Genomic DNA, 72,089 nt, shown 5'->3' on the forward strand with positions numbered 1-72,089 from the left:
AATGTTGTCAAACCCAATACTTTCAGTATCAACAGAATAATATTTATAGTGCAGTCTAGATAAAGAGGAAGGAGGCCTGAAATAAATAAGGCTGACCCCAATTATCTTTGAAAATCCAAGTATGGCAAAATATACACACATCATAAAAACATTCTTATCTTGTCACACAGAGGTAGAAGATTGTTCATTGCAACATGTGGTGCCAGTATTAGGGCTTCTAATGTCACACAGCAAATCAATTGCTAAATTAAAAAAAAAAAAGTCATTTCAGGTTTTTAAAAAAATGATAAGAATTCGCCATCTGCCATGTGCCACAGTTGACAGCCCCTTCCTTTTGCATAGCTAAGATCAACTTGACCTTAGCCAGTCAGCCTCTGTAGGGTATATGGGCATTGTTGAACATATTAGTAGAAAAGTATTAAGGCTTGGCAGAACTTTCTGTTCTTTGCCTTCTTTCTTTTGCTCTGATTAATACCTATCCTTTTTTATACTGTTTCTGTCTGTCTCATATTTCTTCTCTGTGGTAGATGCCTTTTAAAAGTAGCTTGATTCAGCTGTAGCTGACCTTTTATGGAGCAGTGCTGACTCACATCAAGTTTTTATAGGTCTGCTAGTTTCTGCACATATGCGGAGCAGGGGTCCTCTTTGACCTACAGGAGTTACAGAAAGGGAGATTTTTGGGGAGGAAGGTTTGGTGGGGGGGGTACTTTCTTTTGAAAGAGTAATGCTTTCTTAAAAAACAAAACAAACAAACAGAAAACATTTTATTTTTTAGGAGAAAGAAATGCTATGCAAACCTGAGAATAGTAAATAATTAAACAATTACAATGTTACAATGAGCATAAACATACTCATGTTTTGTCAAATATATTAAGACTGGTTGTAGCCCATACAGAAAAATATTTTTGTGAGAGAGACTGGAAAACTTTTGCAGTTGAGTGCCAAATCATCGTCATCAGTGGCAGCATCTGATTTGTCACATCCTCAGCATCAAACACAAACACACACACCATCTCCAATATCCTGCAGCTCTCTTTATTTTCCTGCTCTGTCTCCATCTTCCCTCTTCTCATTCCTCATTCCTTCTTTTATATTCTTTTCACCATCAGTTTCTTTCCTTCTTCCTTATTTTCTCAGTTCCCTATGGCACTGCATTCAATTTCTTAAACTTTTCTCTCACCTCCACCCCTCTGTGGTTCTATTTATTCCTCCATACATTTTTGCTTATGCTTCTCCTACCCCTGCCACCATGTTCATCCTTTTTTATCTTTTCCCTAGCCCTCATTCTCTTTACTGTAGTCACCCCTCGCACACACATTTTGTCCTACCACATGGCACAAATGCATATGGTCTTCAGATTAGATCATATCTAGCCTCTTTCCAAGGCCCCCCATTCATTTTGGAGCTCTTGACAACAGTGGGAATGACACGGCCTCTTTACTGATTGCACTTGCAGTGCTGCCCAGAGTACGTGTCATCAACTATGGTCCTGGGGCTAGAACGCATTTACTGGCCTGCCTCTTCCAAAGAGATTTTATTTTCTTTCCAACCTTTCATGAAATCAAGTGGACTAGTGCACAGCAGACAATCTATAGGCAAACCGGAAAATCACCATAAAGACATCAAATTTCCTCTGATCTGCAGTTCAGATACATTATATGTACAGTTAGGAAGTTGATACCATCTAAAAATTCCTGATCTGCAAAACATATATTTGGCAGTGAAACTGTTAAAGTATACACTGTACTTGCAGGGTCTTCAGATGCTGAGTTCACCCTGTACATGTTTGTTTATACATGAAAACAGAAGCTGTGTGCAACAGAGTTGGAAAAGTCACAATATGTGGATGCAAATAACCATACAGGCAGAAATACATATCCTATAGAGAAAGAGAACAAACAATGACAGGCAGCTTAAGCTCTTGCTACACTTACTCACAATATGTTTCTTTTCATGAGCTGGGGCATTCTGAGCAATACAAAGGAAATCACAAATAGCTTCAATAATGATTATACGCTCCAGATGAATGTTACAAATGTGTAACGCATGTATTGGTGGTATCTATTGCATTAATACTCTGATTCTCTTTCTATCTATATACATATATAACCCAATACCACTGTATTGTATGATATACCTTTCATCTTCATAGGTAATGGATGGCACATGTCCCACTAGCAGGAAAAAATGCTAAGCCATGAGTATGTTGTGCGTGCTTGTTCTTAATGTAAGATTTATGATTTATTGATGGCTTTTATTTGCCCCTGTTCAAAACAGAGACCACTGAACAGTGGACAGTATATAATACACACACCCCTTTTTCTTTGCTTTCATACATGAGAACTGATTGTACAAAGGGTCATGGTCCATCTTTAATTCATCCCTCTAACATGCTGATTGCACTACTTTCACTCAGAATTCTCCTATTTTGTATGTAGCCACTTTAACAAGTTTGTGTCTGCAGTTTTGAAACTTGCAGGGTTGGTATTATGCAAATGTTGTTAAGGGTTTTTTTTGTTTGGGTTGGATTTTTTTAGATTTTTTTCCTGTTGCAGTGAGGCAACATCTCCTCAGAACAAGTATAATAAACTGTGTACATTGGTGGATCTACAGGGATATACATGTGAGCACACCGAACTTGCAGTATTTATGTACACTGAGGTAAACAAGTTCTAACTGTTCCCTGTTCAGACTTCATCTCCTTTTTGGGTCTCCCTACTGCTTCTCTGATCATTAATTTTGCAAGATTTGTTTTTAAAATCTAAGCAATAATAGGTAATTTAATGGGGCATCATTTTGTGTTTACACATATATACTCTCTTCAGCTAATTAACTCGACCTGTCTAACCTCCATACAGATAACTGTGTTTGTTTTTAAAATCCATAAAAAAATATTGATAAGATAATACTTTTTTTTTTCCAGGTTGTGGCTGTCAGTTTTATTGTGCGCTTTTGGGAAGCAATAAATATGCCTTATAACGGCTGAACCAAAGACGGGTGATATATCCTCTGCTAGGTCTAAAGCAAATCACCACCCTTCAGACAAGTAATCCACTACCATTCGTCCAATTTAGTTTCTTCTAGTTGCTATATTCCTTCATTTATTTAGTGTCATTCCCCCTTTGCTGCTGCTGCTGTTGTTTTTTTTCCACCGCTTGAAACCATGTTGCGAAGGTCAGTAAGGCGCGGGGGAGGAGAGAGCCTCTCGAAAGGAAAACCGGTCAGTGCCTTCCGCACAGCGATATTCAAAGTTGGTAAGACATTAAAGACGTCGCTGTGAGCAGGGGTAGGGACGAGGGTGGCAATAATGAATGCTTAACTGCCTCTGAAAGAAGGCGCCTTCGCTTAGCCAGGAAGAGCCCCTTGTGTGGCAGCTGGCGCCGCTTGCACCGAGAGAGTTTGCAGCTCTCTCCGCCGCCTTTGGCTCCTCGCCTTGGCCCCGGGGCGGGCGGTCCGCGCAGCCGGGCGTCCCCGCGGAGCCGTGCGGAGCGGGAAGCGCCGACTCGCCGGCTGAGGAGCGGCGCGGAGCCGCCCGCTCTCTGCCGCGCAGCGAGGAGCCGCGGCTCCCGATAGACCGCGCCTGCAGGGATACCCCTGTGCCCTCCGGCCGGGACGAAATGGACAAGGAGCGGGCAGACCTCTCCCGCCCCGCAGCCTTCCTCAGCGACCGCGGGCCCCGACAGCACCGGCCCCCTACGCCCGCCTCGGCTGCTGCTCGTGCTGCTGTTATTGGTGTTGATGATGATGATGTTATTAATTATTTAGGTGCTTGAGTTTGGTTTGGTTTTTTTTTTCTTTCCAAAGCCACACTCCAGAACTGGGGGTCTGGGCTGTTTTCCTGGGACTTGAAGAAGCGACTATTGTTGTAGCAGCACTGAGCCGGGACGCTGCTTGAGGTTATTTTGGCGAGGCAAATTTCCAGTGGGAACGAGCATGTTTACGGGGAAGAGAGGACGGGGCTGTCCCCTACGCACGCTCCTGGCAAGACAGACTCGTGGGGGACAGAGTTTTCCCGCTACTCCGCATCCCCCCTCTCCCGACAGTTTGTCCCCCCGATGTGGGCCGGGCGCCCTTTGGGGCCGGCGCGGGGCCGGGCTTGGCTCGCTGCCTCCCCCCACGGCCCCCCACGGCCCGCCGGGGAGAACGAAAGGGCCCGATCACCCCGGCGGGACCCCCGCCAGAGCCGGGACTGAAAAGCGGGCCTTAAACTCCCTCGCTACCTAGAGATTTCTGTTCAAAATCGCCGCCGTATTTCCTGTCCTCGAACACTTCCTGACACGGGGAAGGTATTAAAGGGGAAAGTTTACAGCAATAAATATCCCCGATCCGCCTCGCTCTCCGTGTTCGGCGCGTCTGCCGCTGCTGAAGCCAGGCGGCACTTGGCTGAGGAGAAATTGGGCTGTTCCGGACCGCTCGGCCCGACCCGGGCTCTGCCATCTTCTTAACATCTTTTGAGGATTTTCCTCCCCCCAAAATCTTTGGGGGGTTATTTTCCCCCAACTGCCAAAGACCTTGCTCCCCTGCCTGTACTTCCCGTTACAGTGTGCCCATTTCTGACCGGACTAAAGCGGGGCCGGTGCCACTAGCCAATCCTGTGACAGAGTTAGTGCATTCGAAGAACGCTCTAGGAGGGAAAGGAGGGCATTTTTTAAGCGGTAACACGATTTAATAAGCCAAATTGTATTATTAAAGTCACGAAGGTTTCCTGGGCGCGCAGAAGCCCACTAACAGGTTTTCTTGTGTTTTGAGAGATTTAGTGCTGTTACGGTACACTTCTCCCTCACATGCAGTAGCTAAAACTTGAAGATTAAAAATCGCACACCTCTAGATGAGTCAAAGCCTACACCCCGGAGCAGCTAATACATTTCGTGATTGATTTCCCCGCTGCGTTGTTTCCAGTTTCAGCGTTGCGCGAAACCCCTTTCCCCTCTCGGCGCATTGCACGGGCTCAGCCCTGGTGTCCTCGCCGCATCCCGCAAGGCAGAGAGGGGAAATCTGAACCTCTGGGAGCCCAAACCCAGACTCTTCTTGCAAAGCATCTTTCTGGCCCAAAGCGCCTCAAGAAACGTTTTAAACTGGAGCTGACTGAAGGAGCCTTTCTGTGTGCCCGAGTGGTGAGGCTACGCTGAGCCACCGCGATGTAGCGGGACAAAAATAGCCCTCCCGAAGAATCAGTCTCTCAGTGTACGGGGACCTCGCTGACTCCCGAGGCCAGGTCCCAGGGTCTGAGTCCCGGGACGATGACCGCGACGGGTCCCAGCGGGGCGGTGTGGGGAGCCCCACGCTGCCCCGTTCGCACCCGGGACTCGGCCGCCGCAGCCCGCTACTGCCCCAGCCCTCGTCGGCAAGGGCATCTCACTCAGCCCCTAATGCTGCCTCCCTTCCGAAACCAGCACTACTTCTTTATTCATTTTCCAAAGCTGTTTTGTTTTTTTTTTTGTTTTTTGGGGTTTTTTTCCTCCTTTTTTTCCCCCCTGTGGAACCGTCCTAGTTTTCGCCACTAAACAAACTCAGGACCGAATTTATAGCTGTTCTTTATGGGACAGAAAGGGTTAATCGCCGCTGACGGTTTGGTGTTTGGTTTGGGTGGGGTTTTTTCCCTTCTCTCGAATGCCTATAATCTCATTTGAGCTCAACGTGGTGAAAGCTATTGATTACTGTGTAGAGCCACCGACTTTTAGCAGGCTCCCCCAGTCCCCTCCCCAAAAGTAAATAAATAAGAAAAGGAAAAAAAGCAAGGGAAAAAAATAAAATTAAGATATATTTTCGGAAGTGTCTCAAATACGTACAAATCCCGGTTTATGTCTTCCCATTCACGTGTATATTGATATCATAAAAGAGAAATCCTTCAGCAGGGTTTTTCTCTAAATACCTTATTCATTGAAACTGGCAGTTCCACTCATTATTCCACTCCCTTAAACCCGATTCTGATGCTGGCTAAATATAGAGCTTCGCCTTCCTGGGAACGCGAATCGAATACATCAGTAGCACAGGAGGGGGGGGAAAAAACCTTGATCAAAGCCCTCCTTTTCTTCCCAATCCTGGTTTGTTGGGGCGGAGACAGGTTTCTCGCTTATTGCAAATCATTTGCAAAGATCAAGCTTAAAATGCAATCACCTCTCCCAGAAATAGTAGCTAAAACCCCCCAAAGTTAGGGGGTGGCGGTTAATAGAATTAAAACCAGACTGAATTATTTTCAAAGGCGTAACGGTGGAAAATAAGATGCGTTATTTCAGAGCTGGGAGAGGGTGTATTTTAATCGGGACAAATTTTTAAAAGAAATACAAACATCCATGGACAAAAATGCATAGGACGGAGTACGGAAAAACACTTTCCCTGTTTCAGTCTCTCATAAAATCCGCGGATTTTTTTCTCAGTCATTGGGATGACTCTTTTTTTTTTTTTTAATTACCTAGGCTCGGATCTTTTGCCAGCTCGCAGCCCACGAGGTCATCCGGGGGAGCGGGGGGGAGGGGGTCTCGGCATGCCCAGTGCGGAGGGGGTGGGAGTGTGATATTTGCAGAGTACCAGGCGGAAAGGCACAAAAGGTCAGAAACGCGCCCACCGCGCGGGGCCGCGGCCAATCGCCCCTCGGCCAGCAGAGGTCGCCGCGCCGCCCGCGCGCAGCCTCCGCGCCCTGGCTCGGGGAGAGGTCTGCTGGGGAAGGGGCGACCGGACAGGGGACGGTCCCGCGCGGAGGGCTGCGCGCTTCCGATCCCCAGCCACGATGAGTGCCGCCTCTGCTCACGCCAAGCACAGCAACGCGCCTTCCGCGGGCGACGAGGCGCGCACCGCGATCCTGCGGAGGAGGCGGCCGTGCCGAACCGCGGGGTCTGCGGGGTGAGCGCCTGGCCGCTGCGGGCCGCGGGGGCACGGGAGGGGGGAGGCACGGCGGTGCACCCCTAGCCCGGGCGAGCGGCACAGGGGCGACATCGCAGTCCGAGTCGATTTAAGTGAAATTGCCCATTACTAAAGGTTTACCCCAAATACGTGCCAGGCTGTCCGAAGCTGCCAGCATCAGCAGTAATTCCTGATAATTGCTTTTTGGTTTACTCAGCTAAAACACAGGATTATAAAGTATATATAAACACAGTCTCATATATATATGCATATACATAAACACACCCACATATATGTTTATTGCCAGTTTCTTGGATGTAGAAGTGATCACCTAGTAGAGTTGCATTTCCCACTGTTTATTTAAACGTCGAATATGTAAAGTAACTGTGTGTGTGTTTACAACCATATCTTTACCTCCTGACAGTATCCTGAGATCATTTCAAGACAGCTTAGTTCTCTCTACAAGTGGCAACGTTGGGACCCACTTCTTGTTGGAAATAAAACTGGAGGGTGTGTTTGCTTCCTCAGCTTTGCAAAGGAAAACAACTTGCAAACTAAGTTAGGACTCCGAGGAGGTCTGTTGTTTAGTAGCTGTCTCATCAGCAAATGCAAGTTTCAGAACTTTTTATTGGCTGTTTTATTGCAACCAGATTTCCCCGCGGGAAGATATTCCGCGTGAATATGGCTTTGCTTCTCTTTCACTCAAACTCTAGTCTCGTCAGTTGCCTTTTTTAAAAAATAGGACTTTGAAAAAAAATATATTTTCCTGATGAGTAGTGATTGGAGGGCACTTATACACTACGTTGATGAGGGCGGTGTAACAGCCCATATGGAACAGAACACAAAAATGGGATTTAAACAAACTCAAAGGGGACGTTTAAGATGGGGGGGGGAATTCAGAAGGGGTTGGGGCGGACACGCTCGGGAGCGGGTACAGTTTCGCGCACAGACTAAAGGAAATTCACCGTGTAGCCTAAGCGGAGCCTGCCCTTTGAAAGGGGCAGGCTACGGGGCGCCGTGCGCCGATGCGCAGCTAGGGGAGCGGGCATCGCACCGCACCGCGCCCGGCCGCGGCTCTCAGGTCTGGGCTTCCCACATCGCCTCCGGGGACCAGCGCTGCAGAGCCGCGCAAACGGCGGAGTTCGCGTCTTCTTCTTCCTCTCTTTTTTTTTTTTTTTTTTTTTTAAATAAGAATTTTAAGGGATTCTCCACGGGGAAAGGCAGAAGTTCTTCACTTTTCTCCGCGAATCTCCATTCCCGGCAAACCTATGAAACCGTCTAAACACAGGATGCATTTCTATTTACAGATGGGAAAAAAAAAAAAAAGAAAGAAGGAAAGGAAAAGGATCTAAAAGGAATTGGAAAACATAAATAGAATGGAGGGAGTGTTGAGAGACAATTTAAGATAAATATTTATACCTTCTTCGATCCTGTGTTTAACAGAAATACATGAAGCATTTATCCACGATTTTAAGAGAGAAGGAGGCTGGAGGAAAAACATAAACAGTCCTATCGCGTGGCTGGGGCCTCCCTGCTCAGGGCAGCTTCACCTGGGCAAACCGGAGCAGTGGCTCCCGCCTAGGAAAGATAAACGCTCGGAAAGGAAATAGCTGAATTAACCCCCCACCCCCCCAAAAAATATGGAAATTGTAAATATGGCACGGCGAGCCCAAGTAGGCTGGGAAGGAAAATGAAAGGTGTGACGGGAGATAAGTGGCGGGGATGGAGGAGACAGACAAGAAAAAAGTATAAAGGGAAATACAGCTAAGGAGCGAGGAAAAGTTGCCTCCGAAAGCCCGAGCCGGAGCCGCCGCACTGCTTGACGCTGAAATATGATAATCAGAACAACTGCGCCGTGCTGCCCGCAGCCAATGGGCACCGCGCAGGCGTGACGTCCCCGCGCATGACGTCAGGCCAATGGCGAGCGGGCCGAGTTGGAGCAGAGAAGTTTGAGTAAGAGATAAGGGCGAGGCGAGTGCCCGAGCCGTCAGCACCTAGTCTGGCACTGCCGCGCTGTGCCGTGCCGTTCCCGCGCAGCCGGACCCCGCTGCGCACCCTCGCACCATTCTCTCTCCGCAGCCCTGACAGTATCTCCCACGCCGGTAGTGTTTTGGTTTGCCTTTTTTTTTTTTTTTTTAGTCTTTTTTTTTCTTTTGTTATTACTACTTCTACTTTTTTTTTAATTAGTGAAAGCTCTCAAAACTACTTTCGGGTCTTAAAACGAAACCGTACACCATTTCACTGTGGACATTACACTCTTACAGATATGGGAGACATGGGAGACCCATCAAAAAGTAAGGCGGAATTTTTACCGTTGTTGGAATAAATGTGCTGTCTATTGTAATCGTCTCAGGCAGGCGAACTGCTAAAGAGCTGAAATTCATTTGAATGGTAGAGAAGGTGCCTTTGTTGCCGTGCCTGCATGCTTGCTGTGTTTTAACCTCGTAGCCTTGCATGTTAATAGCCTGGGGTCCTGCTCTCCTTTAAAGTTTGGGAAGCAGGCAGGATTTTAATGGGATCTCCAACCACGGAGCCTTAAATTCTCTTCGTGCTAGACTGCGGTGAGGCTGTCTAACTATCCAGCACCTAGTCCGTCTAGGGGAATTAGCATTAGACTTGCAAAAGAGAGCAAGTGACAACCCTAATGATGCTTGTTCTTGCTAGCAACCTCCAGTCCCCTCTTTTATGGCGAAGGGCTGAATGGGAAGCGCACCTAGCCATGCGTTCGACGTTTCCAATCAGAGCCTCTTAAAAAAAATGAAATCAAACATATAGGTGCTCTCCCCGTAAGGAAAGGAATCTAAACAAGCAAACAATAAAATAAAAATAAACCCACAAGGGAGTTCGGAGTTTTGATTCTGTGCAAGGCTTGCGAAATTAGGACCTTCATCCCAAAGACTGTTCACATCTGCATTTTAACATATGTTCCGCCTCCTTTCTAAACGATGGCATACTTCAGTTGCCATTCAAAAGTGTAATACTCTTTAAAAAAAAAACACCAAAAAGCAACAACACTCCCAGAGTACGCCCTATAAGGGAACAACACTAAAAATGTGTTTATCTCTGTAGGAGAGTAAACGGTTAGTCAATCATGTATTTATTTTCATTTCAGAAAAACGCCTGATATCCCTATGTGTTGGTTGCGGCAATCAAATTCACGATCAGTATATTCTGAGGGTTTCTCCGGATTTGGAATGGCATGCGGCGTGTTTGAAGTGTGCAGAGTGTAATCAGTATTTGGACGAGACCTGTACGTGCTTTGTTAGGGATGGCAAAACCTACTGTAAAAGAGATTATATCAGGTACGCCATTTACGTTGTTTAATTCTTCGGTGAGATTTTTTTAAAAAAACTTTATAAATCTGACAGAGGCAGTAAGAGGAACAATTGTGAGAAAGAGGATGAAAAGACAATTGGTATATTTTAAAGTGATTTCCCTATAGATAGACAGGCGAGGAAAAAAAGTTCGAGTCGTCAAGTTTTTTATTCCACAAATTCAAATACAAATCTCTGTATAAACAAAACCACATTCGGAAACGGCTAGCGACTGTATGGGACCCTCCTGAGGACTTTGGCAATGCATCCTGTGATTCTAACAAAGTGGGAAATCGTAGGTGATGGAGAATATTTTCAGTAGTGTAGATATTATAAGCAACACGGAACTGATCGCTTTTTAACGCAACCTGAGAAATGCATCTCTGTGTTTTTACAAAGGCATAATGGCATTCATAAGAAAGGCACTTCAAGCATGTATGCCGTAAAAATAAATACACGAGCAAAAAAAAAAATATTTAAACTAGGCCTATCAAAAACAAACAAACAAAAAGCAAAAGAAAAACAAAATCAAAACTGAAGTTTCCTTCAGAATGAAGGATCGTTTTGTGGGAAGGTTAAAACCTAGACCGAAATGTTTCTTCACTAAAATAACTGACATTTAATCTTTTTAAATATTAACCCCTTTGGTGATATCTGACTGTCCTTTCTTATCTTATCTATACTGATGAATTAGAGCAGATCAAATTGCCCATCATCTGTTCGCGAACAATTGGGTATATGTAGATAAGTACAGTTTCATCCTTTCACTAATTTCAAATGAAAGGAAAACGTTTGGGACTGAGATGCGTTCACTTACCTTCTGCAAGAACTCAGCGGGCGAAATTTAAACAAAAAAAATTGAGCTCTTTTAAGTTAATACGCAATACATTTCATTTGCTACAATTTTAAAAGTAAGATGTACATTATATGCAAGTCGACTTTGAATTAGATCGTGAACCAATCTATAATTGTCAGACATGTGGGCAACCCCCCCAACTTTTGTACCTATTAATGCATACACTTTGCGATCGTGCTGTTCTTTTGCCGTTTAGCTGTTTGTCTGGGGTTTTTTTCTTCTCAAAACGTTATAATTCGGAAATATGTAGCTCTGAATATAGGATGAGTACACGTCCATACATAGCAGCTAAAGATGTGTGTAAATAAACATCTGTACCCACAGGTATACATCTCTAATGTATGACTATCTCTAATGAAGTGTACTGGTGAGGAAATGTGTGGGGATGAATATTAGCTCAGTTTTAAGAACAGCTTTTACAGTTCTGTGGATTGTGTGCATGTATACGTGCGTGTATACGTACATTTGCAGAAAGATGTTAATTTTACTAAGTAAAAAGGCTCCTGGCTAAGGAGCACTCGGTGGAAGCCGAGAAACCGTGCAGTTCTAGACACACGAGTTGGAGCATTTTCTCATGTTCATCTACTGATGGGTGAACTGTCCCCCTCTCCTCCACGGGAGATGAGGAACCCGCCACCCACTCCAGCGTGTAACCCCAGAAATCCATTATTATTGCCGCGTGGGTCTGTCAGCCCTTTCACTCCTGCTGGAGGACTTGAGCCCCGGCTCAAGGTGGGAGCGTGAGCAGGAGGGGAGATGGAGCAGCGAAGCTGAGGTAGGGGCAGGCTGCAGAGCAAAAGCACCGAAAATGCGTTTTAGTATGGGGCGGGGGAGGGGAGTTACACTATTATACATGCGAGCGTGTATATATATAAGGGTGTGTCTGTATGCCTATATTGTTGTATAAAACTAACCTGGTGAGAGAGGACAAGGGGAAGAGCCCCGGCCGCTGGCAGAGCCACACCTGCCGTGTGTCAGAGGCTAAGCTGCCGGGAGCCCGGACACGCATTAAGCGACAGAAGTCCTGATTGGTTTCCTCGCAAAAATAACAGCATTTAGTGAGGCTGGCACGTTTGTGGGGAGTGGATGGCAGCTTCGCCAGCCTCGCCTTTCCCCGGTGTACCCGGGCGGTCCGGTTTAGCTCCGGGCCAGGCTAGGTCAGGTCCCTCCGCCGTGCCCGAGGGAGGGAGAGGGCAGGGACGGCCCCTCGTCTGCTGCAGCCCGGGCGCTAGGGCAGGAGGGAGAGGTCGTCATCTCCTCGGGAAGGAAGAGGGTCTTTTTTTGTTTCTCTCCCTGTTTCTCCTTTCACCTCCGCCGCCCCTTCCCTCCCCCCTCTCCTTGCCCACCGGCGTGTCCAGGATCAGGTCACCGGCAGCAAAGGAATCCGGTTTATTCCTTTCCTCTTCTGGCTTCTGTATTTTCAAGGCTTGTTTAACTAGCGGACTGCGTGTGGCGCGTATACGCGGGGCCACAGGGCTGCCCACGAGCGGGAGTGAAAACCTCTCTCTTTTACCCCTTCCTTCCCCCCCCCCCCCCGCCGTTTCCTTGTCCTCCCCTTCCCCCTCCCGTGCTCTCCCTCCTTCCCTCCCTTCTTTCTGGGCTGGGCCCTGCTCAGGTTATACGGCATCAAGTGCGCCAAGTGCAGCATCGGCTTCAGCAAGAATGACTTCGTGATGCGCGCCCGCGCCAAGGTGTACCACATCGAGTGTTTCCGCTGCGTGGCCTGCAGCCGCCAGCTCATCCCCGGCGATGAATTCGCACTGCGGGAGAACGGCCTCTTCTGCCGGGCGGACCACGACGTGGTGGAGCGGGCCAGCCTGGGCGCCGGGGATCCCCTCAGCCCCCTGCACCCCGCCCGGCCGCTGCAGATGGCAGGTACCGCCCGCACCCGGCGCCGCGGAAGCCCGCGGGGTTTGGCGCCGCCCGGCCCGGCGGAGGGCCCTGCCGCATGCAGCGGGCTCCGCGCCCCCGCGGAAAGGCGGCCCCGAGCGTGCGCGCCCGCGGAGAGGCAGCGGCGGCGCGCCCCACGCCCGGGGCTGCCGCGGGTCCGGCTGTTGGGAGAAACGCCCGCGTACGCAGTATGCGTGAGGCGGAGACACCTGCGCAGGGGGCCGCGGCGGGCTGCACCTCCCGCCAGACACACCTCCTGCTCCGACCGGACACCGAGTGCAGGAGCCCCTTCTGAGTCCGGGGCAGCCGGGAGCCTAAGTCGGAGACGGACGAGCTGATGCACGGAGTAGGTCTGCGGCAAAGCATAGACCCCTCTGTCTCCGGAGCATGTGGAAAAGCTGTTTTAAGCACTGGAGGAAGCGGGATCTGAAAAGAGATAGACTTCATAACTACAGGCGAGCACTTAGGCCATAATTTAAAACTGTCAACAAACTAATCGTCAGTAATTGCCTTTTAAAGTGACTCTGCCTTCTTGAAACGTTTTATGTGATTTGATGAGAATTTCATCTTAAAACTCAGCATTGTAACTTCAGAGTCGCACCACCTTACAACTTTACTTACACTTTTAGTTCTCGACGTGTACATCAGATACTCAGAGACGCTTAGCTTTAGGAAGAGGAACGTCTCCTTGAGGCAAACTAGGCTGGACAAAACAAGGTTGGCCAGCGTTATTGCTGTGCAAGTAACTGTAACTCGAAAGGTTATTTACAAACACAGCTATGTTTAAATGGGCTCGTTTCCCGCTGCTTTCAGGTGACATATCTATATATAGGGAGAAAAAATCTTGTAGCTGATCACTGCAGAATTTTAGAGAGATTGTACGTGGGATGCATCCCTACAGAATGTTTGTGCATGTCTCCGAAAGGCATATTGTGTCTCTGCAGGTACAACACTGCTAATAATTGAAGCATTCGTATTGTCTTCATTGAATTTGCTGCTTTATTGTTATAATCAGAGAAGTCAGAACCTGACTATACAAAAGTGAACACTTTTGAATATTAGCTAGCCGGGGTTTTAGCAAAAAAAAGTATTTTTTATTTTTCCCTTGACTGGGTCAAATTACATCTAGATAGCTACAGCTGCACAATACACAGAAGAATAGCACAATCACACAAATACTTTTAGCTCTTGATGTGATGTTACCCATTGTTTTGCATTTCTTGGCGGTTTCCATGAGTTGCTAGGCTTGCTCCTCTTTTAAAGAATTGGCGAAACATTCATATTTTTTAAGTATTCATCAAAAGTTGACATAAATTCACCTAGCACCTCCACTTTCTGAGCTAGACCTCCATCTCCCGAGCTTTGGGATACAGTACTCTCACAGGATTTTCCTCCACGGTCACGGTGCAGCGGATTTGGCTTGTTTTGCTTTGATTGGAAGCATCAAAATGCCGGGAGCCGTTGCAAGTTATCACGGCCTCTGGTTAAACTGAGCTAGATTCAGTATACAAGAAGCAGACCCGAATTATAATTAATTTAAGAAGTATTCTTTTATTACTTTTCAGGCCAAAAATCTGTTTTGGTGATTTGTCAGGAAATAAATACATAAACTCCTCCCCCTCCTTTCCTAGCGCACGCACACCTTAGTGAATTCGTCCTTCCCTGTCAAGTCTCATACAGGTTCAAGCTTCTGTTATTAAGGGGTTTGGGGGGGGGGAGTTTGTTTTTGCAAATTAATTATCTGTGGAGTCAGAAATGTCAGTCCTGTCACTCCACCAGCACATAAAGCAGAGGAGGCTGCAGGAGCTCCGATAGATCTGACTGCTTGAATGGCCTTTGAAAGAGGGTTCATCACCCACCCCCCGCCTCCCCCTGCCCCACCAGCTTAGATTCATAGCCTCTGCAGACTCTCTGCTTCCTACTCATGGGGATCCTGTTCCTCCCTTCCCTTACAGCAGAACCTATCTCTGCCAGACAGCCAGCTCTGCGACCCCACATCCACAAGCAGCCAGAGAAGACTACCCGAGTCCGGACTGTCCTTAATGAAAAACAGCTTCACACTTTGAGGACCTGCTACGCTGCCAACCCCAGACCTGATGCCCTCATGAAAGAGCAACTGGTGGAAATGACTGGCCTCAGCCCGAGGGTCATCAGGGTTTGGTTTCAAAACAAGCGATGCAAGGACAAAAAAAGGAGCATTATGATGAAGCAACTTCAGCAACAGCAACCCAATGACAAAACTGTAAGTGGCTTCAGCCTCTGACCGTGCTTCCCAAGGAGAAGTGCCTGGGCTATGTTCAGCCCGGCCAGCTTCTGGGGTTGGTTTGACGTTTTTGATTTTGTGGGAGCTCCCTTAAAACAAACAAAATGATACCGCTTAACTATTATTTGCTTGTTCTGCTGTCAGTGCAATTAAAGCAGACCACAGCGAGAAGCCGATACAGGCAGCTCAAGCGAACACGTCTTTCTGTAGGGCTAAGAATACACAGTGGATTAGACTAACTTCTCTGCAGCATGAATTGCGACCTGCAGAGTTTATGGGATGTAATAAGCCCAGCCTTGTGTAATATTTATATTGCAAATGGAAAGGACTCCTTGAAGGGAAAACGATGCTTTCACCCTCTCTCAATGGTTTTACACAGGAGTAAACCCAGAAGTAAAACCCATGAGTAAAAGGGAAATTTGATGTATTTTCTTAGCACTTTATATACTACAATGTGTATATGTGTGTTTGTCAGTGCACTTACTGTAAAAAAAGACAAATGTAATGCAAAGTTTATGGAATTACCATCGTGCTTACAGGTTATTTAAAATATATATAGTTCTTGTGTAGAAATATATTGAGTTCTTGTCTGTGGGCATATGCACATGTAATGCAAACAAGCAGAAAGCGCTGGATTCAGCATAGCAAACTGGCTGTCTCCATTTTAAGCTCTTTTTTTTTTTTGCTATTGTTAGTCCACTTGAAGAAGAGTCTTTTATTCTCTCTCTGTATATTGACTGACCTGAGAATGACTATTAACTCATAAGGCTGCCTAGTTAAGTGAAATTTAAGGAGTTTTGTTTTACCCTGTTGGAATGAAATAAAACACGATGTTATTAACTCACCTGAACAATCTATTCATCGAGGCTTGGAGTTATTTTGTACACAGTGTCTGCACCACAGGGCATACTAGGAGGGCTGGGGTTTCCTTCCTTTTTTTTTTTTTTTTTTCGGGAAAGAGCACGGTATTGACGTACCCCAGGTTTGCCGTGCAATGGATATATGATCCAGTTAAGGTCACGCAGAACAAAACCAGCCTGGATGCAAAATAAAAAGGGAACATGATTAACCGTTTCTTGTGCCGAGCCATGCATCGACAGCCAAGATACAGAGTGCTCGTGTTTAAGAAAGCTAGAGGGGGTATGCTTTGAGAGAAATACGAGGATTAAAAGGAAAGAAAGTAAACTTCCACTGTGATAAATGCAGCAGGTAGAAATAGGCTGACCTAGAATAGAATACAGTAAAACATTCACAACAGATTAACAAAGCAAATACAAGCTACAGAGACTGTATAGATAAGACAGAAAGCAGTTTATTGACTCAGCGCTTATATACAATAAAGTTAACCAAGCTCATTAACATCTTTTGCTGGGCTGTTCACAGAATATCCAAGGGATGACAGGAACTCCGATGGTGGCTGCTAGTCCAGAGAGACATGACGGTGGTTTACAGGCAAACCTGGTGGAGGTGCAGAGTTACCAGCCGCCCTGGAAAGTACTGAGTGACTTCGCATTGCAGAGTGACATAGATCAACCTGCTTTTCAGCAACTAGTAAGTGTCGGTTACCAGCCGGAGCAAACCAGCGTGTACCCGGGGCAGAGCAATGGGGGATTCCCTAAATGCGCTGGATGCCCTCAGAGAGATGAGCAATTCAGACTAGCCGGATTTTCCTGAAGTTGCAAGGTGGGCATTATGGCACTCTGTAAATGCGGCGAATTGAACTGATTTAATAGAGCTTGGTGCAAAATCTACCTTAGTGCACAGCAGAACTCTTGCCGAGTTGAGTGGGAGATAGATAAGGTCTGACCCAGGCCTGAGATTAACTCAGCTCACACACTCCTGAAAACTGAAAGCACCTCTATCCAGAGAGCTAAAACATTCTTCACGTGTCATTTAATTGTATGTACATTTATGACAGCAGTTTCTAAAATTCGCCCCTCTCCCCTTCGGGCCAATTTTCCCTTTATGCTATAGGGTAGATTTTAAATATATGATTGCAATGTCAGTCTGTGTCCTTGTTTTGTCACATAAACATGAGTAGTTTAATTAAATTGTCGAAGTCCTTGCTTTACGCATGTACCTCTAGATATAACTTTATATATGTCCTGGTTTCAGCTGGAATAGAGTTAATTTTCTTCCTAGTAGCTGGCATAGTGCTGTGTTTTGGATTTAGCATGAGAATAATGTTGATAACACACTGATGTTTTGGTTGTTGCTGAGTAGAGTTTACACTAGTCAAGGACTTTTCAGCTTCCCATGCTCTGCCAGGTGCACAAGAAGCTGGGAGGGAGCATAGCCAGGACAGCTGACCCAGACTGGCCAAAGGGCTATTCCATACCATATGACGTCATGCTCAGTATATAAACTGGGGGAGTTGGCTGGGGGGGCAGCGATCACTGCTTGGGGCATCAGTCGGTGGGTGGTATAGTGTATCACTTGCTTTGTATATTATATTATTATTACTACTACTACTACTATTACTACTATTTTATTTTACTTCAATTATTAAACTGATCTTATCTCAACCCATGAGTTTTCTCCCTTTACCCTTCCTATTCTCTCCCCCATCCCACCAGGGGGGGAGTGAGCGAGTGGCTGTGTGGTGCTTAGTTGCTGGCACGACAATATATGTATATATACATATATACATGTGTATATATATATACACACACATATATACATGTAAATATATACATATATATAGTTTACATTAAATGTTGTGCCTCGGAAAGGGAATTAGTATGTATTCATGTGAAAAATTCAAACAATATAATTAACTGCCTTAAGCCAAAAGAAAACAGACATTTTAGAATAAATTCTGTTCTTAGCTCACTTCCTTATGCCTACATCATTTGGCAGCTCATATGGGACCATATCATCTGCAATACTTAGGCCCGATAAGGTGAATTAAGGACAGAAGTTCAACCTTAACTCAATTTCCTGGCCTAAGTGTGTTAAAACCAGATCTTTAAAATAATAAGGTACGTTGTGTATGGTTTTTCAGGGATTCAAAATAATACTTAATGATGAAACATTAATATATAGACCCTTTTTTGATCTGTTGGGCATTTTTTTCAACATGAAACGGTGGAAAATGAAGGTATGTAGCCATGTCTAGAAATGTTTTCAGACCTTTTCAGTTTAGTATCACACTCTTTTACAGGATTGTTTTTTTGTTTTGGTTTGTTTGTTTGTTTGTTTTCTTTCCCCCAGTGGCAGGCTGCAGCATGCTTCCCTCCCCTGGCCCACCGTGCTCATTTGGGAAGCTGTAGCACAGCAGTAAGGCTGTTTGCATCATCTTACCTCTACAGCACCCACCCGTTTTCCTGCTTTAATCAAGCTGTCAAGCAGACACAAGAAAAAGGGATCTCCTTCCGCTTCCTTACTTATTGTGCCTTAACAGAATAGGAGACGTCAAAAACCTTTGATGCAGTGAGTTTTTGTAAGTAGTAGGTCTAAAAAAAAAAAAAAAAAAGAGGCAGAATGGAAGATGGATAACCCAAACACACACACACACACATATAGATAGATAGATCATTAGATAGACAGCTAGATATTGATATAAATATTGGGCATAATTGAAAAGAGTTAAAATGAAGAACTGTGGATGGAACAGACAGTTCATCGACCTTTCAAGGCACTTCTCTAATCTGGAAAGGGCCTTAATCACAGGATCAGCCAGCTAAATAGGTGCCAAAGAAATGCTTTTGGATTAGCAAAGCTCCACCCTTCAAATCATGCCTTTTCCCAATGCTGCTCCTTAACTAACCAGAGCCACGGGGCACATTAGAATGGAGAAGTGTGACCTGTTTTATCAAACTGTCTCTAGTTAAAAAGAGATAACACCTGCTTCAAATCGCAAATGAAAGAGGATGGCTTGTTTCAAATGCCTTCTGCTCCTGGATGCTCCTTCCAGGTTTATTTTATTATGGGCACAAAAGGGGAAAAAAGTAACCTTGCAGTTTTGTGTCAAAAATCACATGCACTCTTAAATAATTGACTAGAACATCCTGTTGAGATTGCCACTCTTGCAAAACAGGGAAGAAGGCCTCATTAAAAAGGTTGGGGTTTTATTGGCTTGATTTTTCAGTCTTTTTTTCTTTTTAAATTTAAATTTAATTTTTATGTATTTTATTATTTTAATTATTTTATTTTAACTTATTTATTTTATTTTTATTTATTTAACTAATTATTTTTTTAAATTTAAATTTAATTTTAAATTAAAAAAAAAATTAAACCTGCTTTTTTTTGTGATTTGGCCGAAGGCCTGAAGAAGATTCCTATGAAGTCAATAGGGAAACTAAACAAAGCAACAAGCAGTGACACAGCCTCCCATGGAGATGTATCAGGCCATTTGGCTACATACCTGTATATTTATTTTTGCGTTCTTCTTTGCCTTTGCCTGCTACTTTTCTTTGATTGTTACAGTTGTAAAAATTCTTCTTTTTTTTTTTTGGCAGGTTAATTTTTCAGAAGGAGGACCCGGTTCCAATTCCACTGGAAGTGAAGTAGCATCAATGTCTTCTCAGCTCCCAGATACGCCCAACAGCATGGTAGCCAGTCCTATTGAGGCATGAGGAACATTCATTCAGATTTCTGTTGTTGTTTCTGCCCCTACCATCACTCCTGTTGGAGAGAGTGGGAGAGTGATCGCGTGGGACTCTGAAATTTAGGGGGAAAAAGTATTTAACAACCCTGTAATGAACCTAGCAAGGAACTGCTCCATGAAATGAATGGAGTCATGTTTGAAAAGACAAGGTAATATGGTAGCAACGCTGTGAAGACAATCATGGGATCTTACTAGAATAAATATTAAAAAACCCCAAACCCACGCTATTCAATCATCAGAGGAGGATCAAAAAGACGTTTTCAAAACGTATTTGTACTCGTGGATCTCAAAAAAAAACAAACCCAAAAGTGAAAAAAAAAAAAAATCTTTTCATTTGACTGCACATCTTAGGGAGAAACCAAGGTAGAGGGACTTTCTATCTAGTGCCTCCCAGTCTGAATGGTGCTGTTTCTATATTGGTTGTTGCCTTGCCAAAATGAGCTCCAGTAGGTTTTCCATCATCAGGAAAGAGATGATTTAGCCCCGCATTGTTGAAAGATTCATTGCAGGAAGGTGAAGCTGCATTGGTTTGCAATGTTGTTTTTAGTTGACTCTAACAAGGGGTTGTTTCCTGGGTCTCTTCTAGCATGTACTGTAGCAGGGTTTTGATTTTGTTTGGTCGAGATCCATCCTCTATCAAGTCTGAAGCAATTAAAAACAGGCTTTTGAATTCCTCTTTAAAAAACAATTTATAAAAACATTGCAACAAGGTATACCTCTATTTTGCCACAAAGCGTCTCGGGATTGTGTTTGAAATGTGTCTGTCCAAGAACCTTCCCCTCCCCAAAGATGTATATAGTAATTGGTTAAAACGACTGTTTTTCTCTCTTTCTCTCGAAATAAAGAGAAAAAAAAAAAAGTAAAAGGAAAAATAAATTTTTTTTTCTCTTGCATTGCAAAATTATAATTTATTATTTATTATCGGAAAACTTGCCACTTTTCATGTCATTTGACTCTATTTTTTGTTTGTTGAAGTAAAAGAAAAAAGGAAAAAAAAAAAAGAAAACAAAAGGTTGTACCGTGGTCTTTGAATTATATGTCTAATTCTATGTGGGCTTTGTCTTTTTTCTTCTTAAATATTATGTGAAATAAAAGCGCCATATGTAGAATTATTATATCTTCAGGACTATTTCACTAAATTAGCATTTGGAATAGAGAAAATAATTATAATATTAATATTAAATAATGAACAAAGTTCCCTCTTTTAAATATTTACAAGTTAGCAGCTAAAATACCTGAAATAAAATACTGCATGCAAAGCAGGTCGTTAGTGAATAAAAGGAATGTGATGTTTTATTGCAAGTATTAACGACCAGCTTGTAAATTTCCGTTTCAACAACTATATCAGGGCTAGTTGGATGCCTTAGCTTTCAATCCATAACGTTAGAAACTCTCTTGTTTCTCCCCCTCATCCCTTGCCCTTAAAAGTGATATTACTCTAGGCGTGATCTGACGTAACGTTAAGACATCTAAAGAACTGGGAGCTCAGGCTTTTTGCTGAGTTCTATTATTTTTAAAAAATAATAAAAAGAAAGTGCTGTATACCAAAGCCTCGTTGATGAGATTGTTGAAATGACTTGTACTTTAAGTATAACCTGATAAAAGGGACGCTTTTTGCTTAACAAGTATGACTATTATTTATCAGTGTCTGTTGTCAAAACGATTGAAAAATGCTGCAGAAGGAATAGGGTTGAGAGGATATTGCTGTGAAATTGCACGAATGGTGTTCCTTATTTTCTGTCGACTTCCCTCTCTCCCTCTTTTCTTCATTTTTTAATTTGCGGGGGAGAGGGTGGTGAAAGCTAGAAATGTGGGCGATTTCTTGGGGAAAGTAGAAAGAAGAACAACAACAACAAAAAAAAAAAAACATAAGAAAGGGTTGGTTTTGCTCCAATCCAAGTGTTCCCTAGTGCTCCCGGCCAGCACAAGACAGGCTCGCTTTAAAAAAAATCTTTAACAACTGGAATATATAGAGATTTTTTAGTCTGACAAAGACAAGTTGGTTTGCATGACAATTACTCCAAACCCTAATGTTTTCTTAACATAACCTTTTTTCCTCCCTCCTCACCATCTCAGCCCACCCTGAGCAAGCTCAGCTATAGAGACAAACCAGTAGAAAGAAAATAAAAAAAAAGGTTAAAAGTCCAATACAAGGATTTCAATCATCCTGATTAGAAACTGGATTCATTTTGTATGCGCAAGTGTAATACGTTTTTGAGTACTTGATAAATATTTAAATAAATATGAAATCTACCTTAAACTGCGTGATCAGTAACCCTTGTGTTTTCATGCAGGATCAGAGGCTTGGTACGACGCTTCAGGGGGCGGGAGGGAGAAAGGGTGTAATTTCTGCCCGGTGGTCTAACATGTAAGTTGTTTGAATCATTCTTACTGATGGGGGAAAGGGGGAGTTTGGAGACCAAGTCTCCGACTCGGAGGGATCTTTAATTGGCGCTGAAAACCTGTAAGGTCAGGGGAAAACGGGGGCTTTTTCATTCGCCTTTTACCACCTGGCGGCTAATGCGTAGGTGGGAAGCGCGGCCACTCCGCGAGAAGAGGCTCAGAGTTACGCCAGGGCGGGGATGACCCCGCGAACGAGCAACTTGCGCCCGGGGGCGTTGCTGAGACACCCCCTCCGGGCAGAACCTTCGGGCCGGTAAAGGTCTGGTGTCTCTGAGGGCTACATAGGAAAGAAAGGTAAATGTTGGCTGTTGCTCCTGTCCCTCCTTGTGAGAGGGAAGGGCCTCCAGCCCTGCGCGGCGCACCGCGGGCCCGGCGCGCCCTCCCGGCGGCTGGGGCTGCCGCCGAGATAAGCGGCCCGCCGGGAGGCAGGGGTCTTCCATTTGGGCTGGCAACGGAGCGTCTTGTTCCTCAAAACACACAGGGCAGTGTGTCTTCTGAGGACTGCAGCCGCGCTCTGACTCCTCGGTTCTATAGCGGGTTGCGGGTGGGAGCCTCGCTCGGGGTGTGCTTGCACCCACACCTACTGCGGGGCTCCTGCCTGCACCCCCACGGAGGGCCTGAGCCCCCCCTCCGACTTTTGGGGGGAGCTATGGTCGCTTCTGCAGCGGCCGCTCGGGGGGGGTCTCTGGCCCCTCGGGCTCAGCGCCGCGAGGAGCGTCCCCCCCCCCGTCGCCGCCGCCACCCCGCTCCGGCCCGCCCCTCCGCACAAACCTGCGGCCACGGGGTCACACTGGAGCCTCCCCCACCCCCGAAACTTCAGTTAAACAAACTTTGTCTCTTATTTTAATATTATTTCTTTTGCGGGGAGGAGGGGGTTGTTCTATGGCCTTTGTTTCCCTTCTCAATTTCATATATTTGTGGCATATTCCTTCCCCCCCCCCCCCCCCAACTTTGAGTATGGAGCAAATAGAGACAAACTTTTGAGCAGTCCCTCCTAGTACCTTCAGGAGAACACCCTTCCTGAGCTTGGGCAGCAGGATTTGTGCAAGCGAGAGAAAATATTCTCTTTATGAAATGTGTGTGCGTGTCCTTATGGTGCTCTGTGCAGGTTCCTGCTCTGGTTCCTCTTTCCAATACGGGCGAGGGCGGCAATTAACAATTCCAGGTCCTCCGTTTTTCTTCTTGCTGCAGCCTCCCTTAATAATGTCAAATAAGGTCTGTTAAAGTCTGCTGTAATTTCTCTGAGAATTTTGTTTGTACACACAGAGACCAATATTCAAACTCTTCTCATTTCCATATTTGTACCAGGTTAATTAGCTCTCAGCATCTCCAGCCAACGTAGGAGTGAGACGCAGAAGCCGGGGATATGAATTCCAGCACTGAGATCAGTCGAACATCTCAACAGTAAGTTCTTGCCTTTATATACATATGTATACATACATATCTTGACAAATCCACGTTGGGTCACCTAATAGTGGGCAGCGGGGAAGGAATGAGGGCCGTCCCCCGCGGTGCCGGCCCGGGGAGGGCTCGCTGACAGCCCTCGGGCCTCCGCAGCCCGAGCGCAGCGCACGGGACGGAGCCGAACCGGGTTCCGGGTTCGCGGTGCCGGGCAGGTTTCACGGGCACAGCCCCGCGCTCGCCTCGTCTGCACGCCCGAAACGCCGACAGCGTTTTACGGTGCGAGGTGCCGCTGCTGGGCGCTTTGCGTGCTTCAGCGGAGCTGTACGTAGTTAATAAAGGGTCTGGAAAGAGATCCTGTTTACTGATTGTTCCTGATTGATGTTTTCTTGATAACAGAGCAAGCCACTGAATGACTGAGCTCAGGCGCCACAAACATAAACTTAAGAGCTCCCAGTGTGCTGGTCCTGCTGGAGGATCACTCCTCACCTCCCGGGACTTGTGAAATGCAGGCGAAGGCAGCTCCCAAGGAGGCAGGCTCCGGGAGGGCGGGGGAGGCTCGCCTGTATGACCGAGCTTTCCATATTGCACGGTATCTGCTGTCATTAGCCAGGGAAAGGGGTGTAAAATTAATCGGTGCCTTTCCCCAAGCCTCCTGTACGTGCCGGAGGTCGGGGCAGGGGTCTGTAGCCGCTCTTCGCAGCATCCCAGCCGAGAGATGCGGCTTTTACATCAGGCTGCTGTTTCGTTTGAATTTCGTTGAATTTTCTTGCCGTGACCAAACAAGTGCTCTGGGCTTGTCCGGGGCCGGGGAGGGAGGGCGACAGAGGCAGGGAGGGCGCGCAGCCTTGCCGCGTCCGGCCCGCACTCCCCGCCGGGCCGGGTCGCCCGAGACCGGCAGCACTGGGACAGTTACCCTGCCGGGCGGCCCAGCCGCTCTCCGCCGCTGTTGCAGCTGGATTGATTACCTGCAGCTCCGGATTTCTCCGGGGGGGGGGGAAGGAGGAAAGATGCAAACCAGGATTTTTGCTGGAGTGTGTCTTTGCTTTTTTTTTTTGTTTTCTCCTAGCAGACAAAACAGGGCAAGGTGTGTTTGTGGGTGAGAGAGGGCGGAAGTTTTCCAGAAATAAGTGACGTGGACCAAAGCAGAGCTTGGTTCCTATCTCCGGGCAGACCTCGGGCGGCAACGGGAAGAGGAAAATAGGGTGTTACTGTGTTTTTTCTTTAGGAGAGCTGTTCAGGTCGGTAGATCTCCAAGGCTAATCCAAACAACCCGTTTGACTTGTGAGGTCCGGAGTCTAGACAGAGCTGGTGGCTCGGCGGCTCCTTATCTGGTTTTGGAATCGGCCAAAAGAGACTTTTCTTAATGTCCACAGCAGCACTGGGATCTGCCGGGGAGCCACCGCACCTCGCAGACAGGACAACAAATACACCCACCACCTGGAAGCTTTACAGCACGCTTTGTTCCCAGGCCGGCGCGGCTGTGGCTCTGTCTCTCCCCTCGCCCTCGGCCACCGGGAAGGGGTAACCCACCTCCGGCGGGCTGTTTAGTAAAACTTATAGCCCGCTGCTTGCCACGGCAGCTGCTCCTGTCGTCCCCCGGGCACCTCCGCGGCAGGATGTGGCAGTGGGCACTCGAGCCCCCCTGGGGTCAGAAGTGCTATGGTGGTTTTGTTTTGGTTTTGTGTTTGGTTTTTTTGTGTGGTTTTTTTTTTTTTTTTTCCCCTCCCCCCCCAGTGTGTTTGCTGCTACTACTATTTTTTTTTTCCAGTTGAAGTTTTGCAGAGAATGGAAAAAAATATCCAAACTCACTCTTGTTCACCAACATTAAGGAATGATCGAAACAAATCAATTAAGAGAGAGGAAGTCAGTTTAGATAGAAGATCTTCTTTGGGAGTAGAAAATTGCCTTCAGCAGCATTTTGGAAAGTAGGGAGAAAGAGGCATCTTTTGGTTGGATGTCACTCTTTCTATTTATTCATTTGTTTTCTTGAGCTTTCAAGCTCTCCTAGCATGTTGGGCGGGTGGATGGTGGGTTTCCAGGTTTCTGAACAGTGCATGAGCCCATCTACTGCCTCTGATGTTTCTCTACTGTAATGCAAAACGTTTTGCTGCGAATCTGTGTGATTCCTCTCCAAACTCTGTGCAGTTTCTCAGTGCAGTTGACTTCAGGGCCATGATATTCCATTTTGGAAGAAAGCAAGCTGATTGGTATAACTATGATGCAGTGATATGCTATTTGCAGCAGATACTGTAATTGAGTCTGCTAATGTGGAATTATGAAATTTGCCAGTGGGTAGGACTCTTTATGCAGTTTAGAAGGTTTGTGGATAAGTGCTGTTTTCTAGATTTAGTAGTTGCAAATTTCCTCATGTACAGAGCAAATTATATTGCAAAGCTTTTGTAATAATTTTCCATCAAACACATTTAAACCATTTAAACTTCCAATAACTCGGGGAATTCAGGATCAAGAGAGCAACATTTCCCTAGAAAAGGAATCTTAACCATGATCCTGATACTCCTCTTTGTTTTGTTTTGTTTTGTTTTTTTTTCCTCATGGGTAAAACTTCATGTTTATTTTTATTTGTCACAAATATAAGGTGTTGTTTGAAAAGTGTTAAACTTAGCAGGTATATAGACATAATACTGACATGTTACTGTGCATGATCAAGTAAAATATGGTGGGAATTAACTTGAAAAGTTTATGAAGGTTTTAACTACAGCCCATAAATTAACCTTTTTTATAAAGATACGATGGTATGTAGAAGATCTTACAATATATATGACACTTAAAAAAATACTCCAATATTTGGAGCCCAAACATTTTTTCCCCAACTTGAAGACACAAGCTGAGGTCCTAGTCTTGGAAGTGCTTACTGTAAGTAATCTGAAGTAATTAATATTAGACATCTCTAGTGAATCAGGAATTGCAGGAGCAAACTTTCTAGTTTACACAGGGCCTTCTGTGAAGGTAGTGAAGGTTTTGCTGCTAACCTCTAGTGAAGCAGGAATGCATAGCTTTGAAGGCTTGAGTCCAATTCTCACTGAAGTTAGTGGCAAAAATCCCCTAGACATGTGAGTATAAAGTGCGTGCTGTGATTTAGTAGGGAAAAAAGTAATTTCCTTTCCACCACCCTATTTTTTTTTTCCATATTTGACCTTAAATGACTGCATAATTTTCTATTATAAGAGAAAAACCCTCTTAAGTTATCGATGCATCAGTAAAAGCATCTTGCTTGGTGTGGTAATCAGAAACAGGAGCCAATAGCTCATCTGAATGTACAGAATATTATAAAATAAAACAGCCACTCCTTGTCTCACAGCCTTCTAAGGGAAATTTCATATGTTGTGAATTCTGGGATAGGAGACTACATACAAATTACTTGCATGATATTTTACAGAAAAGAACTCTTAGCAAAACTTAACAGAATTAGCCCCATACCAGCTCTGAAGTTCTAATTTACATGTATTTCACCTTCATGATATGAAACAAGGAAGATTTTGAAGGATTTGGCCCTATCAGCGTGACTCAAATTCAGGCTTGTTCTGAGCCAGGCAGCTGCCCAATTGGCTGCTGCAGAATGATCCCAAACTTCACACACAGCACAGTCAGTGGGATTTGAGATGTGCTAAAGGTGCAGGGTCTTGTTTAGTGAAAATGAATTGATAGTAAACAGGGTTTTTTACTTAGATTCGTTTTCTGTAGCAAGAATTTCATGATTTTAGCACTGGAAAGACTAGAGCTTTTTTAGTTATTCAAGTAACGTTATTCAGGGTTGGGCCTTTCCTGGCTGAAAACTGTAGTTAGTGGGTAGTTTTGATAATTAAGTCAGGATGAGCAGGATTGAGCACTTAGTGGCCAGAGACCTCAAATTGTTGTATCACTTTAAATGAAAGTGTTTTAGTCCAGCATTCATTCCAGATCTTACTAGCTTACTGGTTAGTGTAACTGGGGAAACAACTAACCCCCAGTGTTTATATAGGAGCAACATATTCAAGACAGTTAGATGAGTCGTCTTCATCACATTTTTTTTTTAAATGCTAGGTTTTTAAATATCTGGTTTTGTGGTTCACTGTTTTTCTTCTAATTAATTAGTTTTCAAGGCATCTTTGCCTGTCATTCCAGTAAGCACAGCTGTTTTATGCCCTGATCTTAATATTTTCTGAGTAAAGCCCCAATGGACTTTAAGAGAGTCATGTGTCCTCAATTCAACTGAGCCCATCCCTTTTCAAAGTCAGGGATTTCTGCCAATTATATAGTGGCAAAGGCAAGAACATTTAGATTTTTGCAATGCCTACCACATAACATGTTTCTTTGTGGTGCTATTACTATACTATTATGAGGTATTCAGAGCAGAAGAATTGGTCGTTAAAGTAGTCCTGGAAGTCAAATGTCACCATTTGGGATCTCAGCTCTGCAGTATGTAGGTTCTTCAAAACATTAGGGAAATGTGTTTGCAGTTTTAATTTAACTTAGTAAATCATTATCACAGGAAAAAAAAAAAAGGCACAGAAGATTAAGAAAGGCAGATACTACTTCTTACAACTATCACATCAAAATTATTCTTAAGTTTGACATTTTTCCTGGTGAATATTTTGTTTATAGAAAGACATTTCTTTCTGAAATCATTAGGTCACTCAAGCAGGGATTCATTTGAGGGTGCTTACAGCTGTTCCATGGTTGTGCAATGCCTAATACAATGGGCCATGCTCCTCACAGGTCCTTAGAGCAATGCTATAACCAACATGGTCAATAACAGTAAATAAAAGACCATGGTGATGTTAATACAACTCTACAGTAATAACTGGCCAATATAGATGTAAAGCCTTGTGTCTTTTAGATGCTTAATTCCCACAAAATAATTTTTCAACACTGCACCTATTCTTGTTTCTATGGCAAAAATGCTGCTAACTTCCACACGAGAATTTGATCTCTTCATTCAGTAAGTGGCTCAAATTAAAAATGGGAATTAAGAATGAAATAGCATGACAAGTAGTAGCATTGCAATTAGCAGTACAAGTTTTATGCTGCAAGGACTGAGTCTGGATGGAAAAAAAAAACCCTGAAAATTGAAAATCTTGTACTGCAGGATCAAATGTTTGGCTGACTATTACAGTCAGTAAAACAATATGTTCATTCTTTAGTTTAATCTGCCTTCAACTATTTAGCAAAAGAACTCTCTACCTTATATTTCAGAAAATATTTTTAGTTTTGATATACATTTGCTGGAGCAAAACCAGCAGCTGTTGATCAAACAACAAATGCAAAAGTTTAACCAGTTAATGATCAATCAAGTATGGTGAGTTATCTCTTCCAGTTCTTAATCATGTCTTTTAGTCAGGTGGTGTTAATCTGAGTTGTCTGTTATTAAATGATTGTTTTATACTTTTTTTTTATATTGTAAGATATTTCTTATTTGGGGATAAAAGTGAATAGAGTCAGGGGGAGGTACAGACTTCTGTGAATGTAGGGTCTAAAAGGAAAAAATAATTATGCTTCCATGCTGAATTTAGGTCAGTGAAATTGCCAGGGGCAGTAGAGTGGTAAATGCAATTGTGAGGGCAATGTGGAATAGAAAAAGGGTGGATGGAGATGGTTTATGTCTACCTGTGACATGACACAGATCCTGTGACACTCTGATAATGCTCTCTGGTATTGAAGCCCTTGTTTCATTGCGCAGCCCAGCCTCATGTGCCTTTTCTGGTTCGTGAAGGGGCTTACCGCTGGTGAGAGGCAGCAGAGCTCCTCTGGGAAAGATGGTTTCCTGTCTCTTTGGCAGAGGCTGAGCCCTCCTCAGTGGGGATGGTTAGACAGGTACTCTCTTCCTAGGAGAGATGCTGAAAAAAGTTGTAGCGGAATAGTTCCCAAAGCATAAAGCTGCCTTGGATTCACATCCATACAGGAAGAGGCACTGGCCACAAAGAGAGCTGATCTCTTGATGATAGATAGAGATCAGGCATCTCTGATGAAATTCCTCATGCCTTTGTTAAAATTGAAATGAAGTCTTGGTAGTTGGTCTGCAGAGCTTACAGGGGAGACACAAGCTTGTGTTTCACTGAAGGCTTTTTTCCTCTCTATGAAAGCCCCTCCAGAGTGCATGCAGGGAGGCTGGGGCTGCAAGCTGAAACTTGCCTGTTCTCAGGAGTGCAGCTGCCTGTGCTTGCCTTAATGCATTGTTGCTCTTCCTCCCTCCCCCTACACCACTCAGGCTATGACCTGGAAGTCTTCAGATGTGGGAGAGCCCAGCCCTGGCTGAGTTCTTGCCCTGAGTTCCCACACTCCTTGTCCTTGCCTCCAGCACGGGCTGTTCTCGCTCCAGCGGTGTGGCCCCAGCTACATGCAGGATGCTGCAGTCAGCTTGGGTGAGGCTTCACCTGGGCCCCCTCCATCTCCTCAGCCAGCATGGGATCCGTGCACATGCTTCGTGATGGGATGTAGGCCCCTGTACAAAAACCTGGGACATGAGACTTAGCACATGGCATCCACTGTGTAAACTCTGTGATGGGAAAGGGCAAGTGTGCTTCTGCAGGCATCCCACCCAAGCACAGGGCTTGTGAGGAGGCACAGGCTGGGGTGCAGCACAGGGCTGTAATGCACGTGTGCTACGTGCTGCTTGGAGGGGAGCTGCAGCTCTGCACTAGTGCCACGCTCAGTGTGCCTAAGACCCTGTGCTGCAGCCAAAGCTTGGGAGATAGTGAGGGATGCCCATGCTTGAGGGGTGAGCTTTGGTGGGGCAGAGCATGTGCTGTAACGGCTAATTTTGGACACCTGGCTCTGTAATGGAATACAGGCTCCAGAGTGGCATCTCAAGCTGTAGTGGGTAGATGGGGAGAGCTAAGTGTTTCTGAGTGGGATTCACAGAAAAACAGCTGTTGCTTATTGAGCAGAGGGATATATCATAGATGCTACCTGATTCCCTGTTTCCCCCCTGAGGAAGAACTTGGCAGGAGGGTTCCTCCTCTTCCTCGGAGGGAGAGGAAGAACTCATAAATGAGAAGGAAACCACCTGATCCCTGTCCCTGAGTAAGCTGCGAGATATGTGAAAAGATTTCAGTCATTGTTCAGGTGAGCTCATTGTCACCTGGCTGCTCCCATGCTGGGATAATGGGGCCAGTAGCCTGGAATTAGAGGGTAGGGAAGCCAAGCAGCTGGGATCCCTTTCTAGGGAAGGGGGAATTGACAAAGTGATTGGAAAAGGGGCACAAGCCCTCAGCCTCTGGAGGTGACTCCTGTCAGGTGTGAAGGAAAGGTATCCCTTCAAGGAAGATGTTATATGTCAGCCAGGCAAGTGGACCACCATGGAGAGAGGTATCCAGTACCTGAGGGAATTAGCTGTGCTGGAGGTGATGCATAATGACCTGGACAATGAGCAGTTATCCAAAGATCCAGATGAAGTCCAGTGCACACGACCCATGTGGTGGAAGTTGATACAGAGCGCACCAGCGTCGCATGCAAACTCTTTGGCAGTAATGACCTGGAAAGATGGAGAGGGACCAACGGTGGATGAATTGGCAGGCCAACTCCTGCAATACAAAGAAAGTCTCTCTTCCTCCCTCGTCTCAGCTGTGGAAAAACTGTCCCGGGAGGTCCATCAACTCAAAGAGGACATGTCCTACTCCCTACTTGTATGGACCAGTATCTCAGCCCTTAGGAGTAAGCGTCCCTCTGTTCAAGAGAGAGGATACAGTGGTTATACACCATGGGCCACCCTGTGGTTTTATCTGCGTGATCATGGAGAGGAAATGAGGAAGTGGGATGGAAAATCTACCTCGACCCTAGAGGCACGGGTACGTGAGTTACAAGGAAAAACAACTACAAAAGGTGGTTCTTCCAGGAAAATTGCTGCTCCAGTCTCCAGTGAGCAGTTCCCTAGAGAGAGTAGAAGGGCTGATCCTACTTCTGATCTTAATGAGGGAACTCCTGACTCAAATTTACAAGAAATGAGTAACGGATATTATAAGAACTAGAGGGGCCCTGCCTCCAGCCAGGTGGAGGAAAGGGACAACCGGGTGTACCGGACTGTGTGGATTCAATGGCCTGGCACATCAGACCCACAGGAGAATAAGGCTCTAGTGGACACCGATGCACAGTGTACCCTAATGCCATCAAGCTATAAAGGGGCAGAACCCATCTGTACTTCTGGAGTGACAGGGGGATCCCAACAGCTGACTGTATTGGAGGCTAAAGTGAGCCTAACCGGGAAGGAGAGGCAGAAGCACCCCATTGCGACTGGCCCAGAGGCCCCGTGCATCCTTGGCATAGACTACCTCAGGAGAGGGTATTTCAAGGACCCAAAAGGGTACCGGTGGGCTTTTGGTATAGCTGCCATGGAGATGGAGGAAATTAAACAGTTGTCTACCCTGCCTGGTCTCTCAAAGGACCCTTCTATGGTGGGGCTGCTGAGGGTCAAAGAACAACAGGTACCGATCGCCACCACAACGGTTCGCTGGTGGCAATATCGCACCAACAGAGACTCCCTGATTCCCATCCATAAGCTGATTCGTCGACTGGAGAGCCAAGGAGTGATCAGCAAGACTCGCTCACCCTTTAACAGTCCCATATGGCCCATATGCAAAAGTCTAATGGAGAGTGGAGACTAACGCTAGACTATTGGAGCCTGAATGAAGTCATGCCACCACTGAGCGCTGCTGTGCTTGCATGCTAGAACTTCAATACGAACTGTAGTCAAAGGCAGCCAAGTGGTATGCCACAACTGATATCGCTAATGTGTTTTTCTCAATCCCTTTGGCAGCAGAGTGCAGGCCACAGTTTGCTTTCACTTGGAGGGGGGTCCAGTACACCTGGAATCGACTGCCCCAGGGGTGGAAAGACAGCCCCACCATTTGCCATGGACTGATCCAGACATAGCAGAAGAGATTTTTGAGAAAGGGAAGAAAATAGTCCAAATCCTTCTGCAGGCTGGCTTTGCCATAAAACAAAGTAAGGTCAAGGGACCTGCACAGGAGACCCAGTTTTTAGGAATAAAATGGCAAGATGGACGTTGTCAGATCCCAATGGATCTAAACAACAAAATGAGAATGGCCCTACCTGGAGCCTCTGGCAGAAAGCACCAGGGGAGACTTGAGGTCGACCCCTAGGGTTTTGGAGTTGGGGATACAGAGGATCTGATGCTGGCTATACTCCAACTGAAAAAGAGATATTGGCAGCATATGAAGGGGTTCGAGCTGCTTCGGAAGTGGTTGGTACTGAAGCACAGCTCCTCCTGGCACCCCGACTGCCCGTGCTGGGCTGGATGTTCAAAGGGAGGATCCCCTGTACACATCATGCAACTGATGCTATGTGGAGTCAAGTGGGTCGCACTGATCACACAGCGGGCCCGAATAGGAAACCCCAGTCGCCCAGGAATCTTGGGAGTGATCATGGACTGGCCAGAGGCAAAGATTTCGGAATATCGCCAGAGGAGGAGGTGACGTGCTGAGGAGGCCCCACTGTATAATAAACTGCCAGAAAATGAGAAGTAATATGCCCTGTTCACTGATGGGTCCTGTCATCTTGTGGGGAAGCATCGGAGGTGGAAGGCTGCTGTATGGAGTCCTGTACGACAAGTGGCAGAAACTGCTGAAGGAGAAGGTGAATCGAGTCAGTTTGCAGAGGTAAAAGCCATCCAGCTGGCTTTAGGTATTGCTGAACGAGAAAAGTGGCCAATGTTCTGTCTCTATACTGACTCCTGGATGGTGGCAAATGCCCTGTGGGGGTGGTTACAGCAATGGAAGCAGCAAAACTGGCAGCGCAGAGGCAAACCCATCTGGGCTGCCGCATTGTGGCAAGATATTGCTGCCCGGGTAGAGAACCTGGTTGTAAAACTACGTCACGTAGATGCTCATGTACTCAAGAGTCAGGCCACTGAAGAGCATCACAACAACCAGCAGGTGGATCAGGCTGCTAAGATTGAAGTGGCTCAGGTGGGTCTGGACTGGCAACAGAAGGGTGAATTATTCCTAGCTCAGTGGGCCCATGACACCTCAGGCCATCAAGGAAGAGATGCAACATCTAGATGGGGTTGTGATCAAGGGGTGGACTTGACCATGGACAGTATGGCACAGGTTATCCATGAATGCGAAACATGCGCTGCAATCAAGCAAGCCAAGTGGTTCAAGCCTCTCTGGTATGGAGGACGATGGCTGAAATATAAATACGGGGAGGCCTGGCAGATTGATTATATCATACTCCCACAAACCCGCCAAGGCAAGCGCCATGTGCTTACAATGGTGGAAGCAACCACCGGATGGCTGGAAACATATCCCGTGCCCCATGCCACCGCCCAGAACACTATCCTCGGCCTTGAGAAGCAAGTCCTATGGCGACATGGCACCCCAGAAAGAATTGAGTCAGATAACGGGACTCATTTCCGAAACAGCCTCATAGACACCTGGGCCAAAGAGCATGGGATTGAGTGGGTATATCACATCCCCTATCATGCACCAGCCTCCAGGAAAATCGAACGATACAATGGACTGTTAAAGACTACACTGAGAGCAATGGGTGGTGGGACATTCAAACACTGGGATACACATTTAGCAAAGGCCACCTGGTTAGTCAACACTAGGGGATCTGCCAATCGAGCTGGCCCTGCCCAATCAAGACTTTTATGTAATGTAGAGGGGGATAAAGTCCCTGTAGCGCACATAAAAAATATGCTGGGGAAGACAGTCTGGGTTATTCCTGCCTTGGGCAAAGGTAAATGCATTCGTGGGATTGCTTTTGTTTAAGGACCTGGGTATACTTGGTGGGTGATGTGGGAGGATGGGGAAGTCCGATGTGTACCTCAAGGGGATTTGATTTTGGGTGAAAATAGCCAGTGAACTGAATTGTATGATGTTAATTGCTATATAATACTGGCTGTCATCACTACTATGGTTGCTACATGCCATATCAATGGTATTACAGTAAGAATCGCGCAGAATAATGAAGAATGAATTTTGATGAAACCAAGCACAGTGCAGCAGTGATGGAACCAGAACTGGCTTTAGCATGCACCAATCCAACACCACACATATCTCTCCTGCCATGAAGGACTGTTATGACAGATGAAGCCCAAAGTCATGGACTAAATGAACTCAACAGATGTTTTAGAGGGATGGCCCATAGACTAAGGAATGATATTTGTGTATTTATATTAAAAGACAGAAAAAGTGGTGGTGATTAACTGAAATTTATTAGGAAGTGTAGGATCTGGACATGACGTAGATGGTATAGAATAAGGGATGGATATTGTCCTGATTCTGGCTGGGACAGAGTTAATTTTCTTCTTAGTAGCTGGTATAGTGCTGCGTTTTGGGTTTAGCATGAGAATAATGTTGATAACACACTGATATTTTAGTTGTTGCTAAGTAATGCTTACACTAGCCAAGGACTTTTCAGCTTCCCATGCTCTGCCCGGTGCGCAAGAAGCTGGGAGGGAGCATAGCCAGGACAGCTGACCCAGACTGGCCAAAGGGCTATTCCATACCATATGATGTCATGCTCAGTATATAAGCTGGGGGGAGTTGGCTGGGGAGTGGTCATCTCTGTTCAGGGACTGGCTGGGCTTTGGTCAGCAGGTGGTGAGCAGTTGCATCACTTTTTTTTCCTCTCTTTGTTTTCCTTTTCATTACAATTTTTAAAAATTATTATTATTAATTTCAGTTATTAAACTGATCTTATCTCAACCCACGTTTTTTCTTAGTTTTGCCCTTTTTATTGTTTCCCCCATCCCACCGGTGGGGGGAGAGTGTGCGAGCGGCTGTGTGGTGTTTGGTTGCTGACTGGGGTTAAACCACGACAACAGGTTCTGTGCCTACGTTTCTGTATGCTGAAGTTTTATTAAAGCGAAGTGGTTTTGTTACTAGTCTTTTTTTCTTTAAAAGTAAATAATACTGTACTACAGTCCTGTGTGTAAAATAAATAGTAAAGTATGAAAGGTCTGTTGTAAAGCCCCAGAATATTTTTAGAGGGAAACTACATTTGCCTTAATAAAGGCAATAGTTCCTAAAATATTCTTATAGAAGGTAATGGAGGTCTTCCACCATAAAATGATGGGCTCATATTATGATATAGGGTAAGTAAAAGAATAAAAAGCCTATTTATCATTTGAGCTACTCCAGTTTATCAGGCAGCAGGTATAAAAGCAAACAATGGGTAGCATTTTTTCAGGCAACATATAATTAATAACTATGCTGTGCTCACTGTCACGTGATGTTACAGGTGCGGAGCTGTAAATGGATTTCACAAGGAGCAAAATCAGTTCATACAGACAAATTTTGGCCTCTAGATGGATTTGTCAGGGACAGGTCACTCCATATGTATCTTGTTTTCTTATGCTTTTCCCAGAGACGGTATAGAAGGACCTTGTCTGACCTGGTGCTGTGGTTCTTAAAAGGGTCAGGTCTCAGTCTTGTGTCACTGAGTGGCACGTAAATTCAACTTACTGATTTCACTGTCGGGATGATTGAGTCCTTGGCATTTGTAGGCTTCAGCCTCTTTATTAAAATACAATTTTGACTCATTTGTACAGAAGTGATGGTACTTGACATCACCCTCTTGTTTTTCACCAGAGGTGATGGTTCTTGACACTTCCTTGAAGTTCTCCTCCTTGAAAGACTGGGATCTACCGTTTTTTCAGCCCGTATAATTCCAGTTCATTTGTTTCCAATAAGCTATACAAGTGTTACTAGAGATTAAACATTTGGTATGAAATTAAATTTAATATTTCAGTGTAGTAAAATATGTTTAAATCCTTTCAAATGAGTGATAGTACTGTAACATTATAAACCATCACCTTAATCATTATTCAAATATTTCTTTAAAAAAAAAAATATATATAAAAAGTATCATCCTCACTTAATTATCCCTGAAATTTTAGTTTGAACTCTCCAAGTCAAAAAGAATTTTGGGGTCAAAATTTGCTATAACCTCCTCTTTTGCAAACTCTGAACAATAAAAATAATCTCTTTGCTACTCTGTTTCTAGCATGTGGGAATAAATGAGATAGTGTTTTACTTTGACGAGATGCAGCTGTGCCCTTGAGGCTTGTTACAGGTTTGCAGGAATGCAGCTGTGGCCTTGAGGCTTGTTACAAACAAGTTTGTGAAACTTAGAGGCAGAAAAATAAGGATGAGATTGGATACGTCCCTGAAAGAGGAATTCACGTGCACCAGCTTGAAGAACCAATAAGTAACGCTGAAGAGACGCGTGGACGTAAGACAGTAGCCAATGAAATGGGTTTTGCTTGCTTGTGAACACTAGATCATATTATAAAAGGGATAGACTGTAAAAATAAAGTGTCTTCGCTTGTCTTCGCCTGAACTCACATGCGGAGTCCGTGTCTCATTCCCTTCACTAGCAATCCATAAAACCAGGAGGTAACATTATTTTGTTGACTTCTCTCTTTGATTTTTTTTTTTCCCCCCAGTCAAATGGTGCTGGATTTTCTAAAAGCACTTCTTGTATGGTCAGTTACTTTTCATTCATGTCACATCATATATTAACAGTTCTATGCAGCTCTTTTAAACTACAAAGCTTTGTCTACCTTGTATGTATTTTTCAAGTCCTGCATTGTATATAATTTATTAATGACTCTGATCTTTGTATGCACAGAATACACCCTTAGGTCATTCCTAAGGAAACCATATTTCAAAAACTGTTATAAGGGTAATGCCTCCTTCTTATCATTCAGGATTTTGTCCAAATATATGAACTTAGGTATGAACTGAATTGGCATAAACTGATAGGATTCTGCAAATAGAAGAGTTTGGATGGGTTTTGTCACCAAAACAAATTAACTGGATTCCTTCAAGTCAAGCAAATGACTGGATCAAAAGTAATCATAGAATAGTTTGGGTTGGAAGGGACCTTTAAAGGTCATCTAGTCCAATCCCCCCTGCAATGAGCAGGGACATCTTCAACTAGATCAGGTTGCTCAGAGCCCCGTCCAGCCTGACCTTGAATGTTTCCAGGGATGGGGCAGTGAAGAATGAAACCCAGGATGTGTGATCTGATCTCTTCATCATGCTATATCTAGCCTGAAATTTTTCTGCACTAACTACAACAATATACTCTTGTGCACTGCAGCAATAAAACACTAGGACAAGAGATAATTTCAAATGAAAACCCCTCCTATTCCCACTGGAGAAAAAAAGAAAATATATTGAATTATGGCATTTAGAACTCGACTAGTAAAATCTTTATAAGAGGCCACCATCACTATAAACCACCCAGACTCTTTACAGATATACTAAGAACAATTCTGTGGCATTTATGTTAGTTCTTGTTTGTTACTGAACTCAGCCTTTTGAATAGATCCCTTTTTAATAGCTGTCACAGTTACCAGGATAATGGCATTTTCTCCTCATCCTGAAGTATGTTCCTGCTGGAGGTGGATGTGGTCTCAATCTACATGGGGAGTGTCATGGTTTAACCCCAGCCAGCAACTAAGCACCACACAGCCGCTCGCTCACTCCCCACCAGTGGGATGGGGGAGAGAATCAGAAGGGTAAAAGGGAGAAAACTCGTGGGTTGAGATAAGAACAGTTTAATAATTGAAGTAAAATAAATTAGATCAGTTAAATAGGCAAAGCAAAAACCATGCACGCAAACAAAGCAAAACAAGGAATTCATTCACTGCTTCCCATGGGCAGGCAGGTGTTCAGCCATCCCCAGGAAAGCAGGGCTCCATCACCCGTAACGGTTACTTGGGAAGACAAACGCCATCATACCCAATGTCCCCCCCCTTCCTCCTTCTTCCCCCAGCTTATATACTGAGCATGACGTCACATGGTATGGAATAGCCCCTTGGCCAGTCTGGGTCAGCTGTCCTGGCTGTGCCCCCTCCCAGCTTCTTGTGCACCCGGCAGAGCAGGGGAAGCTGAAAAGTCCTTGACCACTGTGAGCGCCACTTAGCACCTATTTAGCAACAGCTTAGCACTACTTAGCAAGAACCAAAGCATCAGTGTATCATCGACATTGTTCTCATCCTAAACCCAAAACACAGCCCCATACCGGCTACCAAGACGAAAATTAACTCTATCCCAGCTGAAACCAGGACAAGGGAGGCTGAGCAGAGGTGCAATATTGTCACATGTGTCCTTTCTGAGATAATGAGAGAGGGCAACCGACCTAGGGGCAGGGACAGAATTCTTTAGGTCTCACATTCCTCTTCAAAATTTCTCTAAGTAATCCAGTTCAGTACTTGCATCATTCTCTCTATGACTTTGTAACCACTGGTCAGCCTTCTTAAAGAAGTATTTCTTTTGTAGCAGGACCAAACCACTAGAGAAGAGGGATTATGAAATAATCAACAGCCTATATGTATGACATTTTACATAATAAAATGTCTCTATAGCAGACAATTTCCTCAAATGACCCCAAGCCATGTTATGTCTCAATATGATTCTCAAACTATTCCTTATTGTCTTGAAAAAGAGATTCTCCTTTATGCTTTTCTGGGCTTTGACACTTCCGGAATTGTTTTATAGGTATCTGGAGAAAACATAAAATCTCCAAAACTAATAGTTTAGATATTGTCTTTTAACTATCATTATATTTGTGTCATGTAATAGCTCATCTGATGACACTGCTTCCTTTACTGATCTTCTGTAAAACATTAGTTTAATAAGAACTTCTAAGCTATTATGATCACAGAACAAACATCCCACTGACCTAATTGACACATATTCCCAATGAATTATTACAGGCTTGCTCCTTTGAATCAAATTATAATATAAAAAGAAATCTGTAGGCCAATATCTGCCCCTTATTGTGGAATCCCAGTGAGTAACAGGAGCCATCCAAGCACATACTGAAGAACAGGACTACTCCAAAGTATGAATCTGTCTCAAAGATATAACATGAACAGGTGGTAGAAATGCTGTCTCCTTAAATCCTTTTCTTTCTTCTTCATTTCTCAATATTTTACTTTTCAAGTCCTCTCATTATTGGACTCCTTCACGAACCTGGAGTTTATGCTTTTTCTTATCTTCTGCTGAGAAAAAGAATATTGTACCATCCTAAGGAAAAGATGTCTTAGGCAGTTTTCCTGAGCAATACTTTGGATGAAATTACACATTTTTTAGAAATCAGAAAATTTGTGGAGAATGCCAAGACATGGCATGAATAAAATTGGTTTCAAAGAAAAGTACAAGGAAAACATCTGTCTTTTTTTTTTTTTTTTTAAATCTAGGAAGGCATTGGTGGTTCTTATATCTTATGAATGTCACTGAGATTTGAGGTTATTCAATATTTCCCAAAAAGAGCCTGAGCACATCTCTGTGTCTATCTATGGCACAATACCACTAACTCCAGCCGTGCACAATCAAGTCCCAAGTGAATAAAACAGTGGGAAGAGTAATTAAAGGTGTATCACAGAGACCACACTTTATTAATCAGTAATATTTATGACTCTAAGTCAGTGCTGCAAATTTTTATTCACCCACTTGTCCTGTGCAGTTTTTTTTGTTGTTTGGTTTTTTTTTAGTTTTTTTTTTTTCTTTTACAAGGTTATAAAACAGCACTAGTTTTTTTTATTAGTGTTAATCACAATGGTAAAGGGCAGTCAGGTATGGTAAATTTTAGTGACAGCTGTGTGAAGCTGGGTTAAGATGAGTACTATTCAAACATTATTTGCAAAATTTTTTTCTCAATGATTTTTCTCTGCCTTTTGATGAATACATCATTTGTGAATGCATTGTCTGGTTCCCCTAGAGAGACGATCAGTTAATATTCTTACATACTTTTTCTGCTATTTTTCTTATCAAACAGATTGATTATTCAGTATTAATTTTCTGCTGTTACTTAGTGTGTTCTGCCTTTTTTGTATGAAAAACAGAATCTGAATTCATCCTGTGCTACAGAGAAAGGATGTGATGCTTTCTCCATATGTTACTGGAGAAGCAGTTTCAGATGGCTTCAGCAAATGCTAGTGAGATTCAGAAGCGTCTGGCAGCAACCATGCCACAGCCTGGCAGGGAGACAGCTTAGTCCTTCTGGTTTTCCTTAGGTAGCTGCATGGTTCCTCTTGTGTTCTGCAAAATACAGTGAAGAGGCTGTCTTTTTTTTGAGAAATCACTTATCCTACACTTAATGATGTAAGTTAGTCTGCACTGGACAGCTTCTAGGTCCCAGCCTGGCCCCTCTCAAAAGATACCACTTCAACATAAACCTATTCTATAGGCAGGATTTTTAACTTTTGTTGTCTGTTAGGCATTAAATATCACCTAATTGTCTAGGACTCTTCTCTTGTAATCTCCTAACAAACATCCCAGTTTTAATTGGCCTCCCTTGACTCCTCTCCTAGATGATTTTGATAAGATATGCAACTTTCAGATGATTAATGCATACTGAGAGATGAAGCTTGCCTCTGGAGGCTCATGGAAATTATTGAATCACAGTATTACCTGAGGCAACTGTTTTCTGTCTTCTAACTATTTAAGAATATGGTCCAAGTATGGCTTGAGTATAGCTTACCCTAATAACTTTAAGACATGTCATTTGTCCTGGCTTTGGATTCCATTCTCACCTTCCCAAGCTGTAGGGCTAGGCTGAGGATGTAGAGGCAGTCAGTTCTCAAAAAATGGTAGTGAAATCACTTGATTAAAGAGCTACAAGAACATTTCTCAGGAAAAAAAAATAAGTGTAATGGGAATAATTTCTGTAGTGTACAATAGCTTTAATACAAATTTACATGGGTTACCTGCATTTACATTTTTCATTTAGAGCAAATCCCTACTTTATTGCCAGATTAATTCCCCTTCCCCTTTCCCTTATCCTTACCCTTACCGTTCTCTTATTTCAATGACACAGTGGTCTGCAGCCTGACCATGAGCAAGGTCGCAGTGTGCACTCTCTCTGGGGGTGGGGGGCTCCTGGCAGCACAGCCAAAGCTCCCCACGCTTGGGTGACAGGGAGCTGCACTGCCCATCACATGATTCATCTTGTCAGCATTGCTCATATGGTCACATAACACGAACAATATACCAAGAACCTCTGCGTGTGATAGTGTCTTTCAGATCAGATGAGCTGATCCAGTCAGCTGTTTGCTTTTCTACTAATATTTTTCCCTTCCTTTCCACGTGACTGTACCTCAGCCACTCATGATACAATTTATTAGCACTCTGGCAAATTGCTGGTATGCATTAATATTGTTGAGCTTACATTCTTGTACAGACATTGATGAAATTTACTGAAAAGTCTGTCTGGTCTATTCCAAATGAGGGATCCATATTATGTTAAAATCTCCTTTACTTACATAAAACTTTTAAAAAAAATCTTCATTGCAGTTTTATTGCACTTGCTAACTTATATGAAAACAGAAATGCACAGATAATAAGGAAAAAAATCCTCTAAGACAAAAAAAGCAAGACATTAACTTTTAAAGCTGCAAGAATTAAAATAGAAGGATATAAAGTAGCTCTGAGCAAAACCTGACACTGCAGGTGCTGTAGTGATGGAGGTGAGACAAACGCTTCAACAAGCAGAGAATTTCTAAGCTCTTTGAGAAGAGAATTTGACCTTTCAGGATCTCACCTTCACTTTTCAGTGTCTCTTACTGTAGGTTTGCTGTATTTTGTAGCAGTTGCAAGAGGGTGAAAGTGAATCCAGTATGGAAGAAAGGTTTACTTCTGAATGTGATGCAGTAGATCACGGTCCTATTTAAAGCTCTGCTGCTTTCCTTCCACAATAAAGTGGTTGTTTAAAAATTAGATGCTCATGGTTAGTCTACGCTTGGATTTTTCACATCTGCTCCATGTCACAAAGGTACTCTACCCCTGGTTACACCTGAATATCCCCACTGAAATCACTGTGACAGTCACATGTGTGTAATTGAGAGTGGAATTTGGCCCCTTGTGTTGAAGTTACTCCTTTGAAAGCTGTTCCACCTCCTTTGGCTTAATCCTGCCCCATTAAGGGAATGTAATCCCACTCTTGTATAAGTGTAATGTGACTCAAGTTGCAGCCTGATAACTGGAGGGGGAACCCCAGAGGCAGTGTAGCTTAAATTCAAAGCCTCATATGTCTATCCTGTGGAAATTACATGAACAGTTGAGTCAGATAAAGAGCACATTCTCATTTTTCTTTCACATAGCCCTTTCACGCTCTTGCAAATCCAGCAGAGGGACTGAGCATCGATACACCATACACATTTTCTTTCTCATGTACTTTAAATACTTTTTTTGATTTTAGAAAGTAAGTGTAATTTTAGGAAAAAAATAAGATCTTCAAAAGTGGAGCAAGAATACCAAAGCAAAAGAAAATCTGAATCATTCAAAAGTCATTAAAAGGAAGGGACCTCTGGAGATCATCTGGTCCAACCTTCTGTTGAAAGCAAAGCTTTAGATTAGGTTTTCAATATTTCCGGCAAGGGAATTTCCACCACTTCTTTGGGCAGCCTACTCCAATGTTTAATTGTTCTCACAGTGAAGAATATTTTTCTTATATCCAGAGAGAATTTCTCCCGAAGCAACTTGTTCCCATTGCTTCTTGTCCTGTCACCATGCACCCTTGTGAAGAGAGTACCTCCATCTTCTCTATAAATACACTTAAGGTATTGGTGGAGTGTGATTAGGTTCCCCCGAACCTTCTGTCCTCTAGGTTGACCAAATTCAATTCCATCAACATTTCTTCATATGTCAAGTTCTCCAGTTCTGTAACCATCTTGGTGGCTCTCTACTGGACCCTCTCAATTTTTTCAGTGTCTCTCCTGAATTCGAGGATGAAAGCTGGACAGATTTCCAGGTGTGGCCTAACAAGTGCCGAGTGGAGTAGAATAATCATGTCCCTTGATCTGGTGATTCTCTTGCTTATGCACCACAGGATGCTGCTGGCCTTCACTGCTGCCAGGCCCATGGTGGCTCCTGTACAGCTTGCTGTCTCCCAGGGTCCCTGGGGCCTTTTCTGCAGAACTGCTGTCCAGGCAAGGCAGTGACCAGCTTGGATGGCTGCTTGGGATTATTCCATCCCAGTGCAAGACTTAACATTTATCTTTGTTAAACCTCATGCAATTTTTTGCTGGAAGATTGGGCCAGCCTGTCGAGATCTCTCTGTGTGGTGGCTCCTCCTGGAGCATATCTACATCTCCTCCCAGTCTAGTGTTGTCTGCAGACTTGGTGAGGTGACATTCAATCTTGTCACTCAGATTGTACATAAAGATATCAAATAGTATTGAATCCAATAATGACCCCGATGAACTCCATCCACAACCAGCTGCCATTAACACTGGTTGATATTAACCATCCCTCTTTGAGCTCATTAGTTTAGCTAGTTTTCCATCCATCTTATGGTCTATCTGTCCAGTCCATATCTTACCAGCTTTGGAACAAGGGTGTTGTAGGAGACCATGTCAAATGCCTTGCTAAAATAATGAGAATTGATGTCAACAGTTCTCCCCTGTCCACTGAGCAAGTTGTTTGATATAGAATACAATCAGGTTGGTCAAGCATGATTTACCCTTGGTAAATGTGTTGGCTTTTCTCAGTCTCATTCTTGTCCTTCATGTGCCTGGAAATAGCTTCCATGAGAACCCATTCCATAATTTTCCCCAAATTACAAAAAAGTTATGAAAAATGAAGCATGGGGCTGTTGAATAGCCTTTATGTATGAGCATGGGACAATTTCATTAGTTTTAAGATGTTATTTGATAAAGTTAGCGATATGATTTTATGATGTAGTTGCTTGAAATAATAGGGAACAGGATTCAGTGGTCTATTAGATGTACTAAATTTCTAGTCCACTTTTCTATGTTTTTGCAAAAATATGAATCATATAAGATGTGTTGGCCATACCAACCATGACATCAGATTTTAATTCAGTTGAGATTTACACCTAATTAGGTGTTTGAATCTGGTGGAGAAAATTAATTCATTTTGTTCAGCCTTGCTTAAACTAACATTATTGAAAGAGAGAGAGAAAAAGAATGTTTAAATAACTTGTAAGGGATTTAATTTTCATGTGATTTAGATGCCTTAGTCATTTCAGTACTGAGGAACAACCAGAATTACAACAGGACGAGTGAATATGAAACTGGCTGCTTCAGGCCACGAAAACATAATGAAAACTGCATCATGACGGGTGGATTTTCTTATGCACCTGCTTTTTGCAACTGAACATTCAATCTCTGCATTTATTTTTTTATGCAGGTTGTTTACAAGCAAATAATTCATTAAAATATTTAAGGCAAAATGCACTTGGGCTGAGGACTGGAAAACCTTTTTAAAGTGACAATGACCCCATAATTAGGGTTGAATACACTAATGAATAGGTATAAGCATAAAATATGAATATGCATAAGACTGCAAAAAATTTTAAATATGATGGAGAACAGGAGCTGCATGGTTCAGAGGCAGGAACTCAGATCTCACCCCACCTTCCTTCCACTTGCTTTTCCCACTTGACCCCCTTATAAAGAATCATTTTGCTGGTGAATCAGAGGTGGTTGGGCATGATGCCAGTTATTTAATTTGTTTCTCTTCCATTTGCTACAGAAATTGCCCTTACCTGCTGTTGCCCACCAAGCTGTTTAGGCTCAGGGGAGAACTTTTGACCCTTTTTTCTTCTTTTTTCTTTTGCTAAATCCTGTTGAATCCATTTCTGAACGAGGCAAGAGTGGAGAATCAGGGAACCTTGGTTATACTGTTCTCATGCTTTTTTCTTCCCGAGTCTATGGTGAATTAAAGAAAAACAAACATATTTGTGAGAAAAGTTAACCAACCAACCATCCCTTTCAGAAAAAGTATGCTGAGATTATTTGCACTGTAGAAGGTATTTTTTTAAGATTTTAATTTTATTAGATTAAGTGATTATTTTCTTTCCCTCCTTTTTTTTTTTTTTTTGAAAAAAAGCATTTACTTCATTACACAAATCACCATAAAGAACTTGTGTAAAGATGAGGTTATGACAGGTTATCTTAGTAAAGAATCAAGCTGGGAAAGAACTTCGGTGTTTGAATAAATTTTGAGGTATTTTTTCCTTTGGTTTCTTTGGTTCATCTGTTTTTTTCTTGAAAAAGGACTCCCTGTCTATCTTACCTTATCTGACTAATTTTTTTTAAGGATTAATTTATCTCTCTGTTCAAGGTGTTACATTTAACCCTTGCACAAGGCCAAAGCCAGATAGGTCTTGGGCTGTTCCTTTGCCTGAAACTGAATTTCACTCAAGGCTTCAGCAACTCTGTATGAAGGACAGTATCTCAGTGGTGGCATAGACAGAGAGTCTGCAAAATGACCTGAGCCTTGGGCTGGAGAATCCACTTTTTGTATTAGGTTCATCCTGACCCAGTTATGGCACTGGAGCTCTTTTCAGTTTCTCTGCAGAATGTGCTAATTTTATCTTGAAGACTGGCATGTTTACCATTACTTGATTATCAAAGGACTATCAATCAGCCAAATTTTAATATTTTGTCAGTTTAAAATGCTGTCAGTTAAGACAATAAAATGAGGCACTTAAGTGAATGGAAGTTTTAGGAGCTTCAGGGGTGGAGTTTCACTAATCTCACAGTGATATCATGTCTTGCAAGATTCAAAGTTTTTTCTTAAACCTCCAGCTGCTTTAGACAATTTTCCTAGAGTATTAGCATTTATTTATCATTCAGCCAGTCAATCAATTGAGCAGTCATAAAAGCCTTCAGTTTCTAGTACTTATGGTTGTAGAAAAAAACCAAAACAAAACTGTGATATGGACATTGCCTAATGATTTAGAAACCAGAAGGTGAACACAAAGAAACTAACTGTATTCACTAAAAAAAAAAGGTGATTTTTAATGGTAAGCTCAAGACTTGAGACACTTAGACTCATGCTTTCTGAAGATTTGGAGTTGGATTAGGTTAAACATGAATTGTATCCTGGATTAAACTTCAGATAAATGCACTCCAGAACTTGATATTTTGCATATCTCAGTTCTTGAGTAATGCCAATGTATACAGAAAATGCTACTTGTTCTGTTGTGAGCAGGTTGTATTAGTGTTCTCTCCCGTATACCTACCCATACGCATATTGTTCCCTTCCTCTTTGTTTTGTTCTTCACAAAACTCCCGTTAGCAAATGCTGTGTGTAGTTAAGAAAAAAGCAAATCTACAAAAAAAAACCCTACATTTTTTTTTCCCCAATGTAACGGAACTGACAGAATTCCTTGCATGCTTCTTTGTGCAAGTAATGGCATCGTTAAAGACTTCAGCTTTGGGAATCTTACGTATTCCAGGGAAAATACTAAGCAACTGTCGTATCCCAGGACAAGAAAGCACAGAGGAAAGGGTACTTTATATATGTAACTTTAAAAGTCCAATGAGATTGTGAAGCATCACAGGAGAGATGAAAATAAAGAACTCTGCCACAAGCTGTCAAGAAAGACTGATTATTTTTTCTTTCTTTTTTTTTTTTTTTTGAAAAGGCAAACAGCCTTCTCTCTTCTGATTGCTTTACCATGTTGGCAAGCAGGAGACAGTCCTTAGAGCATTCATTATCTCCTACTGTTCACATGTATGTTCTGAACAGTAGGAAACTAACTCATTTCCAATGCACACTTTATAGTAAAAAGAGGATTTTGCTCCATTTTTGTATTCTCACTCCCATAATTTCCTTTCTTATGATTTGAAAAATGTCTAAGCAAATGTTGGCAAAGAGATGTTAGTTTTTGTAGTGCAGACAAAAAAAGAGCAGTTTAGATGGAAATCATTGTAGCTCTTTGGCTCACTTCCTATTATGAAATGTGAAATTGGAAAAAAATCTTCAGTGATGATGGAACAGAAAATAACCAAAGGAGATGAAGAGGTGTGTGCACAATATCAGCATGCTTGATGCTTTGGCTCACCAAATTAACAGCTATATTATGTATGAATTATCAGCACAGCAACTGAAATGAACTGCCTATTACTGTCTCATGATGTCTGAATTTTAAAACAGGGGAAGGTTAGACTCATTTAGAAGAAACTGTCAGATTCTGCACTGAATGGTTATTCCTTGGTTATGGCAGAAATCCAGCTGCCATGCTGCTTAGGGCAATACCCACATGGGGAATTAACTACTCTCTTTTTATAGCACAAGGGCAATATTTTAGTTGGGCTATGCCCTCGTCTATGGACATATCACCCCTAGCCTGTGACTAGAGGTATATCTATTGTGTCATAATGGTGAGGGATACCTGTATTTGGTTATGTGATGGACGTAACTCCAGTCATTTGACAGAAGAAGGATATGTAAACCATTGAGAACAAAAATAGGGGGTCGATGTCTAGGACATGCTGTGAAAGAAGGCACCAAGGAGAGAACCACAGTCTGGATAAACTGGTTGGATTCAGTCCACAAGTCAGAAGTTCACCACTCTGATATTGTAATTTGATATGTAGTTTTCTTTTAAAATCAGTAAATTCAAGTAAAATGTATCTCTTTTTAGAAAAAAAGAAAGAGAAAACTTCTTTTGGGACCTTTTTTCATTTTTTTTCTTTCCTATCCTCTCCTTTTCCTTCTATGATTTTGTGTCTCCTTTTTAAGAAAAATTTCCCTCCATGTAAAAATTTTTAATTCTTCAACCCAGAATTTACTCCCAGGCCAGTCTAGGCACAAAATGAACAGTCATTCAACAATTATGGTGACACTGAAGTGTAAAGGTTGTGCTGTAAGGCTAACGCATCCTCAAGGCTAGTAAAAGTCACATCTCTGAGCCACTGTTTCATGCTATCTTCAGATTCAGGTGGGCATCACTACATGGGTGATAATCTTCCAACTAAGAATGGATTGCCTCTACACTCAAAAGGGCTAGAGGTCATTAGATTTTAGTGAGTCTGAAAGTTGGAAAAGTCACAGAAATACATGATGTGGGTCAGCTGTAGCACATGCATGTTACACGCTTGCTTAAGAGCTTACAGAGGTCTTTGGTTCACATATGAATGCAAAAAGCCTAAAAGACTCTGCAGTACTCTGGGGTATCAATACTAATGTGGAAGACAGTGAATACAGCTGGATGATATTTCCATTCATACTGAAGCCTCCTGGAGCCCAGAGTAACACCTCTCTTTCTTTTTGTTATGATACTTTCACAATTTGCAGTGGAAGTAGGAAACAATTAGGTCAGCTTTAAAATAATGCAAACCCACAATTAATTATGTGCATATAGCTACAATAGGAACTTACGACTTCTGTGATTAACAAAAATGCTTCTAAACCTAAAGCAATTTTCATCAAACTGATCTCATTCAAACTAAATTAAGCAATTCTCAAAACAAGGTTCACAGCTGGATATGGCCATGATTTGAGAACAAAACTAGAAGATTGAGGGAAGATAGAAATGTGCAAGGAGTGCTGGTTGATAATAATGATTCTAGTTATTAGAAGAGGTTGGTATGCTGTTTTCTCTTTTGGAGATAACTGTAGGTATAGAGTCTTAGAGGAAAGATCACCCTTATCCATCAGTCTTGTGGCAGGACTAAGACATGTCTTTGTATATACTGTATTAAACACCTTGCCACCTTGTTTGAATGTAATAGACGTATAATAAGTTATAACAATCAAACTGGTTCTCAGCAAACTTGTCTGGATTACTCTATTTTAACAGAAAATAAAAGGAAAACCATAAAAAGCTGTTCATACTGAAAAACTCGGGAGCTCTCCCTAAATAAAGACACTTGTAACCACAGGAAGCTATCGATAGGAAAGAACATGTATGAATAAGACTGGAAGAGCCCAGTGATCAGATCTTCTTGATCATAGAAAAAGCAAAGAAAAAATCAAAAGAAATCTGACCCAGAGCCCTAAGAGTTGTCTGCGTAAGAAGGACCTGTGTAGGACTGTAATGACTCCAGACTCACACTCTCATTCTGTTATAGATGGTCATACAGAAAGAACCAAACTTTCCTGTTCACCCAAATGCTTCTACCTGTAAAGCTGCCTTTTCGATCTAGGCAGTCCTTTGAAGATAAGCCAGACCTGAATATTGAAGAGGGACTGATATGATTGAAGATCAGGTTCGTGTCCACCTGAGGAACCTGAACATGCATAAGTCTATGGGACCTGACGAGATGCATCCCAGAGTCCTGAGGGAATTGGCTGGTGTAGTTGCCAAGCCACTCGCCCAAAACTTCTTTTGGGACCTTTTTTCATTTTTTTTCTTTCCTATCCTCTCCTTTTCCTTCTATGATTTTGTGTCTCCTTTTTAAGAAAAATTTCCCTCCATGTAAAAATTTTTAATTCTTCAACCCAGAATTTACTCCCAGGCCAGTCTAGGCACAAAATGAACAGTCATTCAACAATTATGGTGACACTGAAGTGTAAAGGTTGTGCTGTAAGGCTAACGCATCCTCAAGGCTAGTAAAAGTCACATCTCTGAGCCACTGTTTCATGCTATCTTCAGATTCAGGTGGGCATCACTACATGGGTGATAATCTTCCAACTAAGAATGGATTGCCTCTACACTCAAAAGGGCTAGAGGTCATTAGATTTTAGTGAGTCTGAAAGTTGGAAAAGTCACAGAAATACATGATGTGGGTCAGCTGTAGCACATGCATGTTACACGCTTGCTTAAGAGCTTACAGAGGTCTTTGGTTCACATATGAATGCAAAAAGCCTAAAAGACTCTGCAGTACTCTGGGGTATCAATACTAATGTGGAAGACAGTGAATACAGCTGGATGATATTTCCATTCATACTGAAGCCTCCTGGAGCCCAGAGTAACACCTCTCTTTCTTTTTGTTATGATACTTTCACAATTTGCAGTGGAAGTAGGAAACAATTAGGTCAGCTTTAAAATAATGCAAACCCACAATTAATTATGTGCATATAGCTACAATAGGAACTTACGACTTCTGTGATTAACAAAAATGCTTCTAAACCTAAAGCAATTTTCATCAAACTGATCTCATTCAAACTAAATTAAGCAATTCTCAAAACAAGGTTCACAGCTGGATATGGCCATGATTTGAGAACAAAACTAGAAGATTGAGGGAAGATAGAAATGTGCAAGGAGTGCTGGTTGATAATAATGATTCTAGTTATTAGAAGAGGTTGGTATGCTGTTTTCTCTTTTGGAGATAACTGTAGGTATAGAGTCTTAGAGGAAAGATCACCCTTATCCATCAGTCTTGTGGCAGGACTAAGACATGTCTTTGTATATACTGTATTAAACACCTTGCCACCTTGTTTGAATGTAATAGACGTATAATAAGTTATAACAATCAAACTGGTTCTCAGCAAACTTGTCTGGATTACTCTATTTTAACAGAAAATAAAAGGAAAACCATAAAAAGCTGTTCATACTGAAAAACTCGGGAGCTCTCCCTAAATAAAGACACTTGTAACCACAGGAAGCTATCGATAGGAAAGAACATGTATGAATAAGACTGGAAGAGCCCAGTGATCAGATCTTCTTGATCATAGAAAAAGCAAAGAAAAAATCAAAAGAAATCTGACCCAGAGCCCTAAGAGTTGTCTGCGTAAGAAGGACCTGTGTAGGACTGTAATGACTCCAGACTCACACTCTCATTCTGTTATAGATGGTCATACAGAAAGAACCAAACTTTCCTGTTCACCCAAATGCTTCTACCTGTAAAGCTGCCTTTTCGATCTAGGCAGTCCTTTGAAGATAAGCCAGACCTGAATATTGAAGAGGGACTGATATGATTGAAGATCAGGTTCGCGACCACCTGAGGAACCTGAATGTACATAAGTCTATGGGTCCCGATGAGATGCATCCCAGAGTCCTGGGGGAATTGGCTGGTGTAGTTGCCAAGCCACTCGCCATGATATTTGAAAAGTCACGCAGTCAGGCGAAGTCCCTGGGGACTGGAAAAAGGGAAACATTGCACCCATTTTTAAAAAGGGTAGAAAGGAGGACCCTGGGAACTACCGACCTGTCAGCCTCACCTCTGTGCCTGGGAAGATCATGGAACAGATCCTCCTAGAAGCTATGCTAAGGCACATGGAGGACAGGGAGGTGATTCAAGACAGCCAGCATGGCTTCACCAAGGGCAAGTCCTGCCTGACCAACCTAGTGGCCTTTTATGATGGAGTGACTACATCAGTGGACAGGAGAAGAGCTACGGATGTCATCTATCTGGACTTCTCTAAGGCCTTTGACACGGTCCCCCACAACATCCTTCTCTCTAAATTGGAAGGATATGGATTTGATGGGCGGACTGTTTGGTGGATAGCTAATTGGTTGGATGGTCGCATCCAGAGGGTAGTGGTCAATGGCTCGATGTCCAGATGGAGATCAGTGACGAGTGGTGTCCCTCAGGGGTCCGTACTGGGGCCAGTGCTGTTCAATATCTTCATCAATGACATAGTGGGATTGAGTGCACCCTCAGCAAGTTTGCAGATGACACCAATCTGAGTGGTGCAGTTGACACGCCTGAGGGACGGGATGCCATCCAGAGGGACCTGGACAAGCTCAAGAAGTGGGCCCGTGTGAATCTCATGAGGTTCAACAAGGCCAAGTGCAAGGTCCTGCACCTGGGTTGGGGAATACCCCTGGCATCAATACAGGCTGGGGGATGAAGGGATTGAGAGCAGCCCTGAGGAGATGGACTTGGGGGTACTGATAGATGAAAAGCTGGACATGAGCCGGCAATGTGCTCTCGCGGCCCAGAAAGCTAACCGTATCCTGGGCTGCATCAAAAGAAGCATGGCCAGCAGGTTAAGGGAGGTGATTCTGCCCCTCTACTCTGCTCTGGTGAGACCCCACTTGGAGTTCTGCATCCCGCTCTGGGTTCCTCAGTACAAGAAAGACATGGACCTGTTGGAGAAGGGCCACAAAAATGATCAGAGGGATGGAACACCTCTGCTATGAGGAAAGGCTGAGAGAGCTGAGGTTATTCAGCCTGGAGAAGAGAAGGCTGCGGGGAGACCTTATTGCAGCCTTTCAATACTTAAAGGGGGCTTATAAGATGGGGACAGACTTTTTAGTAGGGCCTGTAGCGATAGGACAAGGGGTAATGGTTTTAAACTAAAAGAGGGTAGATTCAGACTAGATATAAGGAAGAAATTTTTCACGATGAGGGTGGTGAAACACTGGAACGGGTTGCCCAGAGAGGTGGTAGATGCCCCATCTCTGGCAACACTCAAGGTCAGGTTGGACGGGGCTCTGAGTAATCTGATCTATTTGAAGATGTCTCGTTGCAGGGGGGATGGACTAGATGACCTTTAAAGGTCTCTTCCAGTCCAAACTATTCTATGATTCTATGATTCTTTGATTCTATTTTGTGCTATGCTTCATCAGAACTAATGAACTGCTTTGTGCTTTCCTTGGGAACCTTGGGGGCTCAGAGTGGCTCAGTCTGTGCTTCAGCTTTCTCCATCACTTGATTCTGTACAAAATGCAAGGCTGTCTATCACATTCCTTTCAAGTAGCACTGCAAGAAGAAATCCTTCCTACTCTTTGTACAATAATTGAGTGGATAACATATTGACTGGGGAAGACCTGTGTTCAGTTGCTTCCTCTGCCTCAGAAAATTCAAGCTTACATCTTCCATCTCTAGAAAAAAATCAGCACTATAACTATAGGCTATAATGATAAAGAATAAAGGAATTCTCAGCCCCTTCTGTTGAAAGTGTTCCTCTCTGCTTTTAGACAAAGAATGAAACAAATACATGAGCAAAAGATTGAACTGAGCCATGAAAACAAACCTAAGCGTGAACACAATCCCACTGTAGTGGCTAAGAAAAACTTGGCCTTAGCCTATACCCCAGCAGCCACTTATGTATTTTCCATCAAATAGTCATTGAATGAAATATAAAAGTTGTCCTTAGAATTGATTTTGGCTTCCTCTTTCCAAGGGGAATGTACTAACCTCTAGACTGTAGGGAAATTAAGCATCCCTTTCTAAATCATTCCGGCTTGCTTTCAACGCTCTTATTCAGATTTTATCTCTATTACTCCTTGCTTTGTTATTTTGCTAGTAATCTACAAAACTGTAATTAACACTGTAATTATGTGTCTTTTCTATTTGCATGGAAGAAAATGAGAAGCATTAGCACTATATGCAGAAAACGTTGTGAGGTGACAGGACCATGCACTTGGCTAAAGATCCTGAGACAGGCCCATGCTAAACCTTTTCTTTGAGCAGCAGGAGGTAGCACAGGAATTGCCACTGTGCTTAGCATCATATTATTTGAATGTGTAAGCCTTCATTCTGATTCATCAATAGTAATACCATACATAACCTCCAGTAATAGTACAATGTTTGCAAGCTTATACAAACAGATTCATGCTCTCTGACCCAATTCATTGTTCCACTCACTGGTTACCAAGCCTAAATAAACAGATTAATGTTATCTTCCAAGTTAATATTAATAAAGACTGTCCAGGCAAGGAAAGAAGCGGTCTTCCCCATGGTCACTGATGTTTGCTTATGCTGAATATTGCTGAGGGCTGGGTTCTGATTTCTATGACCATTTGTTCTTGTTGCTGTTGGGTTGCTCTGGCCTCACCAGATGAATTCAGCTGCTCCAAGCTCTGAACTCTCCACTGCTCTTCTGAGCCTCACAGTGTCTGGCTCTGGTCTCTGTCACCAAAAAATTCAACACATCTATGTATATATACACACATACGTACATACATATATTACAATTTATATTTGTGTATAAATATATGTTTTATTTCCTTTTTTTTTCCTGCTGAAACCAATAAAAAGGTGCTGCTTTGAGAAGAAAGGCCTCCTTGCTGCTCTTTTCCTGTTTCCTGCAGGATGCCATTTACCCTTCACAATTTTTGCATTAGTGATTAGTAAGAGGCTTGTAACTGGGAAAATGGGCTACCTATATGAACATTTCATAGTTTATCCAATTTTTATGCTATAATTTAGTTTTAAGAGATCTGGAATAACAAGATATGAGCATCTGTTGTGGTTTAACCCCAGTCGGCAACTAAGCACCACACAGCTCCTCACTCACCCTCCCCTCGCCCCTGGTGGGATGGGGGAGAGAATTGGGGAAAAAAAAGTAAAACTCATGGGTTGAGATAAAGACAGTTTTAATAGGAGAGCAGAGGAAGAGGAAATAATAATAACAACAACAACAACAACAACAACAACAACAACAACAACAATAATAATAATAATAACAACAACAATAATAGAATATACAAAACACTGCTTTTAACCTAAATGGAGCTGCTTGTATATATATATCTGAAAACAGGGATCTCTTAAAGCATGAAAATATGAAGTCATTAAAATCAAAGCTTTTTTGTGGGACAGATTCAGACATTTGTCACAACAGATTTCATACAGAGGACATCACCCTAAAGTAACTCAAGGGGAAAAGACACCTCCTAAGAAACTGGGTAACTCTCCCCTGTGACTTTGGATTCAAAATGGATATTTAAACCTTGGTCTCCCACATCCGAGCACTAAGCCTGTGTCATTCTGCTGCTGCCTCTTCAGCCCTGGCCTCTTCAAGTTGCTGTGGTGGGTGTTGCTTACCTCCTGAGGCCCCCAGAAGTTTTTGCTATCCTCTGCCTCATGTACTTGTTTTGGACTTCCAGGTTCCGCAGCTTCATTGACTGCCTGAGTCATAATACAGACTAGATCATCTGTACCCAAGCTGAATGTTTTAATCATTGGACCAATGAATCATCTCTTCTAATTTTCTGGCCCTATGTCTCTGTTCAATTATTTAGAGAATCCCTGACCTTTTCTGCCACAGATGCACATAGCTAGTGATCAGAGCATTTAACTGTAATGAGGGAAACTCAGGTTGAAGACCTTTTGCTCAATTCAGATCTGCTCTTACTTGCTTGCTCTTGTATGTTGTGGGATAACCTCTCTCCAGTTTTGTTCCCACAGATGATACTTCTGTCCTCCCCACCCTCAAGTTTCAAGCTTATGTCTATATAAAAATATTACTAGTTTTAAGGAATATTTTCTGGGGCGGGAAAACAATTTTCCTCTCTTCCAATCATCAACTTTTGATGAGCAGCACCTTGGCTTCCTGTTAAGGGTGCTCATTTCTTTACATTTTCTGTTTTACAACATGCTTTTTTTAATGGGTAAAATGGAAGAACTGCTTAGGTGCTGAAGAAATATTCTTTTTCCACATAATATTGTTTGAGTTCCTATTTCATATGATGCCTAAATTATATGGGTATGATAAAAATAATTATTTTTAAGTGTTTTAAAGTCACTTTCCTTAACTGGAAGTATTTTGACATGTAGTACACTGCAACAAATTACAATGCTAATGTTGCTATCCTCAAGAATCTAAAACTCTGGGTAAGGCTCTCAAAATCATGTAATGTTCAAAAATATTATCTTTTGGGTCCTTTTGTTCAATTTTTCTGTATTCTAAATCAGTAGAGTGCACTCAGGTTACATTTTCAAGCCTCTCTATAACCTCCCTACAAGTCTAGGAATCTATGCTTATTAAAAGAAATGAACACTGAGACTCATGTATTAATGTAAGCTCAGAAATCTGGACAGAATTCTCACTAAAATTTGCAAGGCTTGTGATAAAACCATAAGATCTGCAGCTTAACCCTCTGTTACCAAGGCTCGGTAAACTTCTGCTGTAAAGTAGTTCTGCAGAGGAGTTGCTGCTATTTTGTTTTGGATTATGAATTGGCATAACATTGCCCTCCATTCATGGTATTTTCCATGTAATGCTGATGTGGTACTGTGGTACTCTCAGAGTGGAAGCCTAGTTATTCCCTGAATATATCCACCCTAACATTACTGGAGTGTATTTTTTTCATATTTGCTTTAATTCCAGAAATACTCAAAGGCTAGACAGGTTCTCAGCACAGAACGACAGACTAAAACTACTTCCAAAACAGCTAAAAGTCTCATCCTGCAGTTTTTCCTTATATCCGTCAACCTACCTGAAGAGCTGCTGGACTGGGCATGATCAGACATGCTGTTTATGACAAACTATGGGCCAAGTACATTTTAATGTGAGAATATGATTCAAGAAATCTTGGAATACCTACCTGTATCAGGCATATCAGAGCTTCCACATGTACTCTGACCACAGACAAGCCAACCAATTTTAATTGTCCTACATTATTTTATTTTTGTAATCTACATAACATTTTTTCTCACATTTTTCATATTTGCCATTGTTTTTTACTTGGGATTTCCATTTTTTAGACAGTTTGGTGTTTGACTATAATTTAATCAAAGCAGCATGGTTTTACTCCAGTGATAAGGTAATATTTTAGTACAGGGTGCAGGGATGACTGTATTTTATTATCAGTCTTTAAATCTGAGTGCCGCATGTTCAGGAACAATTAGATTCAGAAATGTATATTAAGGCAGAATTAGGTCTGGAAGACTGCAGGAAGAAATGCAAGGGAAGGCTCCAGTTCAGATTCTATCAATCAGCATCATTTAACTAGCTGCACTGCACTTCTTATAGACCATTTTTACACAATAGTAAATGGTTATTCCATCATTAATGTTAACTATTTCCAAGCTCTATTTTCTTCCAAGATCCAATATTAGTGCATTGTTTTTAAAAAAATAATGCACATCCATAGAAACACATGTGCAGCTAAGAGATACTCAGTATTTTTGAATGCCAGTCCACTGAGTAGCCTTACTTTTGACCTCCAGGTCTGCAAATCTTGATCCAACTCCCCTTGCTTCACTTGATACCAAAGACAAAGCTTTCACTGAATTCATTAAGAGCACTGCAGGGTATTTCAAGTCATCATCAGCATTTAGAAATGAGCAATACAGACTTTATTTTATTAAAACTCAGTTTCTCTGCTGGTTGACACTTCAGAAGTGGTCTGGTTGGAAAACAAGCCCAAGTGACATTCTGGCTTTTTGTGTTTTTGTTTTGTTTTGTTTTTTCTAATTGTACACTATCTTGAAAACTTGCCAGCTAGCTCCCTGCCAGCTTTTCCATACTGGACATATCATTCCCTTGTTCTGTCAAAATGACAAAAAATCAGTTGTGGGATTTAGGGTCTGCTAAGTAATTAACATCATCTCAGCATTAACTGTGTAGAAAATATTATGTTCTTAATCTGCCTGATCTGGAAGGTCAAGCTGTGCCCACATGCTGCCTGCTTCTAAGGACTCAACATCAGGAGCATTGTTTTTGCCAGAAGTAATAAATCCAGCAAGAATGGTTTGAACTGCTTCTTTCTAATCCTGTATCTATCCAGCTGTCTACCTACATATCTAAAGTACCCATCACTATAATGTCATGGTGCCAAACTTTGTAAATTATAGAGCCACCCAATAATTCGAGTCTTCATATCTATTATTTCAAGCTAGATTAATTCCTCCTCCTCCAGGTTTATTTCTTTCAGAAAAATAAGATAATGTGAATAATAGCTTAATAAGGAGTACAGAGTTTTACTATGTGAAAATAATTCCTTCAAACAGAATGAACTGTGATTTTTCTGTTTCATCTTTCCTATTAGCTCCTCTCAGCTGGGAAGGAATTTACAAAAAAACAATCTACCTGTTCATATTATTACCTTGTGGAAGATCAACAATCATACAAAAAAACATGGCACGAAGAAAAGCAGCTCATGCCACATTTTGCAGTAGAAATGTTTCTTCAAGCAAGGGGAAATCCTGTGTGAATGATGTTTTCAAATACAACTTTCACTTCGAAAGAGTTATCTTCATGAGGGTGAAGTCAAATAAATATTCTGATCTGATCTTGGGTTTTGGGGGATTAAATGAGATTATATATATATTTTATTTAACAAAAAAGTATCTGAGTGAACAAAGAACATGTTGGGGGAGGCTTTCTGTGCACTGGTATCAGAAACAAAACTGATTTTTGAAAGTATAAATCTCTGCAATTTTATGCAAAGTAGCTGTTCACTTCTGCTTGCTTAAAGAAAAACAGTTTGCTTTAAAAAAAAAAAGCAGTTATTAACTGTTTTGTAGTCACTTGGACGAGCAACATGCATCCACTTCTCATAACTTAGGACAAATCTACCCTGAAGTACTTCAGATGTGAATGTCATAGGTTCCATCCATGGGTGGATGTAGCCTTGTGCTTTTGTCCAGTTGAAATTAGTTGTACTAAATAAAGCAGGGTCACCCTGCAGGGGACACAATATTAAACATCCCAGGGTGTTAAAGAGCAATGAAAGTATACAATTACCCTCAACAGCAGTTCTACAAGCAGTGTGATTCTTATGCATTTACTGATTATCTTTATTTGTATTGTTCTTTTTTCAGTAGCTGATATAAATTACAGACCATTATGGTCCAGCCACAAATAATGAAATAACAATATCATCCATGCCACAGTGCAGGCTGGCATTCATATATCTCTTCAGAGGTGTTAAGAGAAAAGACAGGGTATTGCAGCTGAGTGCACTTTATGATGGAATGCTCTAATAGAGATTTAATATATTTATCTGCCTTCTGAAGCCAGCAGCTATAGCCACTGCAAATGGCTGGCTGGCCACAGTTATTATATGAGCAATCTAAGTAGTTATGTTTTGAGCTACAGGGTGTTGAAGATAGTAGCTCAGGCTAGACTCAATGCCTACATAATGGTAGATTGCCTTCTCCTTTCTACTTGCTGGTCAAGCCCAGTTCATGATGATTGACTTAATGAGAGTCACCTGGCTCATAACCTAGTAAGAGGACTGTTTACACAGAAGAAAAATATTATGATCCTCAGGGGAATTTGACTGATTTTGTTAGTTTTGGAGCTGTTAAACTCTTTGGACTACTGTGGTACCTGTAGCAAATTGCCAGTTGATAATGGTGCCTTCAAGGGATTACTGAAATCACTTGTATCTTTTACCTAACAAGTTGAGTTATTGCCTGAGATGTGCAACCAGACATTCGTCTTGCTGTTACCATCCTTCTCCTCTCCTTCTTCTTTCTCTGTTTGTTTTATTATTTATTTATATTAGTGTGTTTAGTTTACATCCAGATTCTAACAAATGTGTCCTCACTGAATGATGTTCAATTCCCATTGTTGCAAGCAATGTATGTATGTGCACGTACAGGATCCTTTTACAAAATTCTCCACCATGCTTTATGTTTTAGGGTTGCCAGTGCATATTTCACAGTCTAAAACACCAAGTATATTTTCCTATTAGGCTCAAAGAAAGTGGTTATTACTCCTTTAAGGGATCCCTCCCCCTTCTCCTTTGTTTGGCAGAAGAGGTCAGGGAGAAGAGGCATTACCTGAACTCAAGGGGCTCATGTTAGGCTTTCTGAGAGATTTTATGTAAGCATGACTAAAATGTTTAGCAACACTACTCAGTTTTGCATGGAGCAGAAAAGTCAGTACTCTGTCTACACCATGGAGAGCTCAAAGATTTTATAAAGAGGCTAATGTTTGTGTCAAAAATATTTGGAAATAAAGAAAAGAAAAATAAAGTGTCACAGCTATTTTTCCCTTAAACTTAATCTCTTTGCTGGAATGGACAGACTAGATAGACATAAAATTCAGTCTACAACTGAAGTATAGTTGAGACCATACAATACTGAATAAATAAATCTAATTCTATCATCTAGCTGAAATTCTAAAATCTTAAAGCAATAGCATATAACCTGTCCCTCCACCAAAGAACCCTCAGCATATTACAAAGACAGACTTTGAATAGAGAAGCTATGTGAGTAGCCTTCAAAACATCCTTATTCTTAACAGGATGGTAGGATTCACTCTGCCTGCATAGTTCTAACAAGCCAGACTACATTTTGATAAAATTCCATTGACTTTGATAAGTTAACAGTGGAATTAATTAATTAATTAATTAATAAAATAAAGACTTTTTTCAGGAAAAGGTAACGTTAATTATCATTATTTACTTTCTCTTGTTCTAACATGACTACATTTTGACTTGCATCCTCATTGAGCTGGACTAACATATTCTACTTACCCTTAGGAGTGAATATGTTTCACCTGGGTAGTGAAGGACATTCCTGATTTTCCACCATTTTGGAAAAACATTACTGTTATTTCTGTTGTTCTACTCTATCTTACTTGCATTCACTGATGATCCTAAACCAATTTTCTCCAGGGTAGTGCAGTGCAGTCTTCTCTCTCTATGCTTCCTTTCAGGAAACCACATTCAGAATTGAGACCTTTTTGGACCTCTCATACTGGGGATCTGGGGTAATATTTAAGGTGGCTGTTCTGCTTGTTTGCTCAATTATGCCCTTACATGAGCGTTCCAGAAATATGTGAAGAAAAGCAACTTGTAGTGAATGTGTTTGGAATAGCTAGCAACTCTGTCAACACACCTGAAAACTGTGGATAATAATGTGAACTGTACAAATGTGAGTTCTTTCCTTAAATGTTGCCATCAGGTGAATTATAGCCTTTATCTCCATGTCCTTTAACAGGGCTAAACAGGTTAGACAGCAGAAATACCTGAATTCTGTTCCATTCCTTCACTCAGTACTTGAATACTACCCTTTAAATCCATTTCCATTGCCAGTTTTCTCTATGTAAGGGAGGGTTAAAGCTTTATAATCACTCCTCAGTACAGAAGGACCATTTGGTCACCAGCAGATCCATCTGTTCAGATGATGCTTTTCCATCCTGCTTGCTCACCACTGGGAAAAGGGGGAAATGATAACCCTAAGGGTACTATTTATTGCTCTCAGTCCAGAAAGAGACAGAAGTTATGGGAATGATGCCTTGAGATCCCTTATCACAGGTTAAAAAATAGGTTGTCAAAAGGCAAAAAAAATGTCTCTTTGACTTGCCAGTTGAGGATACAAGTACCAAAATGTTTTTGCTTTAGTGCTTTCAAATTCAATAATCATTCATTGGCTTGTTTTCCTTCTGCGCTGGGGAGGACAGGTAGTCAGAGCAGAGAATACTGATTGTTTCAGTTGGCTCCTGTTCAGCTGATGATAGTATACACAGCTGTATGTAGCCAGTGCCTGCCAGCAGAAGCCTGACTCAGGCAGTTAACCTTAGATTAACGCCCCTAATGGTGATCATCTGTTGCCATATGCCTGCAGCCTGAGCTCTAAGTCAGCAATGAGACCGTCCACTCCTCAAGCTATATCTGATCCTTGATTACAAGCTACTGAGCTTGAGTTGATTTTAAAAAGGATAGGGAGCTGATTTTAAAATGTTTATTTGTAACCTGTTCATTCCAGGGAAGAATAAATCCCTGAGAACAACAATCATTGCCTCAGGAAAACCTGTGAAACCCGCTTGCCTGGAGGCAAATGATTAAACAGATTATTCTAAATAACTGCTTAGGTTGTAGTAGCCCCATATTTATCCTTGTCTAGAACCATATTCTACTCTCAAACCAAGGAGAAGGTAGGAAATCTCCTTTTCTAGCCTATTTGCTTTCTGGACTGAATCTGTTCACTACCCCTGTATTGAGTATCATTATCTTTCTAGGAGTAGCTATTGAATCCAAAAGCAATTTGAAATACCACGTGTGTGAAGTAATTTTTCTTGTACTCAGGTTGCGATATTTAAACATATGTGTGTGAAGACCAGTATTTGCTGCACCACTGCTGGTGTTAGCCCTTATTTATACTGTAAGCTGCCTGGCAGGTGTTACATTTTTATTTCAAATCTGTTGCTTTCTTGGATTTATTTTCTGTATCCTTGTCATCCTAAACAAGCTCTTTCTTTTTTTCTCCAGTAGCAGCTCAGGCTTGAATATCTACAAGGACAGCTGCAGTGTAAATCTACTACAAAATACCAGCCTTTCCATATCATTCATACAATCAAGAAGAAAGTAGCACTGAAGCAAACAGTGCATTAATAAGAAATAGAAGACAAATGGGTATTTTAAAAGGTGTGACTAGTTTCACTATCAAAACCAAAAGGGGTCTTTTTTTTTCTATCCCCAGTATCATATTTTATGCATGATGCTTCCATGTACCTCTTTTCCTCAGTCTGTATGTACACGGTAGATTATCGATTGTTTGGGCAAGATATGCCTAATGCTTACTACTTTGCCCATTATCATAAAATCTAGAGGGACAGAGAAGCTATTATAAATTTGGATATGTTCTTGGATAAGTACAGAGAAGTTTTATTAATGAAGCCTGGGAGGATCATGGAACAGATCCTCCTAGAAGCTATGCTAAGGCACATGGAGGACAGGGAGGTGATTCAAGACAGCCAGCATGGCTTCACCAAGGGCAAGTCCTGCCTGACCAACCTAGTGGCCTCCTATGATGGAGTGGTATGGATTTGATGGGCGGACTGTTTGGTGGACAGCTAATTGGCTGGATGGTCGCATCCAGAGGGTAGTGGTCAATGGCTCGATGTCCAGATGGAGACCAGTCACGAGTGGGGTCCCTCAGGGGTCCGTACTGGGGCCAGTGCTGTTTAATATCTTCATCAATGACATAGACAGCGGGATCGAGTGCACCCTCAGCAAGTTTGCAGATGACACCAATCTGAGTGGTGCAGTTGACACGCCTGAGGGACGGGATGCCATCCAGAGGGACCTGGACAAGCTTGAGAAGTGGGCCTGTGTGAACCTCATGAGGTTCAACAAGGCCAAGTGCAAGGTCCTGCACCTGGGTTGGGGAATACCCCTGGCATCAATACAGGCTGGGGGATGAAGGGATTGAGAGCAGCCCTGAGGAGATGGACTTGGGGGTACTGATAGATGAAAAGCTGGACATGAGCCGGCAATGTGCTCACACGGCCCAGAAAGCTAACCGTATCCTGGGCTGCATCAAAAGAAGCATGGCCAGCAGGTCGAGGGAGGTGATTCTGCCCCTCTACTCTGCTCTGGTGAGACCCCACTTGGAGTTCTGCATCCCGCTCTGGGTTCCTCAGTACAGGAAGGACATGGACCTGTTGGAGTGGTTCCAGAGGAGGGCCATAAAAATGATCAGAGGGATGGAACACCTCTGCTATGAGGAAAGGCTGAAAGAGCTGGGGTTGTTCAGCCTGGAGAAGAGAAGGCTGTGGGGAAACCTTATTGCAGCCTTTCAATACTTAAAGGGGGCTTATAAGAAAGATGGGGATAGTCTTTTTAGCAAGGCCTGCTGCAACAGGACAAGGGGTAATGGTTTTAAACTAAAGCAGGGTAGATTTAGATTAAACACAAGGAAAAAAATTTTCATGATGAGGGTGGTGAAACACTGGAACAGGTTGCCCAGAGAGGTGGTAGATGCCCCATCCTTGGAACCATTCAAGGACAGTCTAGATGGGGCTCTGAGCAACCTGATCTAGTGGAAGATGTCCCTGCCATTTGCTGGGGGGATGGACTAGATGACCTTTAAAAGTCCCTTCCATCCCAAAGCATTCTATGATTCTGTGTAAAACTTTGGAGAGTCAAAAATCTCTTCCTACAGTACCATACTATAACGCTATATATACAAGCCCAAACTAGCTCCCAAATGAAGTGTAAATGCAGATTTCCAGGCACAAAGTCTGCGTTGTCTGTTAAGTTTTCTTTTGGGGAGCCCCAGATGCTTGAGCTCAATACAGAAATGAAGATGCTTACCAAGTACCCAGCACAAGAGAATCATTGGCAGTGATTCATTAGTAAATTAAGAAACATCCAGGAAACAGCAGAAAGTAATTGTAAAATATGAATATATAGATTACAAACAAATGAACAACCTGTCCTGAGCATAAATAAAGCAATCTAAAAGTTCCTACCTGAGGGCTCTATTTATTAAAAATAAATTCCTCTCTCCCATGAAATATTTGTGTTTGTAGCCTTCTATTTTTACGCAGTCAGGATATGCAGCCAATAGGCCATTGTGAAAGTCTGTGTACATACCACACCTGTTACCTCATCCCGACGTCTGCCTGCACTGGTGAGAAGTGGCTGGGGAACAGAGGGATGAAGAGGAAGAGACAGACCCTGTTTCATCACTTTGAACAGCCTGCAGAGGCCATGCAAGAAATATAAGTAGTGAGAAGTGGCTAGTGCACAGGAGACAGCTTAAAGGTTTAAAAACAGGAGTTAACAAAAGGAAGAAATAATAAATTTTCTATGAAAAACAAGGTGTGCTGGTTTTGGCTGGGATAGACTTAATTTTCTTCATAGTAGCTAGTATGGTGCTATGTTTTGGATTTGTGCTGGAAACAGTGTTGATAATACATGGATGTTTTCGTTATTGCTGAGCAGTGCTTACACAGAGTCAAGGCCTTTTCTGCTTCTCACACCACCCCACCAGCGAGGAGGCTGGGGGTGCGCAAGAAGTTGGGAGGGGACGCAGCTGAGACAGCTGACCTCAGCTGACCAAAGGGATATTCCATACCATATGACATCATGCTCAGCATATAAAGCTGGGGGAAGAAGAAGGAAGGGGGGGACGTTCGGAGTTATGGCATCTGTCTTCCCAAGTAACCATTATGCGTGATGGAGCCCTGCTTTCCTGGAGATGGCTGAACAGTTGCCTGCCGATGGGAAGTAGTGAATGAATTCCTTGCTTTGCTTTGCTTGCGTGAGCGGCTTTTGCTTTACCTGTTAAACTGTCTTTATCTCAACCCATGAGTTTTCTTACTTTTACTCTTCCGATTCTCTCCTCCATCCTGTTGTGGGGGAAGTGAATGAGCGGCTGTGCAGTGCTTAGTTGCCGACTGGGGTTAAACCACGACACAAGGTTCTTTGTAGCAGCATCATTATTGTATTTTTATGCTTTTACTAAGATTATTCCAGGGCAAGGTTGAATTGGGGTAAGGGTTTTGTCAGGCATGTTTCCGTCCTGGAGCCTGGAGTTCCACGTTCAGTGCTCATCAAATTAATGAGTACCTTCTGATGAAACCTTGATTCATCAAATCAAGGTTTCAAATTTGAAAAATAATAATGAAGGGCTTATCATAGAATCATAGAATACCAGGTTGGAAGGGACCTCAAGGATCATCTGGTCCAACCTTTCTAGCACAGTCTAGATGAGATGGCCCAGCACCCTGTCCAGCTGAGTCTTAAACGTGTTCAGCGTAGCGGAGTCAACAACTTCCCTGGGAAGATTATTCCAATGATTGACTGTTCTCATTGTGAAAAATTTACCTCTCGTGTCCAATCAGAATCTCCCTGGGAGTAACTTGTACCCATTACACCTTGTCCTCACCATGTGACTCCTTGTAAAAAGGGAGTCACCATCTTCTTTGTAGCTCCTCTTTAAGTACTGGTACATGGTGATGAGAACACCTCTAAGCCTCCTTTTCTCAAGGCTGAACAAGCCCAGCTCTCTCAGCCTATCCTTATATGGCAGGCTTCCCAGACCCTCGATCATCTTGGTGGCCTTTCTCTGGACCCCCTCCAGCCTGTCCGCATCTTTTTTGTATAATGGGGACCAGAACTGTACACAGTATTCCAGGTGTGGCCTGACAAGCACCGAGTAGAGAGGGATAATGACTTCTTTATCTCTGCTGGTGATGCCCTTGTTGATGCAACCCAGCATCCTATTGGCCTTCTTGGCTGCAGCAGCACACTGTTCACTCATGTTGAGCTTCCTGTCTACCAGGACCCCCAGGTCCCTTTCCACGGAGCTGCTCTCCAGCCAGGTGGATCCCAGTCTGTGCTGCACTCCTGGATTATGTTTTCCCAGGTGCAAGACCTTACACTTGTCCTTGTTAAACTTCATAAGGTTCTTGTTAGCCCACTCTTCCAGCCTATCCAGATCTTCCTGCAGGGTGGCTCTGCCTTCCAGAGTGTCTACTTCCCCACTCACTTTGGTGTCATCTGCAAACTTCATCAGGCTACACTTGATCCCGTTATCCAGATCACTTATGAAGATATTGAATAGCGTTGGGCCCAATATCGATCCCTGGGAGACCCCACTTGTGACGGGTTGCCAGTTTGAAAAAGAGCCATTTACCACCACCCTTTGGGTGTGGCCTGTCAGCCAATTCCTCACCCACCGCACAGACCACTTGTCCAGGCCATAATGCATCAGTTTCTCCAGGAGGAGGCCGTGAGGAACCGTATCGAAAGCCTTGGAGAAGTCCAGGTAGACAACATCCACCGCTCTCCCCATGTCAACAAGAGCAGGTCACTTTATCGTAGAAGGCCACCAGATTTGTCAGGCAGGATCTGCCCTTGGTGAAGCCGTGTTGGCTTTTCCCAATCACGTGCTTCATTTGACTCGTGATGGCCCCCAGGAGGATCCGTTCCATAACTTTCCTGGGGACTGAAGTAAGACTGATGGGCCTATAATTACCCAGATCCTCCCTTGAGCCCTTCTTGTAGATAGGGGTAACATTCGCCTTCCTCCAGTCCTCTGGGACATCCCCCGATCTCCACGACTTCTTAAAGATTATGGAGAGTGGCCCTGCAATGCCATCAGCCGGCTCTCTCAACACCCTCAGGTGAATGGCGTCAGGGCCCATTGATTTGTAGGGGTCAAGCTCCTGTAATAATTCACATACTAACTCCTTCATCACTGATGGTGGGTCTATGTTTGGATCATCCTGGATTTTTGTTCCCAACGCCTGGGATCCAACAGTGTTGGTAAAGACAGAGGTGAAGAATGTGTTTGAGTGTTTCCATTTCTGTTCAGTACAGTATGTGAACACCTGTCTGTGTTTGTGGTTGGACATGAGGTAAGCCCTGCGGTCTGGCAGCTCCCTACAAATCACTTCTCCCTTTCCTAGGCATTGCTTGGGATCCAGACATCACTGTCTAAAAGCACTGGCGTTTCACTGTCCTCTGCAGGACAATACTATGAAATACGTTTCCCATAGTTCTGGGTCAAGTCTGCCCAGATCCTGTGGGAAGCTGCTTGGTAGGGAAGCCATTACTGACATTCCCATGGTGATCTTGGGAATGGTGGCCCAATCATGTTTTAGTCCCCCCTCCCTAAGTGGGTCTTGGCTTTACTATCCTCACGCTGATGCTGTGTAAGGCAGAGTCATTACAAGTCTGAATTCACAAAAAGAAGAACCATTAATATTCTGGCTGTTAATAAAATGGATGAAGATATGCAGTCCTTCATTACACTTAGTAAAGGTCTCTTGTTCAGATTCACGAAAGATAATTATGTTTTTACAACCTATTTACTGTACACAGAGAACTAAAAAAAAAACACCCAAAGAACTTTAGAACACCCAAGAGGCAACAATTACTTTGATGCGGGAATCTGGTCATTTGGACTTTGTCTTGTTAAGCTTCAAACAAGGATGACCCTATACTTCAGTAAAGACATGTTAGAATGCATCATTAAATTTTCAAAACTTTTGGGTTTGTGGTAGCTCCTCATGCTGCACTGGCATGGCTGCTAGCACCGATGATTCATTTATACAGATTTTTCAAAAGAAAAATGTTTTGTGCATGAAAACAGACCTCTATGAATTTTGTGTTCAGTGGAGTATGGGACTGCATTACGAATCTCTACCTTACTGTATGTGCTAAACCTCATCATGTAAAAATATGAATGTTTATATTTTATGTGAAATAAAAATATTTTTTAATTATTTTACTTTAAAACAAAATAATTTTAACATTCTGTAGACTGAAAAATGCTATTTTGCCTCCCCAAAGATTCTGGTGTTTCCTGTTTTAGCATGTTTATATTTCTGGCAAGTATGATTTTATTGGCTGAACCGAGGCATTACAGAGTTAGTCTAGGGGTGTATTCAGAGAGAGAGAGAAGTTGCATTTTTTTTCCCTTGAAGTCTGGCTTCTTTCCTGCTCCTATGAACATGTGGTGCTTGATGCCTTTGGCTTAATTTGTAACCACCCACTCCAGAGCTGAAGGAGCCTCTGGAGATTAGTCATGAAGGACCTGCTATCCCAATGTGTTTTAAGAGAAGGACTTTTGCTAGTGGAAGATGTGGTTGTGGACTAAACTGTGATGCCTTCAAATTGAGCCTGCTGGGTGCTGGTTTAGAGAGAGGTTTGACTCATTTTCTAGTTGATGAGCTTTACAGGAAACTGAGAACAACCACAGTCAATTGTACTGATGGTTGTTAGACAATGGGGACCAAAGGAAAACAACTGAGTCCAGAACAGTGATACAAAGCTGGCAGACCCCACGTACAGGCAGGTAAACAGCACATATCAGCGAAGGTTACAGGAGAATCTGGAAGGTGTGTCTCCAGGGGAGTCACTGCTGGACTTCCTCCGGCTCTCCCAACTGAAAAGCCTCTTTGCAGTGTGTCCATCAGCCACCAGATGTCTCTGCATTATGTTGGGTAGCACAGGCACTTCTCTTGCTGGTAAACAAAGGAGACAAGGCTGGAACTCAAGTTCATGTCTGTAGGTTTTAGTCTAAATTGCTTTAATTTTATTTAAAACACTTGCTCTTTAGTAAAAGTTTACATCGTATGAATCTCCTTATGATAATGGTGGGTTACAGGTAAGAAAGCAAGGACAGTAGGCTAAAAGACTTTTCAATGCCCAAATAGTGTTGACATTATTAAAACTAGTTTCTGTGTCTTTTTCACCATAAGTCTTTTTTTGAGGATTTTTCTTGTGTTAACTACAGTTTAAAGTACCAATATTATTTTAAGAGAATTTTTATTTGACTGTGTACTGTATATTTAAAATGTATTATTAAAAAGAAGGAAGATATTTAATGTAAAAAATCACCTGCAGGTACTCGAAATCCTTATTTTTCAAAACTCACAAGTTACTAAAAATTTTATTTCACTAACTTTTGCATAAAATGCTGGATATTATTTATAGGTTTGGTTTTGAAACATCAACTATTTTTTTTCCTGTTGGTGCAAAGCCATCATTGTAGAAGGGATGCAAATTGGCAACAAGTCTAAATACCAGTGGGAATACATTGTCTATGCTGGATTTGTATTCTTAAATACTACTTTAAAAGCTCTATATAATGATTATTGCAATGATCTTGAAAATATCAATCAGAAAAGGAGCTAATAATTACTAAGCCTGTAACAGAACATGAACTAATTAGACTTAACTGCAATGTGTGTATGTTTGTGTAATTGATGAAAAAGCTTTTCAGTGACTTGCCTGGCATGAAGAAAAGCTGCTTGTTTCTGTTAATAAGCTCCTTAATGGAATGCAGAAAGAAAGAGAAAACCAAAAAGTGAACAAGACCAATTAGTTGTTTACATTTTGGAATCTATACCTAGCATTGATTTCTTTTATGGGCAGAACACTTTCAGATGCATGCAGCTGTCCTGGAATAGAAGACTGTTCCTCTCACATCAGTCAGGATTAAGACAAAGTAATTTCTGAACCGGTGATTATGAATTATCCCCCCAAATCTATGTTTTCATCACAGTGTTTTCCACTGTTATGTAGAACAATATATGTTATAACCTCAAGCTAGGTTATACTTTTTGCCTCACATTTCATTAGAAATACTTCCAGTTTTGGTGGTAAGATTACCGTTTCCATCACATCAATGCTATCCTTTATTCTTGGATTGTATAGTTGATTACATGTATGCAGACTCATGCAAAACTTGCCTATAGTTAGAAATCTGGAAAGGAAGGGGATCCAGCATGTTCTCTGCTGTGCATGCTCTGCAAGACTAAAAGAAGAAAAATATAGTAAAGTTTAAATTTTGTTTCTGCAGGCAGCAGATATGACTCCAACTCTGAATGTGCACAACGAACAGATGTGCAGAATAAGAAGGTGTCATTTTTACATCACCCCCTTTCAGAACTGAACAGCATTTTAAGAATATTTAAAGACCTGTTGGTAGCAGAATATCCTGGATCCTCCATGTCCTCTGTTTGTTTTGGACACAATCAAAAGAGTGACATGAATTCTTTTGGTTCATTTTCTGACATCATTCTAGGAGACTGTGCCAAACATACAGGTGATGTGTAAGTCTATGTAAGTTAAGTTCGCTTGAGTTTACTCAGACTCTCTTTAATTTTTCTAGGCCCAGTGGGCCAAAAGCATAGGTGAATTTTAAATGAGGGGATATAAATAACAAACTGGTAGTTGGCAGTGAGTCCTGGTAGTGCATGTTGGTTAGAGAGAGTATGCAAGAGTTTGAGAGAGCTGAGATGTTGTAGAAAAAGTCCAAACTGATGCAGGGGCCACAACTTAGATGAGCTCATATTTCTGGAGATAGCTGCTCAGCATCTGTATAAATGATATCCAATTTTGAGTTTATGGTTATCTGAACACAGTTTTTATACACAGAGTACTGAGATTCTAGCTTCTGTCCTAAATACACAATTTTAGCCTCAGGTATTGCTCCACACTGTGTAAGCTGAGGCTTGAGGTTACTTAAAAGTAACGATTAGTACCAAGACTGAATAAACAACATGAAAAATTAACATGGCATGTGAAAATCATCCCCTGTCGTCATTGTTTTGTGCAGGAAAAATAAACACATTTTATTCAAACCAGCTTTGCTCTGAAGATATCTTGTGTATCAGATTGGGTGCAAGCAACACTACCCAAAATACTGTACGTCTCTCTGTCTTTATTTTAAAAAAATATTGTCCAGAAGTAACAGAAGCAAAACAAATCTGTGACTGTTTTTCAGCTGTGTACATTTGTACATGCCAGGTGTTACCAGTCACAGAGCAGCACAGTTAAGAGATTAACCTCACAATTCCTGAATTCTGGTCAGTATCATCTGGTAATGTGAAGTCTCAGACAGGTAAAGTAACTTACGCCAACATTTCAAACTGGGAGCCACAAGTGAGATGCTTAAATCTTTTTTAGATGCCTAAATAAACATGGTCTGACTTCAGGTATTCAGAAAAAATGCTTAGTGAGGTCAATTTACAAGTTCCAGCATCTTTTGAAATGAATTTTGAAGGTAAGTTTTCCTAGATAGCTACATCTGAACACTTGAAGTTTAGCTAATTTTAGTGTTTCTACCAGTAAAATGTTTTAAAATATTAAATTGACTTTTATGGGACACAGTTGGGTTCTTATAAGGCATTATACATTTATTTTGGGAAAAACAACTGAAGAAAAGGGAAGAGCATAGAAGTAATAAGACTTTTAGTAATATATATCCTAACTATTATTTACCATAGGAATATCATAACTAAGTTACGTGCAATTTATATTTAGCTGTAGAATTCTATTTATGGGCAACATATGTACTGTGATATTTAAAATATATTTTGCAGCTGATACGCTAAAGATATCCTAAAGACCTTCTTTAGGAAATGGGTGTAATTGTGTTAATATTATTATTATTTTAAGATCATTCTAGGCCACTCTTGTGCTACTGGAAAATTAGTTTTTCTCTGATAAGATTTTTGAGACTGATTCAAATCAGCCTGAAAGGTTTTCACAGGACATGATGTTTTGTTCTGTGTTCTCTGTTCAAAACACATACAAATAAAAAAAATGTTTTCAGATACTCTTCTTGGTAGCAATGCCAGGAACAGTCAGCAGAGATAAAGATGAAACAAAACAACACGAACATAGGTACATTTACTGTAACTTTTATTGCACTTGGTACAGTAAATCAAACCCATAGGTCTTGTATATGCTCCCCAAAATATTAACTAGTTCTTTTTTATGGGAATATGCAAAAATCACCCCTGTGAACAACTGGAGGTAGCCTCTCATCAACACATTGTCAAGTAGTGGTTGGCTTATAACATGAAATCAGAGTTCTTATATGTATTATAATTTTTTTTCTGTCCATATAAATGTCTAATCCTCTATGGCTTCTACTCATATATTTATTTTGGTAATGCCTTGCAGAAACAGTTTCTTTGAATTAGTTATAGAATCATAGAATCATAGAATCATAGAATG

General features: G+C 42.5%; 1 protein-coding gene across 1 annotated transcript; it reads left to right on the top strand.

The window, feature by feature from the left end:
* Positions 1 to 9,106: 9,106 nt before the first annotated feature.
* On the top strand, positions 9,107 to 19,863 carry LOC148055438 (insulin gene enhancer protein ISL-1-like). Its single transcript, XM_087760415.1, has 6 exons — positions 9,107 to 9,134; positions 9,953 to 10,142; positions 12,626 to 12,885; positions 14,856 to 15,142; positions 16,547 to 16,714; positions 19,624 to 19,863. Exons 1-6 carry the CDS (start codon positions 9,107 to 9,109, stop codon positions 19,738 to 19,740), a joined length of 1,050 nt encoding a protein of 349 aa, XP_087616541.1. The 3' UTR covers positions 19,741 to 19,863.
* Positions 19,864 to 72,089: the final 52,226 nt, after the last annotated feature.

Source organism: Nipponia nippon, unplaced genomic scaffold (genome assembly GCF_047370975.1).
Source record: "Nipponia nippon isolate SJK-2023a ecotype South Korea unplaced genomic scaffold, ASM4737097v1 scaffold_22, whole genome shotgun sequence".
NCBI classification, from domain to species: domain Eukaryota; kingdom Metazoa; phylum Chordata; class Aves; order Pelecaniformes; family Threskiornithidae; genus Nipponia; species Nipponia nippon.

Excerpts from the sequence above, each read along its gene's own strand:
- LOC148055438 (XM_087760415.1), top strand. The coding sequence starts at position 9,107 with ATGGGAGACATGGGAGACCCATCAAAAA. Across the intron at positions 9,135-9,952 it reads CATGGGAGACCCATCAAAAA|AAAAACGCCTGATATCCCTA; the intron begins GTAAGGCGGAAT and ends TTTTCATTTCAG. Across the intron at positions 16,715-19,623 it reads AACCTGCTTTTCAGCAACTA|GTTAATTTTTCAGAAGGAGG; the intron begins GTAAGTGTCGGT and ends TTTTTTTGGCAG.